Source organism: Camellia sinensis, chromosome 7 (genome assembly GCF_055761805.1).
Source record: "Camellia sinensis isolate YWXY chromosome 7, ASM5576180v1, whole genome shotgun sequence".
Lineage (NCBI taxonomy): Eukaryota > Viridiplantae > Streptophyta > Magnoliopsida > Ericales > Theaceae > Camellia > Camellia sinensis.
In genome coordinates, this window is record NC_138967.1 from 167803382 (window position 1) to 167875470 (window position 72089).

The 72089-nt window shown below is 36.7% G+C and overlaps 1 protein-coding gene and 1 long non-coding RNA gene across 2 annotated transcripts; one reads left to right on the plus strand and one right to left on the minus strand.

Annotated features, from left to right (window-relative positions):
• Positions 1-18415: 18415 nt before the first annotated feature.
• LOC114312363 (ras-related protein RABB1c) lies at positions 18416-25994 on the minus strand. The gene is made up of 6 exons (XM_028258599.2): positions 25526-25994; positions 21953-22092; positions 21673-21755; positions 20044-20248; positions 19427-19495; positions 18416-18901 (listed from the first exon to the last, which is right to left on the minus strand). The coding sequence occupies exons 1-6, from the start codon at positions 25569-25571 to the stop codon at positions 18809-18811; spliced, it is 636 nt and encodes a 211-aa protein (XP_028114400.1). The 5' UTR covers positions 25572-25994; the 3' UTR covers positions 18416-18808.
• A 6649-nt stretch (positions 25995-32643) lies between these two features.
• On the plus strand, positions 32644-49817 carry LOC114312364 (uncharacterized). Its single transcript, XR_003646807.2, has 2 exons — positions 32644-32769; positions 49547-49817. It is a non-coding gene; the product is annotated as an uncharacterized LOC114312364 (long non-coding RNA).
• Positions 49818-72089: the final 22272 nt, after the last annotated feature.

Below are 72089 nucleotides of genomic sequence, written 5' to 3' on the forward strand. Positions count from 1 at the left end.
CAGGGCAACCGGAGTGTCGATAAGGAAGCGGTAGCGCCCCATGTGTAGCGGGCTGGTTTAGTGTCATGACCCAAACCCGCCCCTATGGGTTTAGCACCGTAACTAGCTAGTAATCCGAGATTACCGAAGGCCTGCTTAACAGTAATATAGTAAAACGGAGTACAGGGGCCTGGCGGAAGCCAATACAGTAAATAAACAATGTCCAATGAGCTGTGACAATCTGTATGCAAAAGACTTTTTCATACATATATGTAGTCAGTAACAAAACAATATGTACATATATACAATCATTCAGTTCAGGGACCTAATCCCTATTAAACAATACGGTAACAATCTAGACAAGTAGATACAGAGACAGACGGGGAAATTAAAACACCCCTAAGCCATAACTTGACGGGCTCGGAACCTCGTAGTGAGGCACAGTGGTTGGCTTGACAAAACTGGAGCTTACCCCGACGCTTCTAACCACGGTCTGGTGCCTGTACACCTACATATATATGCGAGCAGTGAGCTAAAACCCAGTGAATAACGTAATGAGTAAAGAGGTTAAGAATGAATGTCCTTACAGTAAAAAAAACAATTCGTTAATTCAGTATATCAGTCATTCAGTCATATGTGGTACATCCATTAGCATAACAGTACAGTGAATAGTAGGTCTTAAAAGACCGAACAGTAAATGATGGCCATCAATCAGTAACAGTAGTGGTTCCAACAAGAGAACTAACAGAGATCTCTGTAACAGTAACAGTAAACAGTAGTTGCTAAGGATGCCACAATACAGTTCAGAATATAGGACATACATTCATTCAATTAACAGTATCAGTTCAGAAAGCAGTACAGTTCAATTGTTCAGAAGATAATCATTTTGAACATATCTTTACACAGTTGTTACTCACAGAGTTCTGGGCTACAGTAAAGTTAGAGCGTGTCCCTAGTCGCCAACCCTACCCAGTTTACAGATTGAACACACACTAAGCTACACAGTTGGGAAAGATAAAAACTTAATCCCTAATTTACTTCGGTGTGTTCTACATCTATATCCTCATTAAGATGCCTTAAACTAGGACTAAGAATGCCTAGGATGAAATGAGGATGCAAAGATGCACTTTAAAAGTATTTTCAGAATTTTCCGAAAACATGGGTCCCGCTCGAGCGTCGATTAATCCGCTCGAGCGGACATGCAGACTAAGGTTTCCGCTCGAGCGTACTGCAAAACAGTCAAAAGTGCTGGATAGGTGAAATCCACGCTCAATTGGGCGCTCGACATCCGCTCGAGCGTAAGACACAAGGTCCCGCTCGAGCGTAAATTACCCCGCTCGAGCTGGCTTAAAAACAGAACAAAATGCTGGGAGCACGATTTCCACGCTCGAGCGCCAGTCACCCCGTTCGAGCGTGAGTTCAAAATCTGGAATTCCCAGATTCGAACCTCAAGCTCAAAATCAAGTTTCAAACACCAAATTCAATCCTCTTGGGCTCATTTTCTGGAAAACACTTCAAAACTCATAGTTTAATATGATTCCAAAGCTCAATTGTAAAATCAAAGCCCAAGGGTGTTTCAAACAACTCAACTTCAAACCAATTGTTTATGAACATGCTACAACCAAGACATGCATGAAATCCAAATCAATTCAAAGCTTCAATTTGATGCTCTAGTGAGCCAATTGTTCCAAAAACAAGATGAAATCATGGACTTAAGCTTAATTATGAACATGCATGTGACAATTTGCCATGAAAACAACTTAAAATTCATCAATACAACCATGCATGCATGAACTAAGTTATATTTCAACATGTGAAGCTATTTCATGACTTAATCCACTAAATTTGACATGAATCATGTAAGAACAAGTTCAACTCACAAACAAGAGGGTAATTACACTACCTTAGGTCTTGTATTCAAGGTCTAGGAGCTCAATTTGGCAATTCTCTAACAATTCGTTCAAGTTCTCTAGCCAAACCCTCAAGATCAAGTCAATTCTCTCACTCTCTCCCTATGAGGTCGGTTGTAGACAACAAATGGCTGATGAAGTGTGTTTGTGTCAAAGTGTGCAAGCCTCTAAATGTGTGAGTTAGTGGCCACTAGGTGGCATTTTGGCAATTAAGTCCACCTAATGCAATTTTGCTTAATCTAACCTAGTTTAATCATGCCTAATCAGTTTTCAGATAAATATGCCATAAAATCACATTAATTATGATGATCACAAAACACTAATCAATTTCCGATTCAGCCGCCGATAAGGCCTTCAATTAACAGTTTAAACATAAAAACTGAATAGATAATTAAACAGTCAAACAGATAAACATGCAATTAAACAGATACAGTCAATCGATTCAGTTTCAGATTTCAGTTAGTCAGTTCAGTGTTTCAATCAGTTCAATTACTTTTCATAATAAGTCTCAATTTAGCAGTAATCGGTAGTTTATCGGTAAACAGCGGTGAGGGTTGTTACAGTCTCCCCTCCTTAAAAAGAGTTTAGTCCTCTAAACTCGAGTTACCTTCGTTTTGGAAGAAAACAGGATTCAGTGGAAACAGTTCAGGATATCTTGTAGCCATGTCATCTTCCCTCTCCCAAGTGGCATACACACCACCATGGTTTTGCCAGTCAACTTTCACTAACGGGATCTCTTTATTTCTCAACTTCTTGATCCGTCTGTTTACAATCTGAATAGGCCGTTCCTCGTAAGTGTAGTCATCACTCAGCACTACACGAGTAGGCTCTATCACATGGAAAGGATCTCGGAGGTAATCCCTCAACATAGAAATATGGAAGATGTTGTGCATATGCTCCATTTCAGGAGGAAGCGCAACTTGATACGCCACCGGATTGATTTTCTCAATAATCTCATACGGTCCGACATATCTCGGCGCTAACTTGCCTTTGACTCCAAAACGAGTCTGGCCTTTCATCAGTGTCACTTTCACAAACACGTGATCACCCACTTCATATTCTCTATCCCGTTTTCTGACGTCAGCATAACTTTTCTGCCTGCTCTGCGCAGTTTTCAGTCTCTGTTGTATCAGTTTCACTTTTTCAGTCGTTTCGTATACAATCTCGGGCCCAAGCAAAGGCCCATCTCCAACTTCTGCCCAACAAATCGGAGATCTACATTTTCTGCCATACAATGCCTCGAAAGGCGCCACACCAATACTTGAATGATAACGGTTGTTGTAGGCGAATTCAGCTAATGGCAAATGGCTTTCCCAGTTTTCCTGAAAATCAAGGACACACATTCTCAGTAAATCCTCCAGAGTCTGGATGGTCCTTTCTGACTGGCCATCGATCTGAGGATGATAAGCACTACTCAGTCTCAATTCAGTACCCAATGCAGTCTGTAAGCTTTACCAAAATCTTGATGTAAACTTCGAATCCCTGTCAGAAACAATGGACACAGGCACTCCATGCAGTCTAACAATTTCATCAATATAGAGTATAGCCAATTTGTCCGCATTATAAATTGTCTTAACAGGTAAGAAGTGAGCAGATTTAGTCAGTCTATCAACGATAACCCAAATTGAGTCCATACCTTTACTGGAGCGAGGCAATCCCACAATAAAATCCATGGTGATATGTTCCTATTTCCACTCCGGTATAGGTAAGGGCTGCAATAAGCCTGCGGGTCGTTGATGTTCGTCTTTAACTTGTTGGCAATGAAGACATTTTGCCACAAAATCAGCAATTTCTTTCTTCATTCCCAGCCACCAGAAATTTAGTTTCAAATCTTGGTACATTTTTGTATTCCCTGGATGGATAGCCAGTTTTGAATTGTGGCCTTCTTGCAGAATTCTTCTTTTCAGTTCAGTATCATTCGGTACATACAGTCTTTCTTGAAATTTCAGTACATTATTTCAAATTTGAAACCCGGTCTTGGTTTAGTTTCCCTTTCTTCGATGATCTTCTTCAAGAAGTCATCCAGTTGCTGTCTCTCTTTAATCTCTTCAATCAGTGTTGGTTGAGCAGAAATAGCAGCTAAGGTTCCACCTTATTCTCGCAAAACGATTTCAATTTCAGATTTTTCAAGGTTACAAAGCAATTCCTTCTGCCCGGTAAGCAAACAGGCTAAATTTCCAATCGATTTCCGACTCAGTGCATCGGCAACGGTGTTGGCTTTTCCCGGATGGTACAAAATCTGTAGGTCATAGTCTTTAATCAGTTCTAGCCATCTCCGCTGTCTCATGTTCAGTTCTTTCTGTGTGAAGAAATATTTCAAACTCTTGTGGTCGGTATATACTTCACATGTCGCCCCATACAGATAGTGACGCTAGATTTTCAGTGCAAATACTACTGCAGCAAGTTCCAGATCATGGGTCGGATAGTTCTTTTCGTGCGGTCTCAGTTGTCGGGAAATATAAGCAATAACTCTCCCATTCTGCATTAAAACACATCCCAAACCCTTATGAGAAGCATCACTAAATACAGTAAAACCATCCGTACCTGAAGGTAGGGTAAGAATCTGTGCAGTTACAAGTCGAGTTTTCAACTCTTGGAATGCTGATTCCCTTTGGTCAGTCCAGTTAAATGATATCCCCTTCTGAGTTAACTGAGTCAACGGTAAGGCAATTTTGGAAAAATCTTTGACAAATCTTCTGTAATACCCGACTAGTCCCAAAAAGCTTCGGACTTCTGTCACGTTTGTTGGTCTAGGCCAGTTTACTACGGCTTCAATTTTTTGTGGATCAATAGAAATTCCATCTTTGCTAACAACATGCCCCAAAAACATAACATGATCAAGCCAAAATTCGTATTTAGACAGTTTAGCACAAAGTTTCTGTTCTCTTAGGGTCTGTAGGGCAAGTCTCAGATGATGTTCATGTTCTTCTATACTTTTGGAGTAAATCAGTATGTCATCAATGAATACAACAATAAAGTCATCAAGGTATGGTTTAAAGATTCTGTTCATGAGATCCATAAAAGTAGCAGGTGCATTGGTAACTTTGAAAGGCATAACTAAAAATTCGTAATGTCCATATCTCGTTCGAAAAGCAGTTTTGTCAATGTCTTCTGGTTTAACTTTCAACTGATGGTATCCTGATGTGAGGTCGATTTTAGAGAACACTTGAGCACCTTATAACTGATCAAATAAGTCATCAATACGTGGCAATGGGTATTTATTTTTCACAGTTACCTTGTTCAGTTCACGGTAGTCAATACACAATCTCAGTGAGTCATCTTTCTTCTTCACAAATAAACAGGAGCGCCCCACGGCGAAGTGCTAGGCCTGATGAACTTCTTATCTGGCATTTCTTGCAGTTGCACTTTCAATTCCTTCAGTTCAGTTGGGGCCATTCGGTAAGGAGCTTTAGATACTGGCTGTGTTCCCGAAATCACATCAACGGTAAATTCAATCTCCCTGTCAGTCAAATCCCCTGGCAGATTATCTGGAAAAACATCTGGGAATTCTCTGACTATAGGAATACTGTTCACGTTAGCATTATCATCAGTAGATACAGTCAATACAGAACACAGATATCCCTTACACCCATTTCTAATCAATTTAACAGCTTTCACAGATGAAATTAAGTACGGAGGAGGTACTACCTCAACCCCATTAAACACAAATTCGGGTAAACCCGGTGGACGGAAAACTACTTGTTTCGTTACACAGTCTATGGTGGCATGGTATTTCGTTAACCAGTCCATTCCCAATATTACATCAAAATGATCAATGTTCAGGGGCAGTAAGTCAATAAACAAATGTGCATCTCCAACAATAATTTCACAAGCAGGGTACATCTATGCACAGGTCATAGATCCCCTAATGGGTGATGATACAACTAACAGATAATTCATGGGTTCTAATGGTCTATTCAGTTCTCGCGAAAAAGCATGCGACACATATGAATGCGTAGACCCCGAATCAATCAGTACATAAGCATTTTGAGTACAAATAGAGAGAATACCTGACACAACGGTCTCGGTATTCTGCACGTCTCCCGGTACTAGGGCGAACACTCGGCCCTGCCTCATAGGCTCTTCCCGGTAGCTTTGGGGTTCGATTTTGGTGCAACAGTTGATGCTGCTACACTTGGTGCAGCTTTACTATTGGCTTGTGGAGCAGAGGGGCAGTCTTTAACCATGTGGCCCACCTTGCCACACCTGTAACAGGCTCCGGATATTTTGTAACAGACCCCTTTGTGCTTCTTGCCACACTCAGAATAGGGTGGTATGAAACCACTCCCTTGGCTGGGGCTAGTTGTTGACCCCGTATTCTGTTTCTTGTTCAATGGGTTATGCTTTCCTTTCTTGAATTTAAAACCCTGCCTTTTACCACACCATTCAGACGCTGGTGTTTCAGTTTTTAGTGCCTCGATGTTCGATTCATCCATCAAGGCTCGGTCAAGAACATTTACATAATTCGGTAATTTTAGGACATTTATTCTGTCGAGTATTGCAACATTAAGGCCGCCTTCAAACTTTCTGGCCCTCTTGTAATCAGTGTCCACCATGTGTGGTGCATAACGGGCAAGTTTAGTAAATTTTGTCTCATATTCAGCAACGGACATTGTGCCCTATCTCAGCTGTTCAAATTCAGTTAATTTTCTGTCCTTAACACACTGAGGGAAGTACTTTTCAAAGAAGGCTCCTTTGAATTGAGCCCAAGTCATAACAGTATTGTCATTACGGATAAGCATCCACCACCTTCTAGCTTCTTCTTGCAGAGTAAAGGTGGCTAATAGCACTTTATATGCTTCGGAGCACGGAAAAACCTCAAACAATTTTTCTGTCTCGAGAACCCATGCTTTAGCTTTTAACGGTTCAAGGCCTCCCTGGAAGGATGGCAGTTTCATTTTGCTGAACTTATGGGTGAGAGCAATTATGTCAACATCATTAACATTCACATTCTGTTCCGGCTGTACCAGAGGAGGAGGTGGGGGCTGTTGATTCTGTTGTTGATCTAGTCTTTCAGTTATTAGTTCCATCATTCTTTCCAGTCTTGCCATTCTTGCCTCAGAGGATGAGGATTCAGATTCATTTGCATTTGCAGTTCTTGTATTATCCATTTCACAATAGGCAGTTGTAGCAATTATCAACATAAGCAGTCATTTGTTTAAACAGATTAACACATTAGCATACATTCAGTCATGTCATAGTCACACACTTATCATGCTCATGTAATGCCCTAATCGCTTTTCTAGGATATCCTATAGCTCATTTGGACACGTGTGTGCGGTATAACTTGTGGTAAGTATCGCTCTGATACCACTATGTCACGACCCAAACTCGCTCCTATGTGTTTAGCACCGTAACCGGCCAGTAATCTGAGATTACCGAAGGCCTGCTTAACAGTAATACAGTAAAACAGAGTACAGGGGCCTGGCGGAAGCCAATACAGTAAATAAATAATGTCCAATGAGCTGTGACAGTCTGTATGCAAAAGACTTTTTCATACATATATGCAGTCAGTGACAAAACAGTATGTACATATATACAATCATTCAGTTCAGGGACCTAATTCCTATTAAACAGTATGGTAACAGTCTATACAAGCAGATACAGAGACAGATGGGGAAATTAAAACACCCCTAAGCCATAACTTGACGGGCTTGGAACCTCGCAGTGAGGCACAGTCGTTGGCTTGACAAAACTGGAGCTTACCCCGACGCTTCTAACCACGGTCTGGTGCCTGTACACCTATATATATATATATATATATGAGCAGTGAGCTAAAGCCCAGTGAATAACGTAATGCGTAAAGAGGTTAAGAATGAATGTCCTTACAGTAATGAAAACAGTTCGTTAATTCAGTATATCAGTCATTCAGTCATATGTGATACATCCATTAGCATAACAGTACAGTGAATAGTAAGTCTTAAAAGACCGAACAGTAAATGATGGCCATCAATTAGTAACAGTAGTGGTTCCAACAAGGGAACCGACAGAGATCTCTGTAACAGTAACAGTAAACAGTAGTTGCTAAGGATGCCACAATACAGTTCAGAATATAGGACATACATTCATTCAATTAATAGTATCAGTTCAGAAAGCAGTACAGTTCAATTGTTCAGAAGATAATCATTTTGAACATATCTTTACACAGTTGTTACTTACAGAGTTCTGGGCTACAATAAAGTTAGAGCGTGTCCCCAGTCGCCAACCCTACACAGTTTACAGATTGAACACACACTAAGCTACACAGTTGGGAAAGATAAAAACTTAATCCCTAATTTACTTCGGTGTGTTCTACATCTATATCCTCATTAAGATGCCTTAAACTAGGACTAAGAATGCCTAGGATGAAATGAGGATGCAAAGATGCACTTTAAAAGTATTTTCAGAATTTTTAGAAAACAGGAGTTCCGCTCGAGCATAGGTTAATCCGCTCGAGCGGACATGCAGACTAAGGTTTCCGCTCGAGCGCATACTCAACCGCTCGAGCGTACTGCAAAATAGTCAAAAGTGCTGGGTAGGTGAAATCCACGCTCGATTGGGCGCTCGACATCCGCTCGAGCGTAAGACACAAGGTCCCGCTCGAGCGTAAATTACCCCGCTCGAGTTGGCTTAAAAACAGAACAAAATGCTGGGAGCACGATTTCCACGCTCGAGCGTCAGTCACCCCGCTCGAGCGTGAGTTCAAAATCTGGAATTCCCAGATTCGAACCTCAAGCTCAAAATCAAGTTTCAAACACCAAATTCGATCCTCTTGGGCACATTTTCTGGAAAACACTTCAAAACTCATAGTTTAACATGATTCCAAAGCTGAATTGTAAAATCAAAGCCCAAGGGTGTTTCAAACAACTCAACTTCAAACCAATTTTTTATAAACATGCTACAACCAAGACATGCATGAAATCCAAATCATTTCAAAGCTTCAATTTGATGCTCTAGTGAGCCAATTGTTCCGAAAACAAGATGAAATCATGGACTTAAGCTTAATTATGAACATGCATGTGACAATTTGCCATGAAAACAACTTAAAATTCATCAATACAACCATGCATGCATGAACTAAGTTATATTTCAACATGTGAAGCTATTTCATGACTTAATCCACTAAATTTGACATGAATCATGTAAGAACAAGTTCAACTCACAAACAAGAGGGTAATTACACTACCTTAGGTCTTATATTCAAGGTCTAGGAGCTCAATTTGACAATTCTCTAACAATTCGTTCAAGTTCTCTAGCCAAACCCTCAAGATCAAGTCAATTCTCTCACTCTCTCCCTATGAGGTCGGTTGTAGACAACAAATGGCTGATGAAGTGTGTTTGTGTCAAAGTATGCAAGCCTCTAAATGTGTGAGTTAGTGGCCACTAGGTGGCATTTCGGCAATTAAGTCCATCTAATGCAATTTAGCTTAATCTAATCTAGTTTAATCATGCCTAATCAGTTTTCAGATAAATATGCCATAAAATCACATTAATTATGATGATCACAAAACATTAATCAATTTCTGGTTTAGCCGCCGATAAGGCCTTTAATTAACAGTTTAAACATAAAAACTGAATAGATAATTAAACAGTCAAACAGATAAACATGCAATTAAACAGATACAGTCAATCGATTCAGTTTCAGATTTTAGTTAAACAGTCAAACATATAAACATGCAATTAAAAGGAGGGTAATTGTAAGTGGAAGCGCGGTCGTACAAAATGAGCTTGACTTTAGCTCGGTCAGGAAGAGTGCCAGACCACCTAGGTCGCGAAGGCAAACCAAGGAGCTCAGTCACTCAAGCGGACCAAATGTCAGCCCGGTCGAGCGACCAAGTCCTCTGCTTACCTCGATTTCTACTAAGGTTTTGGCAAACTTGTAATTTGCTCGGTCTTAACATTTTTTGGGATCAAAAGAAGACCTGGAGCCCGGTCTGCCCCAGATCTTCAGGTGTTCATCAATGAAGCTGAAGAACAGCAAGGAGAACAAGGGGCAGGGGAGAGTTTTGGGGAGCTATACCCTAAAATCTATGGTTTTAGTGCCCTAAAACAAGAAATATCAAATGAAACAGCCACAAAAAGATTCGAAGAGCTTACCAGTAGAGGCGAATGCAGATCCTTCAGACACGAACGCAGAAGGAGGGCAAGAGTAGGAGCTGCTGAGGGCACTGGAGCTCTGGATTGACAAGAATGAAGGAGAGTCAGTAAGAACGAAAAGTGAAGGGGAAGACACGTATAAATAGAAGTGAGAGACCGCCAAAAATTTTGAATGTGAAGGGACGCGATGGTTGGCTGCTCGAGGCCAACAAACGAGCGACGCGTGTCCCAATTAATGGTGACGTCAGAGTTGAAGAGACAGGAAGGTGGGATGAGACGTCGGCCGAGAAAATCGAGGAACTGAGCACTGGAATTAGTGCGGTTGACGTCTTGCAAACAACAAACCGAGGAAAGGTCTACCCCGGTCGGATCATGTAATCCCGGTCACGCTTTTGCCGACGGAATTAAGGGGCAATTGAAAGAGAGATTTTATGAGCTGGAAATGGGTCATGGTAAGGGTCGAGCAAGTTGAAGGCCGAGTGCGTTTGGGCCAGGATAGCTTTGGGCTTGCACGAAGATGGGGCTACTCGGCTAAAGCCCAAGACCAAGCTACTTGAACTTGCACAGGTGGGAACCGTGCTACTTGCATTGCTCGACAGGAAGGCTCGTGCCTTTAGCTCGGCAGGAAGGCCTTTGCTTTACCCGTGTGACCTATTTCGAGCTCGGTTATGTCGGAATGCAACTGAGCTCGGTCGGTATGGAGCTTGGCTAGTGAGCATTCGGGCATGCGGCGCAGTACGGCCGTGTGAGGCCAAGGTGATTCCGCCGGTCTCCCAGGCTCCGCCAAGATATCCTGACAGTTTGGTTAGATGGTGATTGCTGGATTTGTGCTGACAGATGGGATAGCAGCACCACGTGTCGAGAGACTAATGAGAGTAGATTTGGGGCGCAGAAGGTATATAAGTGTGTCTGCGCCCCCCATGTTGAGGCAGATGATCATTTGGTGAGATACACTTAGACATCCAACTCTTTCCTCTCTCTCTCTATTCCTGAGTGTGTGCTAACTTGACCGTCGGAGGGGTTTTCCGACCACACACCGCCGGGTAGCTCACCGCCGTTGTGTTCGCAGGTCGATCGGACAGACAGGAAGCTTGGAAGAAAGGAGTAAGGGTTTGCCGGAATATTTGCTCCCCGTACAAGTTATATCATAAATAAAAATTTCCATGTACGTTTCGGATACTAATCTACCTCTTTTATTTTATTTCACTGCATTATTTAAATTAATTACTTGGAATTACTCTGTGGGACTTTAGGATTAGCTAGTTGCAATCTAGCCTTGGTCGTCGGGATGGGTCGTGACAGAGTAGACTCGAATTCCAAATCCCGAATCCCAGATCCTAGAAGACAAGATCTCGGCCTAGATGATTAGGTTCGAGAAAACAAAAGTTCAGCCTAAGTGAGCAGATCTCGGATTCCAGATCTCGGATCCCAAATCCTAGAAGATAAGATCTCGGCCTAGATGAGTAGGTCCGAGAAGACAAGAGCTCTGCCTAAGTGAGTAGATCTCGGATTCCAGATCCCAAATCCTAGGTCTTAGAAGACAAGATCTCGGCCTAGATGATTAGGTCCGAGAAGACAAGAGCTCAGCCTAAGCGAGCAGATCTCGGATTCTAGATCCCAAATCTCAGAAGACAAGATCTCGGCCTAGATGATTAGGTCCGAGAAGACAAGAGCTCAGCCTAAGTGAGCAGATTCTAGATCCCAGATCCTAGATCCCAAAAGACAAGATCTCGGCCTAGATGATTAGGTCTGAAAAGACAAGAGCTCAGTCTAAGTGAGCAGATCCCGGATTCCAGATCCCGGATCCCAGATCCTAGAAGACAAGATCTCGGCCTAGATGATTAGGTCCGAGAAGACAAGAGCTCAGCCTAAGTGAGCAGATCCCGAATTCCAGATCCCAGAAAATAAGATCTCGGCCTAGATGATTAGGTCTGAGAAGACAAGAGCTCAGCCTAAGTGAGCAGATCCTGGATTTCAAATCCCGGATCTTAGATCCTAGAAGACAAGATCTCAGCCTAGATAATTAGGTCCGAGAAGACAAGAGCTCAGCCTAAGCAAGCAGATCCTGGATTCCAGATCCCGGATCCTAGATCCTAGTAGACAAGATTTATTCATAGGTGATTAGGTCCGAAAAGACAAGAGCTCAGCCTAAGTGAGTAGATCCCAGATTCTAGATCTCGAATCCTAGATCCTAGAAGATAAGATCTCGGCCTAGATGAATAGGTCCGAGAAGACAAAAGCTCAACCTAAGTGAGCAGATCCTGAATTTCAGATCCCAAAAGACAAGATCTCGGCCTAGATGAGTAGGTCCAAGAAGACAAGAGCTCAGCCTAAGTGAGCATATCCTGGATTCCAAATCCCAAATCCCAAATCCTATAAGACAAGATCTCGACCTAGATGATTAGGTCCGAGAAGACAAGAGCTTAGCCTAAGTAAGCAGATCTCGGATTCCAGATCCCGAATCCCAAATCCTAGAAAACAAGATCTCGGCCTAGATGATTAGGTTCGAGAAGACAAGAGCTTAGCCTAAGTAAGCAGATCCCGGATTCCAGATCTCTGATCCCAGATCCCAAAAGAAAAGATCTCGGCCTAAATGAGTAGGTCCGAGAAAACAAGAGCTCATCCTAAATGAGAAGATCCCAGATCCCAGAAGACAAAAAAGAAGCACACAAGATCAGACTAAAGTCGGCAGAAGGCTATCTATATAGAAGGACTTTTACTGGACCTCTATTGCGATGTGTACATCCTTCCCAGGTTGAAGACTTTTTATACGATATCTGTGCAGGAGGAAGATCCCTTGTCCATAGAGCTATATCATAGGGATTCTGGTAACCGTACATGTAAAAGGATGCCGAAGCCTATGCAAAAAACGTGGAAATATTGTCGAAATCCATGATTATGCGATGAGACCGAAATGTCTTATTGTGATGTTCCCATGGTAAACATAACGAGTAACTTAGACTTATCATATGGTAGAGTTGAATTATACTTGCATATGATAAAGTTGAACTAAGTTAGCGATGTTTCTGAATGAAATATGATGAGTAACTTAGACTTATTATATGGCAGAGTTGAATTATACTTGCATATGATAGAGTTGAACTAAGTTGGCGATATTTCTGAATGAAACATGACGACTAACTTAGACTTATTATATGGCAGAGTCGAATTATACTTGCATATGATAGAGTTGAACTAAGTTGGCGATATTTCTAAATGAAACATGACGAATAACTTAGACTTATTATATGGCAGAGTCGAATTATACCTGCATATGACAGAGTTGAACTAAGTTGGCGATGTTTCTAAATGAAACATGACGAATAACTTAGACTTATTATATGACAGAGTCGAATTATACTTGCATATCATAGAGTTAAACTAAGTTGGCGATATTTCTAAATGAAACATGACAAATAACTTAGACTTATTATATGGCAGAGTCGAATTATACCTGCATATGATAGAGTTGAACTAAGTTGGTGATGTTTCTAAATGAAACATGACGAATAACTTAGACTAATTATATGGAAGAGTCGAATTATACCTGCATATGATAGAATTGAACTAAGTTGGCGATATTTTTGAATGAAACATGACAAATAACTTAGACTAATTATATGGCAAAGTCAAATTATACTTGCATATGATAGAGTTGAACTAAGTTGGCAATGTTTTTGAATGAAACATGACGAATAACTTAGACTTATTATATAGCAGAGTCGAATTATACTTGTATATGATAAAGTCGAACTAATTTGGTGGTGTTTTTGAATGAAACATGACGAATAACTTAGACTTATTATATGGCAGAGTCGAATTATACCTGCATATGATAGAGTTAAACTAAATTGGCGATGTTTCTGAATGAAACATGACGAATAACTTAAACTTATTATATGGTAAAGTCGAATTATACTTGCATATGATAGAGTTGAACTAAGTTAACGATGTTTCTGAATAAAACATGACGAATAACTTAAACTTATTATATGGCAAAGTCGAATTATAATTGCATATAATAGAGTTGAACTAAGTTGGCGATATTTTTGAATGAAACATGATGAATAACTTAAACTTATTATATGACAGAGTCGAATTATACTTGCATATAATAGAGTTGAACTAAGTTGACGATGCTTCTGAATGAAACATGACGATTAACTTAAACTCATTATATGGCAGAGTTGGATTATACTTGCATATAATGGAGTTAAACTAAGTTGAATTAACCTGGACTTGCCATATCAGCAGAGTCAAACTCAGAATGGAACTAAGTGCATTAATAGAGAAACCATGGTTGAAACACCTCGGGAAGCCTTTGTTTGAATCTGACATCAGCAAAAGACCATAGTCACATGCTTAATGTGAACTTAAGTAGAACTTAGGTTCCCATTAGGTTCACATTAGGGGGCAGGGAACTGGAGTGATGAACAAACTTAAAAGTTTGACACTTGTTGAAATTTTCAGAAATGGGTTTAACACTTGTTGAAATTTCGGAGAGATTTACAAGTTGGAGTTAGCCGATGCAATGATGAATAAAGTATCCGAGGTACATGTTACTCGAGGTGACCAACCAGGTTGTTAAAACTTGGAAATGGTGAAGTCTTAATAGAAGATAGCGTATGGAGGTACAAAAACAATAACACTTGTAAAAATATTTTAATTTTTAAAGTGTTAGCCGAGGTATGAAAATGGTTAGCCGAGGCAAACAGTCAAGGTTTATCTGAGGTATTGTATCCCAAAGTTATTATATAGTTAAGGTACACTTTGAAGAAATGCAAAAATATTCTAAGTTTAGAAGCATGAAAAGCATGAAAGAAAGCGGCAAACATGCATAGAAGAAAAAAAGGCATACATTCAATATTTGGAAGAAAATATAAGACTTGCATTTAGAAAAGAAACTTGTTCAGATACAAAAAGATTACAGTTGTCCAAAAGTAAGAAGGAAAAGTACAAAAATGATGAAAAACCAAAGTTCATGCATTTTCCACAGTTTGCCCTGCCTTGGCAATTGGCGTTATGTCAGCCTTGACAGACAGCTGGGCCGATTTTTTAGCTTGGACCTTGGCGTCAATCTCACGCAGTGTGTCATCTAGGCTCTTGTTGGCAGTTTCAACCTCGGCCTCAGAAGTGGTCTTTTGAACCTCATTCTCCTCATCTTGAGTCAAGTCAAGGACTTGCTCATTCAGAGTTGGGGACTTGGCCTTAGCAGTAGCTTCAGATTCTTTCTCGGCAACCTCAGCCTCAGCCTCTTCCTTGTCTCTGGCCTCCTCGTCGTTGGCCTCTTCTACTTCCTCGGCTTCATCCTTAGATTGATTGGGAGAGGGAATGAAAGGGACATTGAGCTAACCCATATCACGGAGGGGTAAGTCCTCAAGGACAAACATCTTTTTTAGGGCTGTCATGTAGTCAAGATAGTAGCCTTTGTTGCAGGCCATGTTGACTTGTTTTTTCGGCCTTAGCAATGGCCTCGGCTTTGGCAACAGTAACTTGGTCCACTTGCTTCATGTGCTTTTCTTTCGAGATATTGAGTTGCTAGAGGCATGAGCATGTTGGATTGACTATAAGGAGATGGAGTGGATTGCACAGTTATGACATCTGGGATGTCAACAAGAAGGTCTTCTATAGCAAGAGTTCGGCGAGACATGTCGTCATTGGTTACGACGATGGTTACACACAGATAAGGCGATTGGAAAATTATCAAGGTCTAAGGCTGGGAGCTTAGGACTTCGGTGTTTCCTGTTCCTGGTTCTAGTTGCAAGATTGTTGCTATGTCGGTGTTTTCACTGCCATTGAGATGGTGGGTTGATGTGTGGAGCAGCTGATGAATTGCTTGGCTATTAGTCTAGTTCAGCTGGTAGAGTTTGAACCTTGGGCACAAAAGGAGTCTTCATAATAATGAATGCTTCAAGAATAGCGATGATGGTTTGCAGAGGCCAAGAGAAAGAGAGTCTAGGGACACAGATAGAGACGAAATATGAAGATGAAATGGTTTTACTGGAATTAGAAAAATATGGCAAAAAGTTATGATTTCGAGTCCTAACGTGCCCGTGCCAACGTCAGACGGCGGGGGGCAGAACTGATGCGACATGATGGGGACATGATTGGTACGCTCCAATCTCATGATGATCTTGATTGAGAAGTGCGATCTCAGTTGAGATATTGATCTCGATAGAGATGATGATCTCGGTTGAGATGGTGATCTTGGTTAACATGATGATTTTAGTTAAGATGTTGATCTTGGTTGAGATGTTGAATTTAAATGAGGGCAGAACTTGTTTATTCTTGGTTTCTGATGAGTTGATACTAGGATCTTGATGTTCTTGAACTAGCAAGTCATGATCTCTGCTAGCAGTGTGATCTTTGTCGAGATGTTGGACCTAGATGAAATGGAACATGATGGTTCATGGTTCTTGATTCTTGACGAGTGGACATTTGAGTCCTTGTTTCTTAGTGCCAATGAGTCACGATCTCGGTCGGGGAAGTACATGTATAGGTTCCATCACCTCAGTTTGCTGAGGTAATAGAACTTAGGGGACAGTTGTGGGGATATATTTTTAGGTAGTCCACGTGGCCAAGGTTGTTAGCCGAGGTGCCACGTGGGTGGACCATGGTGCCGAGATATGGTGCGATAATATCGAAATTCAAGATATTTGGATAGAGGACTAGAGTCCTAGATGACATCAAGCTACCTATTTGGGTAGAGATAGGACTCTTGAGGGAGTTCATCTTAATCTGAATAGTGTAAGTTGTGATAAATGCTATCTTTATAAATGATAGAGTCCCATGAAGTAAAACTTTTAGGGGAAGTTGGAAACTGATCATTATAAAAGTAAGGCACCCTCGTGAGTATGAGGTATGCTTTATTTGAGATGCTTTTATGTTTTCATTGTTGAAGTTTAAGTACTTGTATTGATATTTGTGAGAGATAAGATTACTAACTTGATCGTCGGAATATCCCCGGGTGGACGAACCACCTCGATATTCTCATATTCTTGTTGGCAGGTGTTCGAGCTTAATCTATTCTGTTAGTGCTCTCTAACTGAGTTCCCCGTTTGATTGTGTGGTCAGAAATCAACACCCACAATATTATTATTATTATTTTTATTTATACAACTAACAAATTACTAATAAAATATAGACAAAGTGATGTTTGAATTACAACTTTAATACTCTATTTGATTCACTAAAATGAGATAGAATTGTCATTCCATAAACTCTTCGCGGCGGGGGGGGGGGGGGGAGGGACTTTGGGAAGTCCCTTTTTTGGCTTTTTTCTTTTAGCTTATTTTCGTTTTTGATGAACTTTTTTTAAACCTTTTTAAAAAAAAACTTTAGGTTTCTAGATTCAGCTCGACAAAACAAACCGAAAAATTATAAATTTTTTTTTAAAAATCTAGAAAAGACAAAAATAAGCAATCTTTTTTGGCTTATTTTTGTCTTTAGTGATTTTTTTTAAAAAAAATATACTTTTTAGATTCGTCTCAACAAGATGAATCAGAATGGAAAAAAAAAAAAAATTGGCATAATTTTGAAAAAAAAAAACCACCAGACGAAAAAAAATTTGAAAAAAGATGTGATTTTTTTTTTTTTTTGGCCAAAATGGGCCGAAATGATCATTTCCTTGTAATTGTAAATGATGATTCTATATCTAATATATATATATATATATATACTTTTTATTATTTTTTAATTAACCAAATATAAAGATAAATATTTTGATAAAATAATCATTTCATTCTAATCAACCAAACACTAACTATAGAAATATAATATAATTATATAATATTTATATATTTTCTCTCCTCAACGGAGGTTAGTGTAAAGGATCATTTTGCTAAAGTAATGGTGATGCTTGTGAGAGAGAAATACAAGAGCTTGTATACTAATTTAACTAAAGTTGACGTTACTTGAGCCATAACTTGCTAATGTTAAATTCGTGTATTTAAAAATAATATTTACAATCAAATCTCTGTGCGTCTCAAGTAATACACAAAATCGATGTGAATGGTATTTTTATTTTTTATAATTAAGTGTTAAAATCAATTTGTGTATATCGCTACCAATTTTAAAATTTTGAAATTAATAACTAGACAACCTCTGATTAATCTTGTCCTTGAACTCAAAATTTTAAATTTTATCTTCAAGATTTTACTTCTCAACCAATTACTTGGGTGTTGTGAATGCTATTACTCGAGCTTGAACTCAATAGGATTTTAAAACTCATTTGAACACATTTAAAACTTGGTTGTGTGAATGCTATTACTCGAGCTTGAGCTCAATTGGATTAAAACTCATTTGAACACATTTAAAACATCCAAAGGAAAGGCAATTGTTTTGAACAATGTACCAAACTTCATCATATTCCATGGTCTGTTAAACAGATGAACCTGTAAATTTAATTTGGACCATAGCTGAAAACCTAATTTCATCAAACAGTTCACAAATTTTTGAACTCAGAAGTCGGAATTTAAAACCAAACCGCCAAGAGAGCATCTCTTCACAACCAAATTACAAACGATAACGATAACGATAATAGGGGTCTGAAAGCAATCAAAGTATCTCTGATCACTTTCGTTACAATTCTAATTTCTGACAATGAAATTTCAATCCTAGCTGTCAAATTTACACAATCAGGAAGAAGAATACAAGGGAAGACACACATATAGTATATTTACTTGCATTGTCGTTAATAAATAATTTTTTTCCCCACAATATTTGATAGCTCTAGACCATCAAATAAACTGGTGATATGTTCCAAAGTGCAAAAGAACATCGGAACCTTCAAAGCACGAGCAAACAAGCAAAGGTATGTGAATGATTCTGAGGAGTTTCATTTTTCAACTGCAACAGCCACCTGCTGGAGAAGCAGAGGCATCTCTACCTCCTGATGGCCCGGGAATGCCACCATATCCAACTTTTATCCCATAAGACTGCAAAGCAGAACCAAATAACCCGAATTTTTAGTACTGGCAGTTCTACTAGTCATCCAATCATGTTCTTTAATTTTGTTAATGGCATGAAAAAAGCTTTTGATGTTAAGCAGATGCTTTTATCTTTTTTGATAAGCAGATGCTACATAACAGGTTACAACTAATAATGACTTCAGTATGTGAAAATCTCAACCCGAGGTCAATTGACCTAAGCCCATCACTACTTTAGTCAATTGGAATGTGTGCCCAAGTCTCCTTCTGATTAAGTGAGTTTCGTTCGAGTAATCCCAGAGAAAAATGAGGTCTTAATAGAAAGTTTAATTCTTTAAACCATTTTTGTCCCAAAAATATTGTGCTATTCCTATTTTGTAATGAAATGAAAATAATAGCTTGCTCAACCCAAACTATCCTAATAAAAAGTTGAAAAATAATTTCAAACACACTCAAAGAAAAGCAATATGTTCTTCCACCATAAACAAACAAACCAGAGAGAAGGAGAGAGAGAGAGAGAGAAAGAAAGGATACCTCGTTTGATATGTCAAACACTCCATCCTGAATCTTCTTATAAATTGTAGCGGCCGTGCTTATAAATGCCTGTACAAAACTTCTTTATCAGAAAGACAAGAAGAAATATGTCCAAAAACCAAGAAACACCGACACTCTTAAGGTGGTGTGTCATGTTAGACATTGACACAACACTTGCAAGACATTTCCCAAGACCTGTCGGACACACAGACAAACATGTCCTATTTTAAAAAAATTCTACATTCAGACATGCTTCAGATTCGGGGGAACACATGTCTATTGCTTAGACAAACATAAAATACATTACAAGTTTGAATAAAGTAATTTACAATCCAATACAAAAGAAAAATAACATAAATTTATACATATTTTCATTCTTAAGTTTAAAAATTATTATTTTTTAATTAAATATTCATATATATGACATATAATATTGCATGAGTCCCCCACATATCGTGTCCTATATTTTTTGTGGATTTATGTGTTGATGTGTCCGTATTGTGTCCGTGTCTGTGCTTCTTACCAATGGCCAAAAATGAAAAAAAAAAAAAAATGGTGCTCATGCTAGAAACTTTCTTAAACACTAGGCAGTATAACTCAGTTGGGAGATTCATCACCTCCTCAACATTTTGAGCTGTTTTTGCTGAAGCCTCCATGAAGATCAAGCCGTGTTCCTTGGCAAACTGCTCGCCTTCCTCTGTGCTTACAGCCCTTCTATGAGCAAGATCACTCTTGTTTCCAATGAGCATGATAGTCATGTTTGCATTTGCATGCTGCCTTGCATCCTCCAACCAGCTCGCAAGGTGATTAAAAGTTTCCCTCCTGAATGGCAAAACAATTAAAGTCATTCTTTATCACTGCAAAGTAGAAGAGCCATATTACAACTACACAAAGACTAGTTAGGGCTCCACAATTCCGTCACTCAAATTCATCATAATCCGCCTCAAGTATAAAAGTAAAAGGTAATTGCATTTATCTATTAAATTACACCGAGATATAATATGCTAATTCTACTTTTATTCTAACAAGCAATATCATGGTACAATAGAAGACATTGCAACAGATAACAGACAACTAGAATGGCTTTGGTATTTCTCTAATTATATTCATTTCCTCTGTAGTTTGTATAATCGATCAAAATAATAAAATGCCTGTGATTTGTTTAAACTTATATTGTTCTGAGAGATTTTCATTAACTCATCATCCTATTTTGGCTGTATTGGCATTTAAGCAAAGAAATATGCACTACAAAAAACCAAATGTAACAGTGGTATACAAATAACCTCCTTTTCCCAGATCTGGTAAGCAAAAACAATTCCATTCAGATCCATTTGTGAAAGATGAACAGGCTAAACAATCTGCCTAAGCTGACGAGAGACCACCACTATTGGGAGAAAGATATCTTCCAATCCACTCTTGTGAGAGATCCATACCAATCTCAAGGTCTGAATCAAAAAAATTAGAGTACCATCCAAAAATGGATGTTATCTAAAGTCTAAACTTGTTTAACAACAATTTTGAATCATAAGAGCGATTTCACATAATATTTTGTTAACATGTTGCCTTCTCAGTTAATAGGCTTGTTATCCGAGTCCCACAAAATGCACTTTCCAATATTTAAAGCTCTCCCTCTCTCTCTCTCTCTCTCCACCCCACCCCCCACCCCCCGGGCCCAACACACACACACAAGATATCCAGACATTTAGCCTAACTAAATCCGCAAACATGTCCCAGGCACCCAACAGCACAAGTCAGGTGTTCTCCAACAATGGTAAAAAATTCAAACTAGGGACTACTGCTTCCTGAGGCAGGGACACTTGCAACTGTTTTACTGTTGCATTAATGATGCACACATCATCAGATAGCATTATGCACTCCTTTTCTCATGAATTTCAGAGACTTGAAAACAAATCTAACCTTCAGGATAAAGAAAATCCCAATTTGTCGACATTTCAGGAAAAAAGTTTGTATGAGGCAGTTATGATTAGTTTGCATAATTGTAACAAGAAAGCCCTTCAATCCAAAGAAGAATATCGAAAAACATAGATACCAGATTATCATTTTCCTTCTCTCAAAATGTATAATCACAAGCAACAACTGAAGATGCAGATGCATATATTTATGTAATGCATGCAAAATTGGGCCTAAGTTTAGGTGCATTACATGAAAAAAATTGACAAATTTTCAAGCATAATAATAGATAGCCTTGCTCATGTAGTTTAAGAAGATTCAAAAAAACATCATACCTAGTGATGTCATAAACAAGCAGTGCACCAGCTGCCCCTCTGTAGTATGACCTTGTAATAGATCTGAATGATTCTTGACCAGCCTGACAGCAAGGAATGATGAGCAATTACAAATGCAATCATTTGCATAAACATATATCTAAGATAAGAAGCAAACTTTGGGTTCCTTACAATTCAGAAATTCATGTCATTCTTCACCAAGCAACTAAGAAGAAACCAGGATACTCTACATTGGACAATTTAATAGTAGAAAAATAAAGGACAAAGAATAGCAACAAACCGTGTCCCAAATCTGCAGCTTTATTGGTTTATTGTCAATTGCGACCATTCGAGCCCCAAATTCAACACCAATGGTTAGGTCATGCACAGGCTGAAACCTTTTGTCAGTAAATTGCAGAAGAAGACATGATTTTCCAACTCCTGAGTAAGAAGAGATCAAACTTGCATGAGTTGCACTGTTCCATGCACGATCAGTGACTATAACAAATAACTCTGTCCTATATTCCACACTGAAAAAAGAATCATAACTTCTAACAATGTAATATGATATGAGAAGATACTAATTTAACAAACTTATACATTTACTTGGGTCCAAGGTGGCATCCAGATTACAATCCTGAGTATTATATCTGGGGTTTAAATACTTAACCTCCCCTCCCATCTCTCATTGGGGTGGTGGGCAGGGAACTAAGCAAACATGGACATGGACATGTGACACGACATAGACACGCCAACACATAATTTTTTTAAAAATGTAAAATACAATATGTGGGGACACATGCAAAATGTTTATGATTTTATATATTTAAATATGTTATGTAGAAGGAGAAACAATTATTATATGTCATATATATGAATATTTCATTTAATGGCAATAATTTTTAAAGTATAAAGGAGGAGAATACACATAAATTTACATTGTTTTTGTTCTATCATTGGATTTTAAGATATTTATTCGAACTTTACTGTGTTTCATATGTGTCCAAGTGATAAACATGTGTTTCCCAAGTATCTAAAGTATATCCAAGTCTATAATTTTTTATTTATTTTAAATAGTAGGGCATGTTTGGACACATGTTCAACAAGTATTGGGAAGTGTCCGACAAGTGTAGTGTTGTGTTGTGTTGGTGTTAGACACAACACACTACCTTCTTGGAAATGTCCATATTTCTTAGGTAGGGAAGAAAAAGAACTTCAGATCGTGATAATTTGACGTGACACTTCACTTCATGGAGTAAAAGAAGTTTCACTTCTCCCTATCAACTTCCAATTCTATTTGTGTGATAGACATGTCCATCTCTCATGCAATCTTGGTGGAGCCATGAATTTACTTGGCTAGTCCCTGAAGGTGAGCCATTGTGATCTTCTGAATCTACTTGAAACTAATTACTCCAGAGGATAAGCCTACTTTGACTTGTTATTTTTCTATATATTCTTTTAAAGCCATTTTAATACCTTGTTACAATGAATCCCAAAAAGTCACATAATTTCTATGACTAACGGCAGCCAATTCTACTTATGAAACACCTTGTGCTCCAAGTTTGCCTAACAATCTACAAATTTGTATCTGAATGAAGGGTCATGCTATGCTACATATGACATTTGTGGAGTTAATTACCACAAATGTCATAACTAAATCATTTTCAGTCATGACTAGAAAAAAAATTGAGTCATAACCAAACTTATGAGTATTTTTTTTTCCCCTTAATCTTTGAAAAAATCAAACTATTTATTCAAGTAACCCACTTTTCAAACCATTTATCATACTAACCTACTTTTTAAAAAACACAAGCTCAAAATGCGGTTTCACCCAAAAGATAATTTCTCCTTAATGAATGCTCATTCCATTTCTATCATTTTTTTTTTTTCTGTCTTTATTTATTTATTTATTTTTTGGTAAATTACACTCACCTCCCTTGAGATTTCTGACAAATACAGGGATCTCCCTTGTACTTTCAATAATTACAATAACCTCCCCTACTTTACCTGACATTGTACAGATTCCCCCAATCCGTCAATTATACATAAACGATGTTACTTTTGTATACAAATGACCATATTACCCCTTTATTTGAGCGCGAAAAGACGAAAATACCCTCTGATTATAGTATTCAACTTTGTTTTTAATTTTTATTTTTATTTTTTGTTCTCTCTCATCTCATCTCATCTCATCGCATCTCATCTCATCCCCCAATCCCAACTTCACTCTGGTTTCGAATTGCAACAGCAATGTAATCTGAATTCTCTAAATCACTCTCATTGTTCCTAGGCACTACCTGAAGCTCCACCGAACCAGAATCGGAAAACCCACCAACCACAGTTGACCGAGCCTCGTACACCAATGTCGGAAGCTCCTCGTCCCAGTTCGAAGCCAGTTTGACCAAGATCTTCAAAAGCCCTCCAAGAGCCAAAACCGCAACCAAATCATACAAAGCAAGTGCAATTAGCAAAACCCAAGTGGTCTATTTAGGAAAATTGGTAAACCAAGCCGCCACAAGAGAGAACACCCACAATAGTGAAATTGAGAAGCAAAAAAAAACAAGTGATGGAATCGATTGGGATTGAGAAATATTGGATGATGGAGAGGAAGATTGAGCAGCCCATTGCGGCGAGGACGAAGAAGGCGGAGAAGCGAGTGTAGTTCTTGAGGAAATTGGTGAAATTGGTGAAATTGTAGTAGTAGAGGAGGACGAGGAGGAAAGTGACAATGGAGATGATGATGACGAAGACGAGGGCATTGAGGAGAGCGCCTTCGAGTTTCTAGGTGGCGCAGTCGAAGGGGGTTTCGAGGTAGACTAGATTGGCGGCGGGGCGGATAGGGGCGGCGGAGGCGGAGGAGGAGGAGAGGGAGTAGACTAGGAGGACGACTAAGAGCATGCAAATCGAGACTGGGGCCATGACTCTAATGATTTCGAGTCCGATGGATTCGAGAATGCTTTCGTCCATTGGAGGGTTTTTGGTTGGGGAATTTAGTTGAATGGGTGATGTGAGGGTTTTGGGGGTGAGGGTTAAGGATTGGGGGTGGGGAGGAAGGAGAGAGAGGGCAATTTAAGAGTCATTTTTGAAGATTTAAGAGAGAGAGAGAGAGATGGTAATGGAGTTAGCAGTCACAAAATGAAGTCAAAGGAAACTACCCACCATTTTCTCAGAAAATACACTGTTCTGGACATAGATGGGTTGAGGACACTTGAGGGTATTATGGACATTTTAGTGTTTGGCTTTGATGACATCAGCTTTTTCTATGAAACAAATAATCGGAAGTCAACACAAAGGGGAATCTGGAGAATATTAGGTAAAGTAAGGGAGATTATTGTAATTATTGAAACCAATGGGAGGTCCCTGTATTTGTCAGAAACCTCAGGGGAGGTGAGCGTAATTTACCCTTTTTTTTTTTAAGTATTGTTTTTATGTGATTTGTCAGATAATTTCCAACCTACCTTCTTCCTATTCTCAGCAATCAAACAAAATTTCCGTGCATATGTAAAAATTGATAGAGACAAAACACCGAATTTAACTTTGTTCAATACAACAGAAATTGGCATAAAACAAGATCAATTAATACAAAATGTCAAAATCCACACAATTAACATAAAATCAATTGCTTGGCTATTGAAAGACATGATAGCACAAAAAACAAAATTCACTGCTACTCAAAATTGGCACAAAACCACAGCGATTCCTTCTAAGTTCCAGATCCACAAACTCAAAAAAAATAAAAATAAATAAATAATATTAGTTCATAAGCAGTCTATACAAGAAGCACACAAATCCAGGAAAAACGATCCAGAATTTGAAAATTCGAATAGTATAATAGAGAGAGAGAGAGAGAGAGAGAGAATTAAAAAAGGAGTACCAGTATCTCCGATGATGATGTACTTGAAGAGGTAAGCGTAAGACATGGTTGGTCAGATCTTCGATTGATTTTGCTCAAGAATTGGCCGAATTAGATGTATTGACGAATGAATTGAGTTTAGATCGCACCGAACAACAATGAATTGAGTTTCAATGAAAGAACAAATTCAGAATATGCGTGTGTGTGTGTATGCGAATTATATATGTATATGATGGTTGAAGATGAAGAGGAAGAGGATTGAGGAAGCTTTGTAATTCAAAAACGCCAAGCAAGTCGTCTTTGTTCCTCTAGTTTCCTTCCTTTCTTCGAACTTCTTAGAGAGATTTAGAGAGAGAGAGAGAGAGAGAGTTATACGTAGGATTTTAAATAACAAATGAATATCATGAAGAAGCTCTGTGTGCTGAGTTGTCGATGCTCCAACTATAGGAGAATTCTTCTCCAAAACCATCGTGTTGAAATTTTCTGAATTGAGTTGTTTATTTTTCAGATTTTTTTTTTTATTATTTTAAGTATTTTTTTTATATTTATTTTCATTTTTTGTATTTGTAAATTTGTAAATATTTTTTTCACAAATATTATATTTTTAATTATATTTATATTAAATGCATCTACAAAAATAAAAAATTTGTTTTAAATATTTAAAAAATCTACTAAAAAAATATGAAAAATGAAAAATTTAATTTTTAGAAAATTGAATTTAGGAAATTAGAACCAAATAAGGTGAATTTTAGGGAAAATTCTAATATACAGTGTACCATATGCATCTCTAGTTATATCATTTTCTTCTTTAATTATGATTTTTTTTTATTTTAATTATGACTCGTGAGTTTTTAATTATACCTCATGATGTTGTGTTTAGTTATAATATTTTTTTAAGATAAGACTCAAAAAATATAGAGTTATGTATTTTTTTTTTTTTAGAGTTGTAACTTGTAAGGTAATACATATGGGAGACACCCTCCATAAGTTGGCTTTTAAGTCACAATGAAACAAATATGAGTGTTAGTAAATTTTTTTATAAAAATTTTAATTTAATAATTATAATTATTTAATTATATATTTTTAAATAAATAGAAAAATATGATTTTAAAAATTAAATGTTAATTTTTGTAAGACAAAATAATAAAATCATACAATCATAATTATTTATAAATGATCTAAGCTAAAAAGGAACAGGTTACAAATGTATAATGTATGGAGTATCAACTAGGCCTAGTTTGGGAAGACTAAATAAGTGTACTTTTTGACTTTTTATGAAATATGGGTTGGGTTTGGGTTGGGTTTGAAGTGATGTGTTAGAGAGGTGATGTGACTTAAATAAGATGATGTGACTTAAATAGGATAGTGACTTTTTAACTTTTTGTCTTTTTTTAATCATGTCAAACTTGGCCTAAAAGCGTATTTGTAAGGTAACATTAATGTTCCCGATCTTAAAAAAAAAAAAAAAAAAACGAAAAGAAAAGGTAATATTATCTGTTATTAAATAATTATATGGCTTGGGTTCTAAATGGGCTTGGGTCTTTCCCGATGAACTGTTTTATTTGGGGTTTTGAGTATCTCCAACGATACATTAAAATTTTTATTAAATTTGAATAAAAATCTGAGTAAAAGTTTCATTTGATATTAATGTTTTGTTTGGTTAGGGAATTTGGGAAGGAATTTGGAAACGAAAATGGAAAAGGTAAGTGAAATGTGAATAAATCATGTCTATATTTCACATAGTTTCACACACCTTTTCTCTTTCCCTTTCCAAATCCCTCCCCAAATCCCCCAACCAAACACAGCATAAGTGTTCCAACGGAGGGATTTGTGATTTCATCAAACCACTGTTCGACCGGTCAGTGCAATGTTTTTATAAATTTTTGCTTTAAGGTGGTCATCTGGGAGGACATCCAGTGGTGAAAATCTAACGGCAATGAACAGTGATTTGATGAAAAACACATTGATCCTCAGTTTGATGAAAAAAAGTGAAATTCTGGATTTGATGAACCGTTATAGAAGCAAAAAGTCATTTTTTCTTATCAAATTTAAATTTAATGATGGATTTAATGAACCATTAAAAATGGTTTTAATGGGTCTCCCACATTATTCATTTTAATAAGTGCACCATTGACATTTGTTTAAAATACAAATTATTTTTTATAGTTTAAAAAATTATAAATACTTCATTGTCAGAATTTTTTATTTAACAAAATTAATTAAAAAAAATAAAATTCCTAACTGCTCTTTTATACAATGATAAAATTACTTGAATTATTAATTGAAATAAATTTCTGAAATCATTAAAAACTGTTAATTGACTTGATAATTTATTAATAAAATGGTTCATTTATTATGAGTTATAAATTTCAAGGGACAAAAATCATATTTTAAGCAAATATCAAAAGAACTATATATAATTTACCCAATTATTTATATATCAATTAAGAAAATGCCTTTAAAATGGATAAGATTCTAATCATATAAATATCTAAACACATAGACCCCACTATTCTACACTATTCAAAAATTACACTCGGTTTGGGTATGGGTTTTTAAAAATAGACTTTTTAGTTTTTTTTTTTTTTCTTTTTTCTTTAGTGAATTTTTTTTTTCATATTTCAGTTAAATTTTTTTAGATACATTTAAAAAGTAAAAAATAAATAAATAAATTGTGAAGAAATCTATAAAAAAAATCATTTTTTTTTTTGTATTTAGTGATTTTTTAAAAGAAAATTTTCATAAATATTTTACATTTTAAATGTATTTAGATTAAGTAAATTTAAGAAGTAAAAAAAATTACATAATTTTTTTTTTAAAAATTCACTAAAGATAAAAAATAGGAAAAATAAAAATTTTAAAAACTAAAAAATTGTTTTTTAAAAGTATTAATTAAACAAAATAATTTACTATTTACATACTCAAAAAGTGTACGAAGAAAACACAAATTTATAATTAGGTTCTAAACTGTATGTTATATGGTACAATAAAAGTTGAGACCCCCTTTGGGGGCCACCCCCTTCACTCCCTTTGCATTTGATTGGCTAACTTTTTTTTCTTTTGTCTTTTTTCCTGTGGGGTTGGGACTTTTAAGAGGGTATGAATCATTGCCCTATATGGTAAACTAGTCAATGTGGGTATTGCAAATGCTCTAAAAATGGGTCTAAATCTATTTTGGAAGGTATTGAGAATTTAGTCAATGCCTAAAATTAGAAAATCTAATAAGAATGACATGGACTGTGTATATATGTATAGTTGAATTGGTTTTGACTACCGTGAGAGTAGCCCATTTTTTTGCTAGTATGGAATTTTAACTAGTATTCTGATTAAAATTAAGTAAAATTATGAGTACGTGCGAATGAATGTTAAAAATTTATTAATTTAATGATATTAAGTTTTGGGTAACGTTATGATATATTTCTCTCAAAAAGTGTGTATCATATATATACTTTTGTTACATATTTTTGTGATATATGTTACGCAGTTTTTGATAAATAATACGTATTTTTGTAATAAAATTATGATAACTTGTGATTTAAAAATAAAATTATGCATTTTGCGGTAATACTAAGGCCTCGTTTGGGAACAGGCTAATTTAGTAACTTTTTGGCTATTTGGCTAAAAAAGTAGGTAAAAAAAACTTGTATGTTTGGGATGACTTTTTGGCTAATTACGAAAAGATGTGCAAAAAATAGAGAGAAAAAAGAATCTTTGACTTTTTGGTATGGGTTGTTGGCTTTTTGGCTAATTTAGTAACTTTTTGACTAATTGGCTAAAATAGCATCTTGCCAAACGAGGCCTAAGTATTTTTGTTGTAATGTTCCACATTTTTTGGTTAGAAAATGTTTGGATAAAAAAATGTGTAATATTATTACAAAATACGTAATTTCATTTATGAATTACAAATTATACTAGAAAAAATATGTTACATTTAACACAAAAATACACACACTCGTGGAGGGAGTGACTAACATAGAGTTCCCATTAAATTTTGTATGTAAGATAAAAGATATTTGTTTGTGTATTAGTGTTTAGCGTTAGTGGATTGAGATTAAATTAAATTGTGAAAAAAATTCTCATTATATAAAAAAGGACTTTATTACTTTTGTGTCAATTATAGGTAAAATAGTCATTCTACATAAGGGTGTGAGAAAAAAAAATGAAACCAAGCCGACCTAGTCACCGCTAATAATATTTTTCGATACGTCTTTATCATTAAAAAGATTAATTTTTTAATCTAAAGTCATATCCTCTCACAAAGATGAATTTCTCACCAATAATCTTACAAAAAACATAAAAAATAAAAAATAATATATTTAAGAAATTGTTACAAAATATTTTTTTATGATTGAAAAAGTAATGTGACATTTAATTTTTTTATCTAATGACAAACAATTTAATATATTTTTTATTTTTTTAACTTTTTAATAAAAAGCTAGGCCTTTAAAAGGACAACAATATTACATAATATTTTGAGAATATTTAATATTTTTTAAAAAAATATCAAACTATTATCATCATCATTAATTACAAACAATGACAATCTCAATTACGCACTAAAGACAATCTTGACTTGTCATTATTATATAAAAATAAATAAATTAAGGTTTATTAATACATCACCAACCACTCTCCATCAATGACTAGACTACCAAATTACCAATAAAAGGAATTGGACCATCGTTATGCGAAAAAATAAGATAAAAATTAAAAACATTGGTGGATTAGATTTGCTTTGGCTGTACGTCACTAGAAAAGTATATAATTTATTTATTATGAATAAAAAAAATTCTATAAATTTTGAGTTGAAATTATCTTATATATTTTCAACTAATAGTCCACTTAGGTTCCGTTTGGGAAGAAAAAAGTCAGGCTTTTTTGGTTAAAATAGTCACAAAAAATAAAATAGGCTATTTTAGCCACAAAAAACAAAACATCAAATCCAACCCATAATCATTACAATCCTCTCTCACAAAAAAAGTCAAAAAAACCAAAAAGTCCTTCCCAAATCAGGTTAAAATAGCCCAGATTAAAATAACTAAAAAGTCAAAAAACTAAAAAATTAATTTACTTCCCAAACGGAGGGTAACTATGAAAGTTGACCCCAACTTTTTCTCTAGAGGAGAAACTTTCAAATAAAACATTACAAAATCTAACATGAGGGCCAAGCCCAGACAATTTTATTATGAGTATGATTATTCAGGTTTAAAAGTTAAATTTATTTTGTAAATTTAATAATGTGTCAAAAATATAATTATTTGATAATTAAATATTTTATAATTATCAATTAATCATATTTTTAACAAATTATTAAATCTAGAAAATGAATCTTAAAAGTAGACTTATTTTCTTATTATTCGGCCATTATTAACCAGTGGGGCACTGGATAAATGGATCCCACTAACATGAAATTTAATAAAGGGAAAATGTTTGAGGGCCCGAAATCACTGGCTCGAATGCTCCGAATGCCCAAAACGACGTCGTTTTGGGCATTCCGTTTTTTTTTTCTTTTTTTCTTTTTTTCTTTTTTTTCGCCATTTTCGACCTCTGCAATGCAGAGGAAGAAGGAGAGAAAGAGAGGGAGAGGGAGAGAAAGAGAGAGAGAGAGGTCGCGTCGCCTGCGCCTCCCGCCGCCGATCTCGTCGCCTCCGCCGATCGTGTCGGCCACCGCCGATCGCGTCGGCCACTGCCGATCGCGTCTGCCTCGCCTCAGCCCCTCCTCCTCCATTTTTTAGGCCCCCTCCAGTCCTTCCTCCCCCTCCCCTCCCCTCCCCTCCCCTCCCCTCCCCTCCCCCTCCTTCCCTTCTTCTTCTTCTTCCTTCTTCTCAAATTCGAGCCAAATTTGACTCGAAACCCTTTCGGGCCCTGTAACAGAGCTCTTAATAAAGATATCACCAATTCTGACATGTCTGCAAGGAATAATTATAAATGACATTGGAAGTAAAGGAAAATGATTGGTGACCCTAAAAAATTTGCCCCTAATGCCCCTAATTTCCAATTTTGGAAAACTGTTTTTCTTTTTTCTTTCTTTTTTCCTTTTTTTTTTTTTTTTTTTTATACCTTAAATGAAATTTCGGGGCATTCGAGCCCCGAAATTTAGGGCACTCAATCACTTCCGGGAAGTAAAATGCTTGTCTATTGAAATTGAGGGAGTTCGATTCTGCTTGAATGACGTGACGTTACTTTTATCAATTGTAGTTGTTAACTGGCATCTGCTTTAATAATTGGCTAGACAATTTGTGACGATCTATTACTTGTAATATTTTATATTTAATTAATTAAAGAAATTTTAATTTTAATTAGTTTTTAGTTTGATTTAGTTTAGAAATTTATGAAAATTATTCAATCTAATTCGTATATGATTTGATTAAGAATTTATTTTGGAATTAGAATTTGAGAGCCTAAATGGCTTGAGGAGGTGAAATTGATGAGCTGAATCAATTTAATTTCAAGTATTGGGCCATATGAAAGTTTAATAAATATTCGATTCAGTTTAGTAACATTGAGATTTGATTAATTGGGTTCGAATTGGAATTAATTAAGTTATGAGAATTGAGAATTTTGATTATCACGAATTAAATTTATTTATGAGGTGTTCAATTGAATACGTAATTTATTGATGAAGATTTTGAAGTTAAATATGAAATTGAAAGCCTTAATGATTTAAGAAACCAAAATTGATGATGGACATAAGTTTAATTTAATATGTGGAGTTTTTTGGGAGTTTGATTAAATTCTGATTCATAATGGTAAATTTAAATATAATTAATTGGGTTATAATTGAAGTCAAAATTAGATTGATTAAATTATGTGAGATTTGTGATTAATTATGATTAATTTAATTATGTATTAATTAAGATTTATTAAAATTAAGTGTTGCTTAATTAAATTAATTCTAAACATAAATTGAATTATGAAACAATCTAGGATTGAGGGTGTATTTGGGTGTGAGTGTGTAGAGAAAATCTATGCAAGTGTGTATATGTGAGTGTTGTGTTGGAGGCTTGATTAAGTGTGCACGTGTGCAATGTGATGGCAATAAGAGAGGCATGTGTGTGTGTGTGTATATGTTGATGAGTCAAGAAGTAAGGCTCATTTTCTGTTGCTTTCTGCTAGAAGAGTTGAGAGAGAGAGAGAAAGAGAGAGAGAGAGAGAGAGAGAACCCCATTGTAGGGAGAGAGTGAAGCTCAAAACTTACATGGAAAATGAAGAAGACTTGAAGGAGTTAAGGGAAATCATCTCTAATTTTGAGATTTAAGCTTGAGGTGAGTATTCTAAATCTTAACTTTGTAGAAAAATTCTCCACACATCTTGAATTAAGTGAGTTATAGAATCAATTCCATAGTTCTTGAAAGAAAATGGGTTTGAATGAGAAAATTTAGTTAGGTTCATGGTTGTGGAAATAAACTTTGAAATCAATTATTTTTGGTTAGATTTTATATATCTTGCATGAATTTGAGTTATATTTCTATATGAATGGACAAATCCTACAAGTCTTAATACTCTAATTGTACATGCGTCATAGATTTCTTATAATTAATTTCATGTTTTGGTGAAATAAGAACTAAGTCTTGGAAAATTATAAGTTTATGAACAAATGAGTTTAATCTTAAATTAAAGGAATTTTGATGTAAATGATTTAAAAATTGATCATATTCTTTGTGATTAATTAAGAGTTTGTGTGTTTTTAAACAAGCCGTGTACGAACCTCAGTTTTGAGATTATATTTTGAAAGTTTAATTCATATTTTAGAATTTATGAATTTGAAATTGGGTTCACATGAAGAAAATTAATTTGGATAAATCAAGAAATTAATTATGATTTAGAATTTGACAATCAAGAATTGACTTGATACTAGCAAATATTTTTATAAGAGCTTGTAGCTTAATTTTATGATTTGCAAGAAAGGAAGAAAATTATTAAAATCATTAAATTTGTGGAGATTTGAGCTAAGAGTTAGAAATGACCTTATATACATGTTTTTGGGAGTATTTTTGTACATTAGAACATGTCATGCATGAAATTTGGAACTTTAAATGTGTGCTTGAACTTCAAACAAAATTCTAGAAATTTTCAGAATTCGACCTGTCCGCTCGAGCGAAGAAAGTATCGCTCGAGTGTAAAAATCAAGCTCCCAGAAGTTCTTCAGAGTTTTACAGGCCGCTTGGGCGACAAAAGTTGCGCTCGAGCAGAGTACCCTATTTTAGAAAATTTTAAAAAGCTAGTTCATATTTCGATTTCCATTCTCTTTCACTTCTAAGCACTCTTAGGTATGTACTAAGCATTATAAATGAACTATAGAGTTGGAAAGAGCCTAAGAGAATTAAACGAATTAAAGAATGTAATGAATTGTATTGTGACCTGTTTTCCATGCTTATCACGAATTGTGTATGTAGACGTCCCCGAACGTCTCGAGAGGGAATCTCGTTTTGTTCATTTGGGCTCACTACAGTTCAGGACTCAATGTCACGGTCCTGTATCTAATCTCGCAGAGTGCAATGCAAGACCAATGAATCATCAAATATTCCAAATCCGGCAAATCATTTTTGAAAAAATCGATTTTTAGAAAGAAGTGTCAAACATGGACTGCTTTGCCAGATACAGAGTCGCCACCTAAATATTTATTTTGGGGAAATTTAGGAAACCCTGACTCGTTGCCTAAGGCCACGTGTCCGTCATCACCAAAGTTGCCTCGGCTCGGGAACTTGGGTACGATTGGGAAAGGTCAGCTATGAGCACCCCCGCTCGCCCGATCAAAGATCGGCCTCTACTAACCATGATATCGATTTTTGAAAACATTATGTGCTGTTATTCCGGTTTATTAGCCTAGAATTACTACGTGATGCGCACAGCAAAACAAGTATAGACTGAATTGCCTAAGTTGGAACAAAGTATTGTATATCCGTTTGTTTCGAAAAATGGATTGAAGTTTGCTACTCGCAAGTAGGCTGAAACACGGGTTTCAACGAATTATTCCAACTCAAGCAACCCAACCTTTACCCACAGGCATTCAGGCAATTATATCACATAAGCATATAGCCTCATGGTAAGCATGCTATCATGGCAATCACTCACACGCATGCAAGGATGCTAAAGCATAAACACTTATCGAGTACTCCGAGCCAAAACAAAAACTAGTTAGTAATCAATGCATGATCTTAGTTCATGTTAAGATGGCTAATGCAACACATGCAAAATGCAACTAAGATAAGCTCGGCTATTCTAAGATGGCATGTGAGATGCTACAACTAACACGTATTCAACTTGAAATTGAAATACAATGCAGTGAGTATGATGAGCCGAGCCCGGTGCATGCAAGACATATAAATGATACAAACATGCATAGCATAAGGATGCTAATTGAAATATGCCCTAAATCTAACCATCGTAAGCAGTTAAATAAAAAGGAGAAAGAAATGGGGGTTGGAAGACATACATCACACACATGCACACTTATTACAACATTGCCCTCTCTCGGAGGGTCCGAAAGAATAATACAAATTAACTAACTAACAAGCTAATTAATTATTACACAACACTTAACTAATTAAATGAATTAATTAAGCTAAGAAAGCAATAAAGAGGCCTCGGGAAGATGGATGAATGCATGTATGCTCGGCTTTGCTCGGAAATCCGTTGCCATGCTCATGTTGCCTCTGTTTGCACTGCTCTGCACATCTGAAGACTGCACAAGTCCCAAGGATGCTTCAGAATCACTCCATGATCACTGTGGGATGTCACCGGCCAAGAGGAATGGTCACCGGCCATGGAAAAGTGGTAATCGACCAGTTGTGAGGCTCTCGGCCAACAATGGATAGCCGGCCGGCACTGAAGATGGCCGACCGGCCATCTCTTCCTGCAGAATTTTGTTTGACAGCAGTAGAGGGCAAACAGAGCATGGTAATGCATTTTCAAGGCAATGTATGCACAACCACCCTTCCTATCATGTTTAAGACTCAAGGGAGTATGGTACTCGACTCTCGGGCCACCAATCACGCATTTTCATGCATGATGGCCAAAGAGTCAAGTGTGCAATTCAATATGGAATGAAATGCACAAAACACATAAAGGGCCCCAACCTCTATCATGATTGATCAAGAGGCAAGGGATGCATGCTCAATGCTATGCAACCTAAGCATGCAAACAAACTAATGCAAAATGAGTATGCTAGCAAGCAATATGCAATAGGCATACAACCTAAATATGCAAACATGCAACCTAGCATACACAATGCTATGGACTATATGGCACACACAATGCTATATGAACTATGGCATTCTCAATGCAACTAACCACCTAGCATACACAATGCAAGGAGAGACATGGCATACACAATGCTAACAACATAACATGCACAACACATTGTAACATGGCATACAAGCACAACTCTCAATAACACTTAAAGCATGGAAAACATGGGAGTATGGCACAAGTATAAGCTCTGAAATATCATACCCAATGATGCCAAAACTTGCAAATACCTCAATATAAGCATGCAATAGGCTTCAAAACTCAAGACTAGGCATGGCTATTACACTACAAGCATACATGGCAAGTACCATTCGACCATGGGACATAAAAATAGAGCTAAGGCAATCCAAAACATGTACAAAATCAGTTTAAGGCATGGCCAAAATATGTTAGAATGGAGGGCCAAAATAACATGCAATGTAAGCTAGTAAGCATGGTTTACACTACAAGCATATGGAGCATATGAGGGACAACCAAACTAGACAAAAATAGATTCATGGCATGTCAAAATATGACCAAATACCCACTGAAATGTGTCTAATACATGCAAGAATGAGGTGCTCCTTTGAAAGGCCATCAAAAGAGTTGTTCTACACATGCAAGAAGGACATCTAATATGGCAAAACCAGCTCTGGACAGAGCTTATGCAGGTCCTAAAACTCACCAAAAAGGGCCTAAACTAAGCTTGGGATGCATGCAAATATGGGCTCCTATGTAAGGCCAAAAATACAAGTAAACAAGACAATAAGGAGAGGGGATGACCCTCTCCTTCTTAGGACCTCAAAACATCATCCCCACCACTGAGAAGGCCCATACAAGGTGGTCCCGAAGCTCACAAAAAAGGCACAAAAATGAGGCCAAACAAGGCCTAAGAGGGGGTAGACAACCGCAAGCACAAAAGTAGTCTTAAACAAACTTCAAAAGGAGCTCAAAATAAGATTTTTTTCAATTTATGACAAAGCTCGAAAATGCTTGCAAGTATGGCTAAAAGATGAAGCAAAATAAAGACCAAAAGAGGGTAAAGTGTGTTACCCTTGTAGCTTCAGCAAAACAGCAGCTTTGAAACCAAAAAACCAGACCTTTAACCTCTGAAAATGGCCTCCAAGATCCTTAGGTTGATGATGGAGGTGTTAGGCTAAGAGTTGGTGTGCAAAGGGGCCAAGAGCTTCACTCTTTCTAAGCCTAAGTGTAGAGACAAAGAGAGATATATGTGTATGCCTTAGCAAAAATTTTTTGGAACCTTTTCTAATGAGGGTGAGGCTCTCTCTTATAGAGGAACAAAGGTCCAAGCTTCTCTTAGAAGCTTAGAGCAAAGGGGCCAAGCTTCTCTTAGAAGCTAAAGCAAAAAGGGTCAAGCTTCTTGAGGAAGCTAGAGCAAAGGGGTCAAGCTTCCTCAAGAAGCTAAGAAATGTTCAAGTTTCTCTTAGAAGCTTGGAGCAAAAGGGTCAAGCTTCTTGGAGAAGCTAGGAAAAGGTTCAAGCTTCTTCAAGAAGCTAAAACAAAGGTTCAAAAGGTTCAAGTTTCTTTAAGAAGCTAAAACAAAGGTGCAAAAGGTTCAAGCTTCCTCAAAAAGCTAAAACAAAGGTGAAAATCCTCCATACACCTGCATAAAGCAGATGAATAGGGTCCGGCCAGCAAAAATGGCCGATTGACCAAAATAATGGCTGGCCGACTAAAAACATTGCCGACCGACCAACACTTTTGGCCGGTAGCAATAAAATAGGGCCGGTGGCAACATGCCAAGGCCGGTGGGGTGTAGGGATAGCCAACAAGCCATTTCCCACCCTCAGGTGCAAAGACCACAAGTCCTTGGTCCTATCAAGCACAAAACAAATAAGTCGAGAGATCTTAAGGCAAGGCGCGCGACAGAGACCTCCGAGAACTCAAGACGAACACGAACATGGATGATCATCGAGTGTTCAAACGATGACGTCTAAGTCTTGAGGATGGTCAAAAATGGGGTGTCTACAGTTGCCCTTCTTTGACAGAACTCGAAAGTCATAACAATGACGGGAGTGAATGTCAAAGCCCAGAGACAACCCATTTTTGATAAGGCCGAAGACTTAGACAAAGCATACAAGCTACAGATGAAGATATGCGCCCGAAGGCAGGGGCAAAATGCAAGAACAATGCACAAAGCTGAGCATAACTTATGATCATGCAAAGGATGCTGTAATGAAGCAAATCATGCAACAGTTTTAAGCTAGCAGAAACCAAACTACATTACAATGCAGAAATGACGTAAGAGAATTATGCAATTCTCGCTACGTCTCACACGGAGAATACAATACCTGTCCCGCTCGTCTGGTCACGCCAGCCTCAAATGAACCGTGTATACAATATCGTGCCTGTAAAAGAAAGAAACTTAACAGGTACAATATCGTTAGCAATATGCATAACAATGCAATCTAAAACTGCGTGACAACGCGAGTGAAGTGTGCATGACAATGCAACCTAAGGGTGACGCATAACAATGCAGTATGGATACAAGACAATGCAATCTAGGTGTGACGCATAACAATGCGGGTATAAGATGCAAAATGATATGCGATATTACAAAACAATGTAATAATATATAATGTATTGAAACAATGCAAATGATATGCAATGCATTTGAGATGATCAAACCACAAGCAGTACAAAGCCACACAAATATCATGAAAAGGATGGAGATACAACATAAAACTCTGTCTACTATAGAAAAGGTGCCGACACCCTCAAACCACAATCCCATCAGTGGAATAGGCGCGTACACATGCAGGACTATGTGTGTGTAGACGGAACACAAAATACAAGTAATCGGGTGGCACGATATAAGTGAGGAATGACCTGCTGAGGAAAGATCGTGATCCTAAATGCTGGACGCAACACACTGCACTATAATGCAATGAATGTAATGGATAAGGCGCGCGGCCAAACTGTATGTTGCCTAGGAAAGGCATGGACACAAACAAACCATGTTTAACACGGAAATGGTGCCGTCACCCTCAACACTAGGTGCGTACACATAATATCATAACCATGCTTCAACGTGAAAAGTATGGACACATACCAGACCAAGCTCAACATGGAAAGACGCAAGCCATAGATGGATAATGCAGTAAATGCATGCAAACTAGAATGCAATATATATTCTATATGCAATGCAATGTACTAGCTAAATGCGATGAATGGAATAGATAAGGCGCGCGGCCAAACCGTATCTTGCCTAGGAAAGGCATGGACACAAACAAACCACGTTTAACATGGAAATGGTGCCGTCACCCTCAACACTAGGTGCGTACACATAATATCATAACCATGCTTCAACGTGAAAAGTATGGGCACATACCAGACCAAGTTCAACATGGAAAGGCGCAAGTGATAGATGGAGGTGATGCAGTAAATGGATACAATATGTGCTATGTACAATGCAATATACATGCTAGCTAAAAATGTAATGGATGCAGTGGATAAGGCGCGCGGCCAAACCAAATCTTGCTTAGGAAAGGCATGGACACAAACAAACCACGTTTAATACGAAAACGGTGCCATCACCCTCAACACTAGGTGCGTACACATAATATCATAACCATGTTTCAACGCGAAAAGTATAGGCACATACCAGACCAAGTTTAACATGGAAATGCGTAAGTCATAGATGGATAATGCAGTAAATGCATGCAAACTACAATGCAATAGATACAATGAATGTATGTAATGTATGCTATGTACAATGCAATATACATACTGGATGATGCAGTAGAGAAATGCATGACAATGCAAATGAGATATGCATGACAATGCAAGATAGAGAAATGCATAGCAATGCAAATAGAAGCAAAACATGCGTGTCGACGCAAGTGAAGAGTGCATGACAATGTAGGTGGAAGCGAAACATGCGTGTCGACGCAGGTGAAGAATGCATGACCATACAGGTGGAAACGAAACATGCGTGTCGATGCAAGTGAAGAGTGCACGACAATGCAAGTGGAGGCTAAACATGCGTGTCGACGCAAGTGAAGAGTGCATGACAATGCAGGTTAAAGTGCGTAACAACGCAATGCACTAACAAGTGCAGGTAGACTGCGCAGGACAGCGCGAATGTAATACAATGCGATGCAAGTGCAGGTGGGATCCGCAAGATAGCGCAAATGAAACAATGTAATGCACAAAACAGTGCGATGCACAAAACAGCGCAAATGAAACTGCAATGCACTAACAAGTGCAGATGAGGTGCGCAAGATAGCGCGATGCACAAAATAACGTGATAATATGCAAACACGATGCAAGTAAGGTGCACAAAACAGTGCGATTTAAGGTACGCAAAATAGCGTGTTTGAAATGCAATGCACAAAACAGTGCGATTGAGGTGCGCAAAATAGCGCGAATGATGCAATGCACTGTAAGGTGCACAAAACAGTGCGATGCGCAAGAGAACGCGATGCGCTAGACAGCGCGATGCGTTAGACAACGCGAGTGCACAAGACAGTGTGATACGCTAGACAGCGCGATGCGTTAGACAACGCGAGTGCACAAGACAATGCAAATGCACAAGATAGCGCAATGCGCTAGACAGCGTGAGTGCACAAGACAGTGCGAATGCACAAGATAGTGCGATGTGCTAGACAGTGCGATGCGTTAAACAACGCGAGTGCACAAGACAGTGCGATTGCACAAGATAGTGCAATGCGCTAGACAGGGCGATACGTTAGACAATGCGAGTGCACAAGACAGTGCAATTGCACAAGATAGTGTGATGCACTAGACAGCGCGATGCGTTAGACAACGCGAGTGCACAAGACAGTGCAAATGCTATGAAATGTGAAAATGCACAAGACAGTGCGAGAGAGATACAATGCACCAGAAAGTGTAAGGAAGGTGCACAAAAGAAGTGTGATAAAATGCATCTTCTGTGCAAATAAGGGGGCATTTTCTATGCAACATGGAAAGCATATTCTATGCAATATTGAAAGCAAAGCATATTCTATGCGGAATCAAAAGCAAGCATATTCTATGCATGAATCATAACGATGCGTGGCACGCATGCAACAGAAGTGTATATAAAAGTGCACATTCTATGCAATAGAGGGGCATCAAACATGTACTCCGGTGCCTCCGATTTATCTCTCAAAGGGCTTTGCAACACACTCAGCTCGAAAAGGGTACACCCTGTTTATATTGGCAAGAGATAACATCTGCATGTTAAAACCACATGTGCTGCTTGGACTACCATTTTGACTTGAAGCAGGCTTAAGCTTAGGGTCAAGATACACTCATACTCCAGAGAAAGGCGAGGTCTGACAATATGCACCTGGAATGTAGTCTCGGAATTTGCTGAAGTTGAAACATGCTAAGATGCTCCAAATTTTCCCTCTTTTCTCTTGCTTTGCAGCCCGGAACCTATATAGCTTCAGATGGGTCCTTGCTCTACTGTTCTCTCATGACCTAGGTTGAACCCTTGCGGTTTATGAAAGAAAGAATCTTGTTTTGCACAAATGTAGAGAATGGCACAGCACTCTGAGCACAAAACGATTTTATTTTTGAAATTGAAAGATGGGTTCTTGACTGGGGTATTAAGCCTATGACTAAACACAATGCACTACGACTCAACAACGGAAAACAAAAGGTAAACAACCCAAACACATCAAGTAACACTCGAAACGACTCCAAACAAGAATCGAGACAAAACAAAAAGACACGACACTCAGACATGCACAGGGAGCCTGTTTCTCTGGGTATTGTTTCCCGCCCTTTCTCATTTGTGATTCTCACATCACTCGGCCCTCAGGCTCTGTTTTTCTGAAAAAGTCTTTTTTCTCATTTTTTCTCTCAGCGCACATCCCTCTATTCTTCAATCTCTCATTTTGTATCCCTCCCCTGGGTGGCTGATGGATAGGCAAGAATTTGCGGGCTCTTTCCCCTAGCATTCTGCTAGATTCTTTTTCTTCTGCTCACAACAGTGAACTTCTCCCACAGGGGGGTTGCGCTACAACTAGGTATGTAGCCAATCTGCAGCTGACATCGGTTGACGATGCTCTACTGGGGAGTTTGGACGTGATTAGATCTGTCCAGATGAGGAAATAGAATATCCTGCTCCATTCCAGTTCGTTCTTCACACTTAGCTTGATACCTCGCTGCTTAGAGGATGAGAGAACTTTCGGCATTTTGCTGTTAGTTTCTGTTGTGCCCTTTTCTGGCGAATATGGTGCCCTTTCCGGCAAGTAGAGTGTCTTTTCTGGTAAGTGCGTTGATAAAAGGGAAAAGACAGAACACCTGACTCAACTGTGCCCTAGTTCATCATTTTGACCATTTCTTGTTTTTAGCTTTCTACTAAAACAATTTTGATCAATATAAGAGTTTGATTAACAAGCTTGTTCAACTTTCTGACTTAAAATCATGCAAGTTAGGTTGTGAGCACTGAAAATTTTCCTTTTTTGGGTCCAAGAAATGGTCCAGTTTTAAAAAAAAGGAATACTTTTCGAGAGAATTAGTCAATCTCAGTAAAAATTCTTAAAAAAATATTTTTGCAAATGGCCACTGCTCAACGAGCACGAAACTTACTCTTAATATGCACAACCTCAGATCGGAAGGAAAACTGCCCCTTGTCTGAAGGACACTGCATGGCAACGAAAAGTTGCCCCTTGTTTGAATGGCACCACAGCGCATTGAATGTCAATGAAAAGTTGCTTCTTGTTTGAATGGCACCACAGTGCATTGTAGTCAGTCCTCAGAGTGACGAACACAACCAAACTCTTGGATACAGATAAGGCTAAGATGATCAAAACCATTACATGGACACAGTCGATTTGGAAATGTTTGTGGCTGGACTTCAGGATGAAGTTGCCTACATATCCCAAACATGGGAATCAAGCCTTACGTAGTTCCGAGTTTAAGGTACACTCAGGTATTAACCTCTCCTTTTACGCTCTAACTTTTGCCAAAGCCGCTCTTCCGGGTTTTCAACCTTGCGAGCTTCTCAAGGGTAAAAGTGTAGCTTTGTCCATGTCAAATGGTGAAGTCATCTGAATCCAGGAGAATGGCTGCTGTTCCCTGGCGATGCAAGAGTCCATCCAATGGGGAGCTGAATTCGCCCCTTAGTATTGCGGATAGGAACTCAGTTGTTCTTCAGAAATACCTTCTTCTTTCCTCCATTCTGGGATTTCGCACTCTTGCCAGTCTTCATTTGTTTGCAGGAATGACTCATCTTTCGCTCTTCGAGCACATCTGACATTTTTGCCCCTAGTTCCAGGGACACTTTTGATCTAGCTTTTCAAGCTTCCTTTTGATCATATCTGATATTCTCGTCCCTGATTCATGGGCTGCTTCTGATCTGGCCACACGGGCCTTACATTGTGGTTGGCCGTTGAACATTCTAAATCTAAGTTCAAGGTTTGAAAGTGAGGGATCGAGTCTCGAGACTGAGAGTGATCCTAAGCTGCACGATCTCAAGAACGATTCCACACAGGTCTTCACAAGACTGCGCAAAACATTTTTTGAAAATTTTTAAGAAAGCGACAAATTGCTCGCGCTGAAGATAATGTAGAACCAATTTGGATCAAACCAGGGTCCTTCTCAGTACTCACTAATAAGCATGATTTCAATCATTAAGGGCTTAGCATGCCTCTCTTTCTCTCAGTTGATCAAATTTTACAAAACCCGAGGAATTCCGTCCTCTTTGTTTTCACCACAGTGTTCAAAACGTTTTGAAAAACTTAGGTCAATGCAATGATTTAAAGGTGTAAAAGAGCAGGTGAGATGGACTGCCGTTTCACTCAAATTTGCTGGCACAACAGGCGCAAGGCAGAAGCAAACACAAGAGTGTGAAAATTCACTGCTATTCCATTCATAACTTCTGGCGTAATTGGCTCCAAGACAAAAACAGACTCAATAGAAAGCAAAAAGACAAACACAAAACAAAATAGTGATGCCCGAGGGAACACCCCCAGAATCACCCGACTCTAACAAAACAAGATTGACTTGATAGAACAAGACAGACTCAACAGGGATTGACTCAATACAACAAGGCAGACTCGACAGGACTGACTCGATACAATAAGACAAACTCAACAAGACAGACTCGATACAACAAGATAGACTCTACAGGACTGACTCGATACAACAAGACAGACTCGACAGGACTGACTTGATACAACAAGACTGACTCGATACAACAAGACAGACTCAACAGGTTTGACTCGATACAGCAAGACAGACTCAATACCCAAGTCAGAAAGTACAAAAATCAACATTCACAAATGCTCAAAACGGTGCGTGCCATATGCCGCCTGCAGGTAGTTCATCCCCTGATCACATAACAACACAGGTCGAAAGTACCCGAGGGATATCAGACCCTTCTGGAGCTATGGTTCCAAGACTGCTTAGTAAGAGAGAAAACAGACAACACCTCAGCCTGATTTCACCAAAACAGATATGAGCAAAGCTAAATGACCGTGCTCTCTACTGAATTCTGCCCAAAATTCTGCCTGTAAACTGATACCCTCAGGTAAAACTGATTCTACCAAATACTGATGCCCGCAAGCCTGATACTCAGCCTTGCGAATTGATACATGCATTCCCTGTAGAGACACACTCTAAAAGCACATAGCAAGCAAGTAAGAGCCAAAACACCCCTATGTTGGGGTAGGGTTTCCCTGTCCTATTTTGTCAGGAGCTAGGGTTTCACTACGCACGCAGCGGTTTCAAACAACCTATAATCAGGTAAGCGACATGTCCTAGTTTGGAATAGTCACTATGGGTTCCGAATATGCACTAGGTTGAATGGTTAAAAAGTGTGCCCCGATAAAAATCGGGGTTTGTGTTCCCATCGTGGCAGAGCCCGTAACCGGTCAGCCTTATGGCACACTTCTCAAAGTGAGCCTCCGGCAAATCGTTCAGGAATAGCAGATGGCAAACACGGTGTCCTAGGTGCACCAATGCACATGCAATGCAAAGAAACACATGAGTGTAGTCAAAACAAGATATCATGAGTTTGAGTCAAGTTCTCTAAATCCCCAGCAGAGTCGGCAGAAACTGTAGACGTCCCTGAACGTCCCGGGAGAGAATCTCATTTTGTTCATTTGGGCTCACTACAGTTCAGGACTCAATGTCACGGTCCTGTATCTAATCTTACAGAGTGCAATGCAAGACCGATGAATCATCAAAGATTCTAAATCTGACAAATCGTTTTTGAAAAAATCGATTTTTTAGAAAGAAGTGCCAAACATAGACTGCTTTGCCAGATACAGAGTCGCCACCTAAATATTTATTTTGGGGGAATTTAGGAAACCCTGACTCGTTGCCTAAGGCCACGTGTCTGTCATCACCAAAGTTGCCTCGGCTCGAGAACTTGGGTACGATTAGGGAAGGTCAGCTATGAGCACCCCCGCTCGCCTGATCAAAGATCAGCCTCTACTAACCATGATATCAATTTTTTAAAACATTATGTGTTCTTATTTCGGTTTATTAGCCTAGAATTACTATGTGATGTGCACAGCAAAACAAGTATAGACTGGATTGCCTAAGTTGGAACAAAGCTTCGTCTATCCGTTTGTTTTGAAAAATAGATTGAAGTTTGCTACTCGTAAGTAGGCTGAAACACGGGTTTCGACGAATTATTCCAACTCAAGTAACCCAACCTTCACCCACAGGCATTCAGGCAATTATATCACATAAGCATATAGCCTCATGGTAAGCATGCTATCATGGCAATCACTCACACGCATGCAAGGATGCTAAAGCATAAACACTTACCGAGTACTCCGAGCCAAAACAAAAACTAGTTAGTAATCAATGCATGATCCTAGTTCATGTTACGATGGCTAATGCAACACATGCAAAATGCAACTGAGATAGGCTCGGCTATTCTAAGATGGCATGTGAGATGCTACAACTAACACGTATTCAACTTGAAATTGAAATACAATGCAGTTAGTATGATGTGCCGAGCCCGGTGCATGCAAGACATATAAATGATACAAACATGCATAGCATAAGGATGCTAATTGAAATATGCCCTAAATCGAACCATCGTAAGCGGTTAAATAAAAGGAAGAAAGAAATGGGGGTTGGAAGACATGCATCACACACACGCACACTTATTACAACATTGCCCTCTCTTGGAGGGTCCGAAAGAATAATACAAATTAACTAACTAACAAGCTAATTAATTATTACAGAACACTTAACTAATTAAATGAATTAATTAAGCTAAGAAAGCAGTAAAGAGGCCTCGGGAAGAAAGATGAATGCATGTATGCTCGGCTTTGCTCGAAAATCCGTCGCCATGCTCATGTTGCCTCTGTTTGCACTGCTCTGCATATCTGAAGACTGCACAAGTCCCAAGGATGCTTCAGAATCACTCCATGATCACTGTGGGATGTCACCGGCCATGGAAAAGTGGTAATCGACCAGTTGTGAGGCTCTCGGCCAACAATGGATAGCCGGCCGGCACTGAAGATGGCCGACCGGCCATCTCATCCTGCAGAATTCTGTTTGATAGCAGCAGAGGGCAAACAGAGCATGGCAATGCATTTTCAAGGCGATGTATGCACAACTACCATTCCTATCATGTTTAAGGCTCAAGGGAGTATGGTACTCGACTCCCGGGCCACCAATCACGCATTTTCATGCATGATGGCCAAAGAGTCAAGTGTGCAATTCAATATGGAATGAAATGCACAAAACACATAAAGGGCCCCAACCTCTATCATGATTGATCAAGAGGCAAGGGATGCATGCTCAATGCTATGCAACCTAAACATGCAAACAAACTAATGCAAAATGAGTATGCTAGCAAGCAATATGCAATAGGCATACAACCTAAATATGTAAGCATGCAACCTAGCACACACAATGCTATAGACTACATGGCACACACAATGCTATATGAACTATGGCATGCTCAATGCAACTAACCACCTAGCATACACAATGCAAGGAGTGACATGGCATACACAATGCTAACAACATACCATGCACAACACATTGTAACATGGCATACAGGCACAACTCTCAATAACACCTAAAGCATGGGAAATATGGAAGTATGGCACAAGTATAAGCTCTAAAATATCGTACCCAATGATGCCAAAACATGCAAACACCTCAATATAAGAATGCAATAGGCTTCAAAACTCAAGACTAGGCATGGCTATCACACTACAAGCATACATGGCAAGTACCATTCAACCATGGGACATAAAAACAGAGCTAAGGCAGTCCAAAACATCCACAAAATCAGTTTAAGGCATAGCCAAAATATTCTAGAATTGAGGGCCAAAATAACATGCAATGTAAGCTAGTAAGCATGGTTTACACTACAAGCATATGGAGCATATGAGGGACCACCAAACTAGCCAAAAACAGATTCATGGCATGCCAAAATATGACTAAATACCCACTGAAATGTGTCTAATACATGCAAGAATGAGGTGCTCCTTTGAAAGGCCATCAAAGGAGTTGTTCTACACATGCAAGAAGGACATCTAATATGGCAAAACCAGCTCTGGACAGAGCTTATACAGGTCCTAAAACTCACCAAAAAGGGCCTGAACCAAGCTTGGATGCATGCAAATATGGGCTCCTTTGTAAGGCCAAAAATGCAAGTAAACAAGACAATAAGGAGATGGGATGGCCCTCTCCTTCTTAGGACCTCAAAACATCATCCCCACCACTGAAAAGGCCAATACAAGGTGGTCCCGAAGCTCACAAAAAATGCATAAAAATAAGGCCAAACAAGGCCTAAGAGGGGGTAGACAACCCCAAGCACAAAAGTGGTCTTAAACAAACTTCAAAAGGAGCTCAAAATAAGACTTTTTTCAGTTTATGATAAAGCTCGAAAATGCTTGCAAGTATGGCTAAAAGATGAAGCAAAATAAAGACCAAAAGAGGGTAAAGTGTGTTACCCTTGTAGCTTCAGCAAAACCAGTAGCTTTGAGACCAAAAAACCAGACCTTCAACCTCTAAAAACGGCCTCCAAGATCTTTAGGTTGATGATGGAGGTGTTAGGCTAAGAGTTGGTGTGCAAAGGGGCCAAGAGCTTCACTATTTCTAAACCTAAGTGTAGAGACAAAGAGAGATATATGTGTATGGCTTAGCAAAATTTTTTTGGAACCTTTTCTAATGAGGGAGAGGCTCTCTCTTATAAAGGAACAAAGGTCCAAGCTTCTTTTAGAAGCTTGGAGCAAAGGGGCCAAGCTTCTCTTAGAAGCTAAAGCAAAAAGGGTCAAGCTTCTTGAGGAAGTTAGAGCAAAGGGGTCAAGCTTCCTCAAGAAGCTAAGAAAGGTTCAAGCTTCTCTTAGAAGCTTGGAGCAAAAGGGTCAAGCTTCTTGGAGAAGCTAGGCAAAGGTTAAAGTTTCTTTAAGAAGCTAAAACAAAGATTCAAAAGGTTCAAGCTTCCTTAAGAAGCTAAAACAAGGGATTCAAAAGGTTCAAACTTCCTCAAGAAGCTAAAGCAAGGGGTTCAAAAGGTTCAAGCTTCCTTAAGAAGCTAAAACAAGCGGTTCAAAAGATTCAAGCTTCCTCAAGAAGCTAAAACAAAGGTGCAAAAGGTTCAAGCTTCCTTAAGAAGCTAAAACAAAGGTGCAAATCCTCCATACACCTGCATAAAGCAGATGAATAGGGTCCGGCTAGCAAAAATGGCCGATTGACCAAAACAATGGCCGGCCGACTAAAAACATTGCCGACCGGCCAACACTTTTGGCCGGTAGCAATAAAACAGGGCTGGTGGCAACATGCCAAGGCCGGTGGGGTATGGGGATAGCCAACAAGCCATTTCCTGCCCTCAGATGCAAAGACCACAAGTCCTTGGTCCAACCAAGCACAAAACAAATAAGTCGAGAGATCTTGAGGCATGGCGTGCGACCGAGACCTTCGAGAACTCAAGACGAACACGAACATGGATGATCATCGAGTGTTCAAACGATGACATCCAAGTCTTGAGGATGGTCAAAAATGGGGTGTCTACAGTGTAGGGTCAAGTGCAAGGACGAATCCAGCATCGGAACATGTGAGTAATATCTTAGTAAAGATATGTTCAAGTACATTATTTTCTAAATGTTGCTTCTATATGAGCTTCATGGATTTATTGATTTGACTTTTGAATGAGTATCCTATATGTCTAATTTTTGTATAAGGTTCTGTGAAGAATATGATTTGGGCCCAAGACCGTTTGATATGTTTGAATTTGGCCTAAGGCCATTTGATACGTCTGATAAGAGTATGAATTGGGCTTGAAGCCGTTTGCCGTTTGATACGTTTGAATATTTTAATGGGCCAAAGGCCGTTTGAATATTGTGATGTGACAGAGGCTGTTTGAATATTTTAGTGGGCCAAAAGCTATTTGAATATTTTAATGGGCTAAAGGCCGTTTGAATATTTTGATGGGCCAAAGGCCGTTTGAATATGAATGTAATGGGCCAAAGACCATTTGAATGAAAAGTGATTATGATCATGAATATGAAATGTACATAGATACGAATATGGAAATAATAGGCTCGATGCCGTTTGATACGCTGAAGTGTTTGAATTGGGCTCGAGGACGTTTAATGAGTCTGACAAAGTTATGCAGTGGGCCCGAGGCCGTCTAATATGTTTGTGCAATGGGTCCGAGGCCGTTTGATGTGTTTGATAAGAATCTAAATGGGCCAAAGGCCGTTTAACAGGTACAAGAAAAACATATAATGGGCCTAAGGCCGTTTGTATATGAAATTTACGGGTTCAATGTACTTAATATGAATCTCATTCGTATAACCTCTTTACTATGGTATTATTCACTGGACTTTCGCTCACTCTTTGAATATATGTATGTAGGTGAGCAACATGATGCCCAACCCCAACTGTAACGAACCCAAGAAAGAATGTTAAGTTTGTGGAGTTAACCATGACACGCCTCACGAACGAGGCCTTAGTTTTAGAACTTTCATTTTGACCCTTTTGTCATCTTTTGATGGTCATGTTTGACCTTATCTGTATATAAGCTATGGTTTTGTATAAATATGTTGTTGCATAGACCTAGACATAGAATGTCTTTGATATGGGTATGTTTGGTGTGAGTTGTTAATATAAGAAATGTTTTTGTTCATTCCATTTATGCACAAACTTATTGGACAAATATTATCTTTTTGCTTCCGCTTTTGGCCCCATATGATTATTTAAAATTTATTTTCTGTCTGAGGCCATAGGTAATCTAATGATTACTGGCTGGTTATGATCCTACCCTTTAGGGGCGGGTTCGGATCATGACACAACCTCCAAGATGACCTGTCAAACGATCAATATGCACAAATTCAGGCAATTCGAACGAAATCAAATTCGATAGATGTAGCATTACTTTGGAAATACTAAACTATCTACCTGAGCAAGTCAACAACATAAAAATGACAATACTAGCCTCGCTTGCCCTTTCGCCTACCCAAGAAAAAAAAAAAAATCTTTGTTGGTACTAAGGGCGAAAGAAAAACCACTTACACCGAACAGACAAACAACACCAATCGATTTTCAGTCTATTTTTTGCATTGCCAAACAATCGGTCTGTGTTGATATTATTTTTCTCTGGAATTCGGTTCAATGTTTAGTTTTGGAGATTTCACGTTGAACCGAATCGAACCGAACCGAACTGAATTTATTGGTTATGTCGAATTTACCAAACATTCAAATAATATACAAGCATTACATCTTACTATTGTTGAATTTGATATTTGATAAATTAGTTTTGATGCAATTGTGTTGTTGTTTGTTGCCTTATATTTTAATTAAATTGATCTATAAAAAAAAATTAAAATAACGGCAAATTTTTTTTTTTTGGGAAACAAATGCCCAACCTGGTAAATTGCACTCAACCAACCCGAAACCGAATTTACCGGTCTGGTTCAATTTACCTGTTCTCGTCAGTCTGTTCGGTGCCGTAAATGTAGAAAATCAATTTTACTGAGTTTTTTAAATATGATTTGAGAATATATTTTGAGTTTATAAGTTTTGGAATTATGATTTGAGTGTAGAAAATTTATTTAGTTATGAGTTTTGAAAAGAGTTTTAAATTGTGTTTAAAATGAACGATGTGACATATGATATTTAACATAAAAACTTACAACTCATAACCAAACACACAATTTAAAATCCTATTCAAAACTCATAAAAAAAATTTAAAAAAATTCTTAAAATATTTTTTATTTAAAATATAAAAATAACAGGTGCGAAAAAAAAAAAGTACACTGTTCTGGTCAATCGGACGGACGTCTGGGGGACAACCCGATTAGTCAAATTTTCCCGCTTGGAAAGGAGTTTTCAAAAGTGGGTGCAAAATTAATTTTTGAAAACTACAACCAAACACCACATGCAAACCAAGAGGTGAAATTACAATTCTAAAACTCTTCTAAACAGAGCCTATGTTTTTATTATGCATAGTATTAGAGCAACTCCGCCGGGGTTGTTAACAACTCCGCCGGTCCCAAGCCCGGGTTAAGGAGGAGGGTTGTGTGTTAGGTAGCCGACAGCCAACACGTAAAAAAGCCGCTCAGATCCCTTATGAAAATGAATCCTACTTTGAATCGTTTAAATGCTAGGTCGTTCCCCTCAAGTGACGCGTTGCGCCTGCCTCTGGGTGTTTTGAAAAGTGAGCAAGGGGCGCCGCATCGACGCCTGGGTGCGGTGAAAAATGGGCAAAGGTTTCCGCACTTTTCTGGACGAGCGCGGTTAAAGAAGCTAGTCCAAGACTATAGGTTTAGGGTAGCCACTTGGAACATAAGAACCTTAACTGGTAAGACGATGGAATTGGTATATGTTATGATTAGGAGGAGAGTTAGTATAGCTTGCATACAAGAAACTAAGTGGACGGGAGAGAAAGCTAGGAAAATTGAGGATACCGGTTTTAAAGTATATTATAGTGGTAAGGATAAACGTAGGAATGGGGTAGGAATCATAATTGCCAAGGGTTTTGTGGAAAGTGTAGTGGCGGTCACTAGAAAATGAGATAGGATTATGCTAGTTAAACTAGTTATTGGAGGGAATATAGTGAACATTATTAGCGCATACGCCCCTTAAGTAGGGTTAGATGATCAGACTGAGAGGGATTTTTGGGAGCAAATGGATGAGATCTTACAAGAGATAACCGTAGGAGAGAACCTGGTTATAGGTGAAGATTTTAACGGCCATGTGGGCATAAATAAACTAGGTTATGAAAGGGTGCATGGTGGATACGATTTTGGTGACAGAAATGAGGCTGGAGAGAGTATCTTAGATTTTGCGTTGGCTTCTGACCTGGTGGTGGCCAATACTATGTATAAGAAAAGGGAAGAGCATTTGATAACCTTTAAGAGTGGATTAATTATGAGTCAAATAGATTACTTCTTAGTGAGAAAAGTGGACCGCCTAAAATACAATGATTGTAAGGTGATTCTTGGAGAGAGTCTGGTCTCTCAACATAGGATTTTGGTACTAGATTTATGTTTTAAAGGGCAATACCAAGCTAAGAAGGATGGTGGGCGTCGTAAGACGAGATGGTGGGATCTAAAAGGGGATAAACTAGAAATATTTAAAAATCGAATGGATAAGGAAGGTACTTGGGACTTAGAAGGTGATGCTAACACTATGTGGAACTCGATGGCCAATTATATGAGGAGAATCTCAAGGGAAGTGCTTGGAGAGTCGAAAGGAACGGGACCCAGCTCTAGGGAAACTTGGTGGTGGAGGGAAGAGGTTCAAGCTGTAGTTAAGGCAAAAAAAGAGTGCTTTAAAAAGTGGCAGAATGATAGAACTGAGGAAAACCTTAAGAGCTATAGATTGGCTTATAAGGAGGTCAAGAAAGTAGTGAGACAGACCAAGTTGAAAGTATATGATGACCTATACACTAGACTAGATAGTAAGGAGGAAGAGAAGAGGGTATACAAACTTGCTAAGTTACGGGAGAGGAAAACAAGAGATTTTAATCAAGTAAAATGCATCAAGAGTGAGGATTCTAAGGTATTGGTGAATGATGATGAGATTAAGGAAAGATGGAAGAATTATTTTGAGAAACTATTAAATGAGGAACATGGAGGTACGGCAATAAGGGAAGAAATAGACAGTAATACGATAAACCAAGACTATAGGTTCTATCGCAGGATTAGGAACTTTGAAGTGAAAATTGCACTTAAGAAGATGAAATTAAATAAGGCTTTAGGACCCGATGATATCCCTATTGAAGCTTGGAAGTGTTTGGGTAAAAAGGGAGTTGGTTGGTTGATTAGGTTGTTTAGCAAAATTTTGTTGACTAGGAACATGCCAGATGAGTGGAGGAAGAGTATTTTAGTGCCAATCTATAAGAATAAAGGTGATGTCCAGAATTGTAACAACTATAGAGGAATCAAGCTAATATGTCATATAATGAAAGTGTAGGAGAGGGTGATGAAACGCTGATTGCGAGATATAACAGAGGTGTCAGAGAATCATTTTGGGTTTATGCCTGGTAGGTCAACAATGGAAGCGATCTATCTTTTGAGGAGAGTAATAGAAAAGTATAAAGAAAAGAAAAGAGACATTCATATGGTGTTTATCGACCTTGAGAAAGCATATGACAGAGTGCCCTGGGATATAATATGGTGGGTGTTAGAGAAGAAATGGGTGACAAAAGGTTACATTGACGTAATTAGGGACATGTATGATGGGGTGGTGACCACTATTAGATCACCAGCTAGAGAGACAAATGAATTTCCTATCACTGTAGGGTTACACCAAGGATCTACCTTAAGTCCTTATCTTTTTGCTTTAGTTATGGACGAGTTGACGATAAATATTCAGGATGACGTGCCATGGTGCATGCTTTTTGCAGATGATATTGTACTAGTGAATGAGACTAGAGAATGAGTTAACACAAAGTTAGAGATTTGGAGAAAAGCTCTTGAATCTAAAGGATTCCGGATAAGCAAAACTAAGACAGAATACATGGAGTGTAAATTTAGTAACAGTAACAATGAAAGCAGGGGAGAAGTGAAGATTGAGAACCAAGAATTGCCTAAGAGTGAACACTTTCGTTATCTAGGGTCATTTATCACAATAGCGGGAGAGATTGATGCAGATGTGGCCCATCGGATTAAGGCGGGATGGTGTAAGTGGAGAAGTGCGTCTGGGGTATTGTGCGATAAACGAATACCCACTAGACTAAAAGGTAAGTTTTATAGAACGGCTATTAGACCAGCTATGTTGTATGGGACGGAGTGTTGGGCAACCAAGAAACAACATGTAGATAAGATGAGTGTGGCTGAGATGAGGATGCTAAGGTGGATGTGTGGTAAGACTAGACAAGACCGGATTAGGAATGAGTGTATTCGGGAATGGGTAGGAGTAGCACCGATAGAAGATAAGTTGAGAGAGAATCGTTTGAGATGGTTTGGTCATATTCAACGGAGACCAACAGAGGCAGTAGTGAAGAGATGCGATGCTGTAACGGTAGATGGAAGTGTTAGGGGACGGAGTAGGCCTAAATTAACGTTGACTAGCGTTTTAAATGGAGATATGAATCTACTTAATTTGACTAATGAAATAGCCTTTGATAGGGCTGCGTGGAAAAGAAGGGTTCATGTAGCCGACCCCCATTTGATGGGACTTAAGGCTTGGTTTGGTTTGGTTTTGTATTAGAGCAACTCTAATAATGCCTTTGTCTTATGGTTTCGTTTGAGAAGACATTATTTTAATCAATTTTTTTGATTATTTTAAACTAATTAAAAAAGTTATTTTTGTGATGATAGTTAGTTTTTTTTTTTGGATAGTTTATTTGATGATTTTGGAAGGAAAAGTGAAATAATTATGATTTGGATGTGATATTTTATCTTATTGACTATTTTAGTCCAAACCACACTTTCCAAACAGGATCTATGTGACACAATAGCATCTTAATTTTGACATAAAAAATGAAATTCACCCAATATACCAAATACTAAATTGGCATTTGACATGAACTCAACATGTCAAATTCAACATGTTTCATGTTAATATCAAATATTAAGTTCACACAATAAAATAATTTTATTTTAAAAAATAAAAAATTAACAGATTTGACATACCAAATAGAGAGTTTCTATATCAAATTAATATATGTTAATTTACCACCCAAACCTTAAAAAAAAAAAAAAAAAAAAATTTGACACTAAAATTTTGAAAATTTGGGTATGCTCTAACACTCCATAGTCAAATAGTGTTCACTAACTTCAGCCATTGAAATAAAGAATCTCAATGGCGAAAATCTTTGAATAAAGTAGCTAAGCCAAAGGAGCTTAATCATAAAAGAATTTATTATTATTATTATTCCATACTCGTAAAATTTGAGTTTGATCACCAAAGCAAAGCAAAGGCAGAGTACGAAGTATCACATAATTCTCATAGGTCTTATGTTTGACTCTTACAAATAAAATAAAATAAAAACTTAGATATAGGAGTGTTTTGAAAATATGGTTAGAAGTTGTTTTTAGCTTCTTTTTTTTTTAACTTTTTTACGAGAGAGGGAAGTGGGTTAAAAGTTAAGAAATGACTTTTAACCTAGTTCTCAAAATAGGCCATAATTGATACGTGTGATTTGTAGAGTATTTGACAAAAAAAAATTGCGCATCCTATGTAATTTTCAAGGTGTTATGTGGGTCACATTATCTTTTAACTATAATTTAGGAGACTTACATGTAGGTCGTAATAACTAAACTTATTGTTCAATAGGTCCCATGATAATTAACGACATTTTTTATGAAATACTATTAAAAAACGTCATTAATTATTAATTTTTAGAGACAATTTAAAAAATTTATTTTAAAAAATGTCATTAATTATAAGTTTGAGTGACAATTTAAAAAAAGTCACAAAAAATTACTAATTTTCAACTTTCAACGACAATTTAAAAAATTCGTCACAGAAAAATATCGCTAATTATAAATTTTAGCAACAATTTATAAAATCATGACCAAAAAAAGTCATTAATTGTCAATTTTTAGCAACATGCAAAAAAATGTCACAAAAATTTATTTTTAGCAATGATTTTACTAAGACTTATTTTCAATAGAACTTTATAGGAATTTAAGTCCAACTATTAGAATTAAGGATGGCCATTTTAATCCGATCCGCGGGGGGCCGCTCATACTCGCCTGAATGGGGCGGATTTTACCCACCTCGACATTTATGTGGGGCGTAGTGGATTATGTTTTGGTCACCTGCAACGGGGTGGGACCAGGGCGAGTATCGCCTCTCCCGATCAAAACCCGACCCAATATAATTAATATTTTATATATATAAATATAAATATAAATATAATATATAATTAAATATAAGAAAAGAATACTAAAAATCTGTGATTCTGTTTATATATAAATAAATAATAATACTAAAAGTTTCACTGTTTATATATATATGGAAATAAGAAACATTATTTAGTGTGCTAAGAATTCAAATGGTTGTCAATTTTTTTGGCTATTTGAAATGTGGTCGTGTATTTGCGAGGCAGGGATGGAAGGAGGGATGGGGTTGAAAAATTCCACCAGTAGCGAGGGTGGGGCAAGGGAGGGGGTGGAGTTTGTTCACAAGGGCGAGGGCGGAGAATGGCAAACCCATCCCAAACCCACCCTGTGGTCATCCCTAATTAGGACTTATTGGTAGTTTACCTTATAGTTTATCTATACTATTATTAAAAGTGAACAATCCCACTTGGTGTCCATGAACTTAGTAGTTAAAAGAAGGGTAAAAGACTTAAACCTAAGACCATTCACTTAATTTACCTAAAAACACTTTTATTAATTAAACAACATAAAAAATATGTTACGAATTTAAAATTAAAATTTATATTTTAACCACATCAATCAAGTGGGTTCACACCTAGTTAAATATATTACAAAGATACACAAGGGAGAATGGGCATAATGGTGAAGGCCCATTCCATGGATAGTTCTTAACTGGGCCTGTTTTGTTGAACTCGGCCCAGATTTGCTTGCCCGTGTTGTGTCCAACCCAGCTTGGCCTTTTAATTTCTGTTTGTTCCTTCTTTTATTTCTTTCCTTTTTGGAGCAAACTCGGTTTTGTTTTTGAGTTTTTAAAAATAGTTTTAAAATTTCTAATCCATATTTTTTAGGTTCTAGTATATATTTTAATTATTATTTTTACTTTTTAGATCCACTTAATTTAGATATACTTAAAAATATAATTTTTTGTAAAAAAAAACCATTAAATATAAAAAATACAAAAAATTAGGACATTTTTTGTGTGTATTTATTGAATTATTTTAGATTTCTTCACAAATATTTTACTTTTTAGATTAGCTGCATTTAAACAATAATTTTTTTTGACTAAAATACAAAAAAAGTTAACTAAAATAACAAAATATGAGAAAAAAAATAATTTAAAACTCAAAAACTATTTGTGAAAACTCAAAACTGAACATATATGATCTTCACTAATATTTCAATTGGAGCCAAAATTATTCTCCCAAAAAACAGTTGCAGCAAACAAGGTTGTAGTAACATTTTGAGGTTGTGATTCACTTTTATTTTTTTGGTTTTTTTGAATATATTACATTGACCGCTTTTAAGGAATGTATTAAGCAACAGACATAACATTAAAACTATATTTGAGAATTTAAAAGATAAAAAATAAATAAATAAAGCCTTATTTATTCAAGATGTCTTAGACTTGGGTCATGATGTTTTACTTTGTCCAAAATATTAGATTAGGACTCGTTGGCAATTATATATTTTAGTTAAAAAGTCAAAAAATCATTATAAGTTATTATATTACTCTCTCTACTTTTCTGTATATTTTTTCATAAAAAGTTAAAAAATTACTAAAATAATTTATTTCCAAATAAGGCTTAGTAGAAAAAAAAAATGATGTCACAAATTACTCATGCAAGAATAATAATTACAAATTACAATAATTAAAAAATAATTTTAAAAATAAATAAATAAAACCGCTCCGTTGTCATTCCTTCACTTTGCACATGCAAAGAAAAATGATGAGATTTGAAAGGAAAAACAGGGTCTCTCTTCTCCCCTTTGATTCTCCATCCTTGCCTTTCGGTTGCTGCCTTTAACCAAACACCACACGCTCGGGTAGGTCTTTGGTCCTTCTTTTGGAATACATATTCTGTTTGGTTGAACTTTGGAATCGTAGTTTCACCTTTTAGTTTGAGTGTAATGTTCAGTTAGTATTTTTAAAAAATAATTTTACATGTACTTTTTAAAATACATCTATCCGGTCTTTCCTTCGGACGTTTCCCGGTTGACCAAAATAGTGTTCGTTTTTTTTTTTTTTGCACTTGTTTTTATATTTTAAATAAAAAAATATTTCCGAAATTTTTTTAAAATATTTTATGAGTTTTGAATAGAATTTTAGATTATGTGTTTAATTATGAGTTGTAAGTTTTTTTAATCAAATATCATTCATTTCAAACTCAATTCAAAACTCATAACCAAACAAATTTTTCACACTCAAATCATAATTCAAAAACTCGCAAACTCAAAATACAAATTTATTCTCAAATCATAATTATAAAACTCTACCAAACGTTACCTATAATTATATATATACTTTGTTATGTATTTTTTTAGATATATTATATATTTTATAACAAATTTATACATAAAAAATTGTAATATTATTAAAAAAAAATTTGTGGTTATGATAACTTGCGATTAAGAAATATTTTGATGAAAATCTATAATTTCATTTTTAATTATAAATTATCGTAATTATAGTAAATAATTATGTAGTATTTGCCACAAATATGTAATCTGTATTAAAAAAATTGTTTAACAAAATGTATACGGTACAGAAGGGACTCTTTTTGGATTATTGTTGCACACCATTCACCTCCTAATATTTATCATGTTATTTCTATTAAAAAAAAATGATAGATAAATCAAATTAGAGTAATAAATATTAAATAGTTTTTGGATAAATTATATCATAAGTGCTTGTAATTTGATCGAAGTGTCACTTTCCTCTTTGTAATTTTAATTTAAATAATTTAAATTTTATTTAATTTTGTTGCAACGTGTTCTCTACGTCACGAGTCACGGAGTATTAACATGTGGAGCCGAAAGAAAAATCACCTGCAAAGTTAGAAATGACAAAGAGAAATTCAAAAGAATATAATAAACAAATTAGGTTGGTGGCCCATTTAATTTTTCATATTATTTTTTTATTTCAAAATTATAATAGTAAAACGGTTGTTAGGGATAAGCTAAATAAGTCACTTTTTTTGTTGAATTTTTTTGTCTTTAGTGATTTTTTTACTTTTTTTGTTCATCTTGTGTAGAATAATCAAAAGAAGTAATGCTATACAAACCAAAAATTCACATATATAATGATGTGGTTTATCGTGAACCTTTCACTTTCAAATAACACACAATTGAAAATAAATTTATTTTAAATAATGGTATTATCATATTATTCTTATTAAATTTTTTGTATGAAGTTTATGTAGGAATATAATATTCCAATCTAATCCGTTTGGCAAGAGCTAAACGGGACTTTTTTTACTATTTTAGGCACAAAAGACAAAATAGGTTATTTTAACGACAAAATAGGTTATTTTAGCCACAAAAAATAAAATATCACATCCAACCCATAATCATTACATTCTTCTCTCACAAAAAAAGTCAAAAAAGTCAAAAAAATCAAAAAGCCCTTCCCAAACCAAACTTTTTAGCCTATGCTAAAATAACCAAAAAGGCAATCCACTTCCCAAATGAAGGCTAAAATGTAAATTTTTTTTGAAAAATTTCTAAAATGTAAATTTTTTTTGAAAAATTTCAATTTTTTTTTTGAAAAAGCTAAAATAAACTAAAAAAAATTCACTACTTTCTTTTACTTATTTTTCTCTTTTCTGAATTTTTTATGATTTTTTTAAAAAAAAAAAAAATTCAGTTTGTCTTGTCGAATTCAATGTAGAAGTTTAAACCTTTTTGGAAAAAAATTTAATAAAACGAAAAGAAGCTTAAAAAATGGACACTAAATGAGAAAATCTCGAACACACAACAAAATAAAAATTATAAAATTTAAATTGTTCAAATTATGAAAACTAAAAATAAAAGTTTATTTAACCACAAATTTTCATTCTCCCCAATAGAAATACCTGTGTTTGGAGCAGTTGCGGAAACATGACTCCAATGCATTTTTCAATATTTTGTTTGGTTTAAATTTTTCAAAAATTGATTCCAATGTCACATTTCAAAACTCATTTCAAATCATGTTTGGAGAGCAGAGAGTTTTTTGAATTTTAAAATTTGAAAAGAACGAATTGGGTCTACCCGGTCATCCTCCCGAATGTCTCCCCGAACGTCTGGCTGGTTGACCGAAATAGTATTTTTTTTTTTTTGGGCAATTGGCACCTGTTATTTGAAAAAAAAAAAAAAGGAATTTGTTTTTTATTTTTTTAACAAAAAATAATATATATTTTTTATAATTTACATAAAATAATATTTTGGAAATTTTTCAAAAAAATTTAAATAAAAAATTATTTTTATCAATAATTATTTTTTAAAATTGAATTTTAAAAAGAGTTTGGTTATGAGTTTTGAATATAATTTTGAATTGTGTGTTTGATTGTTATAAATTTTTAAATTAAACAATTTTTTAAATTTAAAATTTTATTTCAAAATTCAAAACTCAATTCAAATCTCTTTTTAAAACTCTTTTCAAAATTCATAATCAAACAATTTTTTCTGCTTTTCAAAACATAATTTAAAAACTCATAAATTTAAAATATAACTCCACACTCAAATCATAATTTTAAAACTGTATCCAGTGCTATACAAATTTTGTGCACAAATTCGTAATTTTATCTCAAATTTTTATTGATGCAAGTTTATACTTTATTTTAATATTGACAGTTTTGATTTTTCATGCTCCTAATCTTCCTATGCCCTATTTGGGAAGTTAAATATTAGCCTTTTTCTAGATTAAAATTTATAAAAAAATAAAACAGATTAAAATAGTTAGTAAAATATAATATCGCATCAAACTTATAATCATTTTATTTTTTCTCTCTCAAACATCACATTTAATTATAAAAAAATCCAATCATCTTTCTAAATATAAAAATTTTAGCATATTAAAATAACTAAAAATTAAAATAGTCTACTAAAATAACAATCTTTCAAACACCTACTATTAGGTGTTTTGAAAAGTTGGTTAAAAACTAATTTTTTTTTTACTTTTTTTAGGTTATTTTATCTTTTTGTAAATGAAAAATATGAGAGATAATATGATCTAAAATAAATTAAAATCTGAAAGTCAACTTTTAACTAGTTGCCAAAACAATCCTATATCAATTAATGTTCTTCAAATTTTTTTTATAGAAAATGTTTGAGATCCTCACAGAGGAGGATTCTGACGACTTTTATTAATGTATTGATCATTAATGTGTTTGAATTTTTTTTTTTATCTCTAATAATAATATAAATGATTCAAATTATTTTAAAAATTGTATAGATTATTTTGTAGTGTTTCCATCATTATTAGTATTATTTTTATTAAAATCGAGTTGACTGATTTTCCTATCTCTATTTTCCAACCCCCAACAATAATGATAAGAGCAGGAGGTGGTGGACCACAAAACTACACGTGCACTCAGTAAACTCTGATTTTCCAATCAAGTATCTCTTCCTCATTTATTATTCCCCACCACCTCCACCAGCGCTCCAGCCGGAACACTCACAGGCCTAGGAACACACATATTTTTTTTAGCTTTCATTTTTTATGGATAAATTATATTGATAACCCCTCATGTTTATGTTTATTACAGTTTTCTCATTCACTTTTTAAAAAATATTTTTCTCTCTCTGAGGTTTAAAGTTTCATTACAGATTGTCCCATGAAGTTTAAAGTTGCATAATAGTTCTCCCTTATCGTAATGATCATCATACATAAAATTAAATGGGTAAATTACACTGACACTCCTTGAGGTTTATGTTATTACAGCTTTTCCCCTCACATTTGGAAAATTACACTGACCCCTTTATTAATTTAGTTTTATGTATGATGATCATTACAGTGAGAAGGGAACTGCTATGAAACTTTAAACCTCAGAGAGCAATCTGTAATGAAACTTTAAAATTGAGGGAGTGAGAATGCAATTTTTCAAAGGTGAGGGGGCAACTGTAATAAATATAAACCTCAGAGGGTGTCAATGTAATTTATCCAAATTAAATTAACAGGGGGTCAGTGTAATTTTCCAAATGTGAAGGGAGAACCGTAATAAATATAAATCTCAAGAGGTGTCAGTGTAATTTACCCCTTTTTTTTCATGCCAGTAATTTTACATAGGTTAGTTTGAGAAGTGGATTGATTTTTTAACCTTTTAATTATTTTAACTTAGGTTAAAAAGTTTTTTTTGGAATGAATTTTTTTTGGTTTTTTTTAATTTTTATTAAAAAAACAAGTAATAATTATAGATTAAATATAATGTTTTATTTTATTAAATTTAAAATTTTATTTTATTTATTTTAATTATTTTAACCATAAAAACTCCAAACCTAACTTTCTCAACGTGCTCATAATTAAATTTTTTATTCAAAAATAGTAGGATAAATTATAGGAATGTTGCAGGTTGGGTCTGAGATTGCTTTGCGGTAACCCGTCTCTGTTCCGTATTATATCGGGAGGAGGACAAATTGAAAGTAGCTGGAGAGGAGAGGAGAGAAGATGAGATAATTTTATAAGTTAATAAAATAATAATATTAATAAAAATTATAAATAATAGAATATATTACAGATTATAATTTGTACTTATTATACATATAAGATATAAAATAAAAAAATGAGTAAAAATTAATATTAAATATAATATTTTAATATTATTATATATAAATATATTTAATAAATATAATCGAAGTCAAGTAAATTGGGATGGGAAAGCAAAACTCGTTCCTATCCAACCTTTTTATCGAGACGGAAAAATTTAGGCTGAGGATGCGGAGCCAGGGCAAAACAGGAAAAAATGACCATCCTTAATAAATTAGAATCGCCTCTCCTGAGGTTCAAGAAAAAATATAGTCAATTTTATAATTTTGATATAATTATATTGATGTTCCTTTTAATAATGTTAAATTAACTAAAATTAAAGTACATAATAGGTAGATACTGAAATAAATAAATATAAATATAAATTTTAATAGAAAAGATATTATATTATTTTTTCATTCATACAACTGACAAAATACTGATGAAAAAGAGTCTGATGGTTGTGTGAATTAAGATATTATAGGAGACTAGTGTAATAATGTTTAAAGTAAAGGATTTACTATATTTTTTACAAACCTCAAGAGAGGTGAGTACAATTTATTCAAAATAATTATCATGTAATTTAAATTTATTCTACACATATATCTTCCAAATGGGTGGAAGTTCTTTCAAGTTTTCAACTTGAGAGGCCCCTAGGGCTCACCACGGATCATAATTTGATGATCTGAATCACATATTTTGTAAGATTTTCAATGTATATCATTCAAGAAAAAAATTAAGTTAAGCTGATAATTATATCATTTTCATTTTATTACATTTATTTTCAAAAAATAGACGACAAGTATATTTTTAAAAATAAATCATCTATTTTTTTAGACAAATATGATAAAATGAAACTTGTACGATTATTAGACCATCCTAATTTTTATTATTATTTATGAATGATATATACTGAGAATTTTACAAAATAAGCAGTTTAGATTATCAAAGCAAGACTCATGATATATTCAACAGACCTTTCAAATTTTCTCAAATTTATATTTGAATTTGAGAAAAAGCCAACCTTTTCGTCATTCAATTCTTATCGCACACCCAAATTGTAGGAAAAAAATTAGAGCTATTTTTTAGGAATCCAAATTTATCTATTATATAATTGGATTAGGTGTATTGAAACTTGAGGTTTTTAATCTAAGGTCCCTAATATTAAGATTTTATAAGATAAAAGACATGCAACATTTTTATAGTGATCCCTCAATATTTTTAGAGAAATTTTCAACTCTTCACGGATAAATTTGTTTTTTTATAGAGAAATTTCAACTCTTCACAGAGAAATTGAGATGAAATTTATTTAATTATATTATTGAGAGACTTTCATTAATAAAAAAAATATATATTGAATTGGATTGTGAAACTAAATCTTGTACTTTTATTTTTTGCAATTATTTTGAATTTATATCATTTTTTTAATTGTCCCAATAAAAAATGTATAATCTTGTAAAGTTTTCTAATCACGTGTCTTATGGACACACTCCAACAAAATCATTTAATTTTATTATATCCGACATATTAAATTATGTATATATATACACACACAAAGAATATTTAATTAGTGTGATGGGGATGAGAGGACAAATAGAGCTGAATAAACAAATATGTAGTGTTGTTAGTATAATTGTGATTGTAAATGCACTTTTTTGAATATATTTTTGGGGTAATTTGTTTTGGTAAAATTACAAAAAAATAAATAAATAAATAAATTGTAACAAAAAAATCTTAAATTTTTACTTTTGTTAATTTAAAAATTAATTTTTTGATTTGTTTTTAATATAAATTATTCTTCTACTTTCGTTAAATAAAACCAACGAAAAAATTATGCTTTTAGCAATTAATTTTGACGTAAGTATATATAAAATGTCTAAAATATCATTTTTTGTTAAATTTAATGGCTAAAATATATTTTTTTGGCCGGTGTTACTTAATGAAAATAAATATATGATTTAGATTGACAACAAATTATAAAATTAAGATTTATTTCATTAGAGCAACTCCAACAGTGAGTATTGGAGTTGCTATTGCAATAAAATAGTATAGAGTTCATTTTTTTCATATCTAACGGTGAGCTATCAGAGCTGTTAAATTATAACTTTGTTATATATTTCGTTAAATTTGACACTAGTTTTACTTATAGTTAAAACTATTAGCGCAATAATTTAGGAGGTCTGTGATCAACCGGATGGATGATCGAGTGATTGATCACTTGATAGAAATTGCAAGGTGCAGAATTTTGAAACTCGTTAATCGTCTGGTTTGTTGTCTGATGAAGTTAAAAATAACAATCTTATCGTTGGAGAAACATTCTATTCTATAATTTTTTTTGTACTGTTGATTATTGAATTATAATTTTAATTATCTTTTTTACTAATACATCGTTAGAATTGTTCTTATAATAATAAAATTCTGTAATTTTTATTTAATATTTTTTTAAATATATAGTGTTGCTAGTATATATATGCACAACAATGCAATATACTATTAAATTTCTACCACTAATACCACTACTAATGATGTGACAAGTAAAAAAAAAAACAAAAACAAAAATTAAGACACAAAACACATATAAGACCCACTATCACATTAATTAGTGGTGTGCATCATTTTTCATATATGCATGCGTCTGAGCCAAGTGTCACTATCATTATTTTTTTTATCAATTGCGTACCAGCTTTTGTTTTTTTTGTGTCTGATCACAAACTACAAAGCAAATAAATGGGCATACGGGGATAGTTCTGAATTGAATTGACTTGAACACCAAACTTCAAGTAGAGGAGACGCGTGGAAAAATTATTGGGTGCCCTGGAGCGTGACGGGTATATACAGGATGGTCATGGGCAACCCTACCCCGCTCCCGTCTTGTTCTGGGTGGAATTTTTCATCTCTATTTCCGCTTTCGTGGATGAAAAATGCTCCGAACCCCCGATTGAGGTGACTTCAGGATCCTTAATGGGTTGTGATTGATCAGAATTTTTTTTTTCTTCTTTAATCATTAATTTTCATGTGTGTGTTGGATAGCGAGGGTGGGAGAGTGGGAGTCTCTATCATGTTTGAGTTTAAGGTTAAGTTTGGCATCTTCTAAAAAATTTAAAAAGTCAAAAAGTCGCTATCCTATTTAAGTCACATCATCTCATTTAAGTCAGATTACCTCTTTAACACATCACTTCAAACTCAACCCAAATTCAACCCATATTTCATAAAAAGTCAAAAAGTGCACTTATTTAGTCTTCTCAAACTTGGCCTAAATAGTTAAAAAAATTATGAATCATTGAAATTTTTAGTACATTAAATAATTTTTATTGTTTCTATTTATATAAACAGTAAGACTTTTAAGATTATTATTTATTTATTTTAAACAGAATTATATTTCTTATATCTAATTATATTTTATATATATACATATATATTATTAATTATATAGAGTTGAGTTTAGATTAGAGGAGGCGATACCCTGCCCCCACTTCACCCTCATTGCAGGTGATCAAAATATAAACCACTCCTGCCACACGTAAGTGTCGAGTCGAGTATAATCCACCTCATTCAGATGGGTATGAACAGATTTCTACGGATCAAATTACAATAACTATACCTAAATACATACTCTTCACTAAGGGTATTCGCAGTTCGGTTGCGGTTAAGAAACTTCCAATTCGTTATTCGTCCGCCAGATTAGCAAATTAGAAAAAATTATTCTGCATTCGTTCGCCAGATTGATGGATGCGGATTGAGTAGATTAGTAGATGGATAAGAATCGGTTTGGCGGTTTAACCTTTTACAAATTTTGAACATAATACAACAACTTATCAACATTTTTTTTTTTTGCTAACAATCCAATTCAACATAACCAAAAGATTATTAAAGTAAATTGTCAAATACCAATAATAAATATATATAAGAAAACTAGGCATTATTAAAATTATTTTATTACTTTTTTTTATTCAAAAATTATTTAATTTGATTTTTTAAAAAATGACAAAATTAGACATTATATTTTTCACACAAAAATATCAAATATCAATACTTGCCATTTAATAAAAGAATTTTCAAATTGAAAACATAACAGAATATCTAAACACTTTTTTAATTGAAAATACAAACAAAATATCTAAATAAATTAAAAATACAAAGTCTTGCAAATTAATAGGGATGCTCGCAGTTTGGAGGATTGATTGCTTCTAAATGAACCTTAAATCCGTCATCCGTCCAAAATTAGGTGAATTAAAAAAAAAATCAATCTGTAATCGTCAGCTCGTAATCACGCATTCATCCAAAATACAACTAATCAGTTTGATTTAACCGATTTAGGCGAATTGAAATATCCAATATTCTCCCTTCACTAATTATTATAAATTATACTTCTCAAATTTTTTAATTAGTTAATATAAAATTACAGATTTTGTCTTTTTCACCCATCCCAACACTCTTGAAAAACTTACGCGACTTCGAGGAGTAACCAATAATTAATCACTTTCTGAGGCATGGGTTTCAACCTTCAAGCTTTACAGTATTTAGACAATGTGAGACAGAGAAGAAAAACTGCACATAAGAGATTTTTAAAAAAAATTAACGATAAATATATGTAAAAAATTTATATTTATATTTTTAAATATTTATAATTTTTTTTAGTAATTTAAAAATATTTTTCTGCATACCCACTGTGGGGATATATTTTCTGAGTACCAACACGTGGCATGGTGACACCGACGTATCAGCCGAGGTGCCACGTATTGTGGTAGTTATGCCGAGGTGATCTCGGAGTTGCCGAGGTTACCTCCGAAAATATCGGAATCCGAGATAAGCGGATAAGGGACAAGAGTCCTAGGACAAAGAGGAGACTTAGTCAAGATAAGGATAAAACTCTTAGGGAGTTTATCTTTATCCCTTGAGGAATCCAAAGTAAGCACTGAATTGGAGTTCATAAAAGTCATGCTTCTAGTGGGACTTGAATTGAGTAAACTATAAAAGAGAGGCACCCCCGTGGGTCTAAGGTACGCAATTTATGTTTTGAGCATTAAGTTTAGCACCTGATTATCTTTGAGAGAAATACTGACTTGATCGTCGAAGTGCCCCCGGGTGGAAGAACCACCACCGGAGCCTTTTCTTTCTGTTACAGGTTAGCTGAAACCATCTATTCTGCCAGTGCTCTCAAGTTGATTACTAAGCGGGCAGTGTGGTCAGATTTTTACCCACACAATTTGGCGCTGTCTGTGGGAATCTTAGAAGAATAGATGGACAGTGACGGACAGAGGGAAAACGATGGGGGCGACACTCCTGCTGGGAGTGGCAGACCGATTGATCTTGACTTTGAAGGAGACAACCACAACACAGAAACTCATGGCCAGGGCCACGGAGAGAAAGACGTCAGCCAGGAGGGCAACACTTCAAAGAAAACAGATCAAGGCAAGTACTATAACGAAGATAACCTTCAGATGTAGAGGGATAGGTGCCTACGGAGGGATGAGGAAGTAAAAGACTTGGCAAACAAGTTGGCGGACCTACAGTCGGTCGTCAACTTCATGATGCAAAATAATGTCATGCAGCCACCATACCCGCTGCAAGATACGCCGATGCCAGCGATTAATACCCAGAAGGGAGGAAGAAAAGCAATCCCCGAAGCCCCTCAGCACACCAGGAGTGGAAGCCACTCTCACCGACCTTCCAGGGAAGTCAGACGAGAAGAACCAAGGCAAGAAGAATCCCGAAGGACACATCGCATGAAGGATTCAGGGCCCAAAGAACATCGGCATGTTCAAGGGCAAGCACTCTGCTTCGACATAACCCATGGAGAAAGATCGAAACGGGCCCACCACGAGGCCGAAAGTAGTGTGCCAAAAAGATTAAAGTCCAGAGATAGCCGAGCTCCAGGTAGGAGTAAGGAAGACTTGAGGGACTACTTCAAAAGAAGGCAGCAGAATGTTGAAGCAGAGGTCACTTCCAAAGTTAAGCCGAGAATACCATTCTCGGTGGAACTGGACAAATTTGAAGCACCAAAGAGATTCAGTATGCCGAGGTTCCAAATTTATGATGGTAAGTCAGACCCCAACTTTCATGTTGGACTATACCTGAACTCAATGGCATTATACAGTGGGAACGAGCCGTTGCTCTGCAAAGTATTTCCCTCATCCTTTGGGGAAATTGCATCCGATTGGTTCCATAAGCTACCAAAGGGAAGCGTGAAGACATGGGAAGGCCTGGCCGAGATGTTTGTGGCCAGGTTTGTGACGAACAAACTACAGCCCTTAAGGGTCGACGCCCTGATGGCTTTAAGAATCACCAAGGAAGAAGGCCTTAGGGCCTACGCGAAGAGATACTACGAGGTGTTCAATCGAATACCCGAATATAACCAAGAAGTGACGGTCGTATCTTTCAAGAACGGCCTGAAAGATGACTGTCCACTACGGAAGACTTTGACAAAAACATTGCCAAAAAGCATGGAAGAACTCATGGCGAGAATCGAGAAGTATGCTAGAGCCGAGGAAGATACGTCGAGAAACAAAGAAATGAAGCAGGAGATGGGAAACGGCTCGCCGAAGCGAGGCCGAGGTAACAACGGACCGACCAAACAAGAAACAGAATTAAAGGGTAAACAGGTAGTGACGACGGTGTTCCGAATCCCTATCCATAAGGTCTTGGATCAAATACGAAACCAACCCTATTTCAGAACTCCAGCAAGAGCACCAGGGGAATTCATGGGAAGAAACGTTGGTAAGCGTTGTGCTTACCACAATGAAGAAGGGCACCCAACTCAGGGTTGTAGAGCCCTAAAAGCACACTTAGAAGATTTGGTAAGGCAAGGCCATATAAGGGACCTTATTGATGAGGCCAGGACAAGAGAGGAATAGGAGAGATTGCCTCAAGCACCAACAGCACCGCCTCCCCCAGCATAGCAACCACAGGCAGGAAGACCACGGGTGGTTAATGTAATCCACTCAAAGGTGAACGAAAGCGACATATGGGGAGAAACCCAAAAAGTAAAACACCTGCAGCACGTGAACCAGGTCGGACACAAAAGACCTCGGCCTGAAGAATGCCAAGGACCGATGATAACTTTCACTGAAGCCGACCTAAAGTTGGTCCAACATCCGCATAATGATGCCTTGGTAGTATCCCTCCAGGTTGGGGAATGCCAAGTGAAACGCATCCTGATAGATCAAGGCAGCTCTTGTGACATCATGTACGTCCGATGTTACAAGAAGCTGGGCCTTCACCCTGACGACTTGGAACAATCCAGCAACCCTATGGTCGGCTTCAATGGAACGCCGACATGGCCACTGGGCGCAACAAGCGTGGAAGTACAAGCTGGTACTAAAAAGATCAAGACAGAATTTATGGCGATTGACACACCCTCACCATATAACATCATCTTGGGAAGACCATGGTTGCATGCAATGGGGGCAGTTCCCTCAACACTGCATCAACTACTACGGTTCCCAACAGAGCATGGGATTGAAGAAGTCAGAGGAGATCAACTATAAGCAAAAACTTGCTCCATGGCAGCAATGAAGACCACTTGCAGCATTCGAAAGCCAAAAGAGGCAGAGATTGAAGACGAGGACATGGAGGTCCTAGAAGATATCGGCAATGAGCCGACCGAAAAAAGTGAAGAGACACTAAAGAAAATCCTTGTCTAGGAGGGCGACGAAGAACGCTTCTTTCTTCTCGGCTTAGGCTTAGCCGAAGAAGAGGAAAGAGAACTGGAAGATTTTTTAAGAGCCAACATTGAGGTGTTCGCCTGGACACCTTACGAGATGCCTGGAATTGACCTCGAGGTCGCTTGCCACAGACTGAATGTTGACAGGTCGGCAAAACCTGTGATTTAGCGAGCTAGAAGACCGACGCTGATGCACGTCGAAGCAGTAGAAGAAGAAGTAGATAGACTTCTGGAGGCCAGGGCCATCCGAGAAGTTCACTACCCAACTTGGCTATCCAACACAGTAGTGGTGAAGAAGAAGAACGGCAAATGGAGGGTTTGTGTAGACTTTACCAGCCTCAACAAAGCCTGCCCCAAAGATAGCTTTCCTTGCCCAAGATTGACCAGCTAGTAGATGCAACTTCAGGGCATGAAAGGATGCATTTTTTGGATGCATACAGAGGGTACCACCAGATTACCATATACCCTCCAGACGAGGAGAAAACCGCGTTCATCACCCCTAAAGGACTATACTGTTACAAGGTAATGCCTTTTGGGTTGAAAAACGTAGGAGCAACTTACCAAAGGTTAGTAACAAAAATGTTCAAACACCTGATTGGTAAAATGGTAGAAGTCTACATCGATGACATGGTCGTGAAGACCAAGGAATCTAAAGGTCATCTAGCCGACCTAAAAGAGGTCTTTGATATACTCAAAACATATCGGCTCCGACTCAACGCGTCAAAGTGCGCGTTTGGAGTTGGATCAAGTAAGTTTTTAGGGTATCTGGTAACGAGAAAGGGCATTGAGGCCAGCCCAGACCAAATCAAGGCCATTCTAGAGCTGCAGAGCCCGACGTCGGCAAAACAGGTTCAGATGCTTACCGGAAGGGCCGCAGCCCTAAACAGATTCATCAGCAGAAGCTCAGATAAATGCAGACCCTTCTTCAACTTGGTGAAAAAAGCCACAGACTTTCTGTGGACAGAAGAATGCGAAGCCGCTTTAACCGACCTAAAGAAGTACTTGACCACGACTCCGGTTCTTTCCAATCCAGAACCAGGGGAAGAACTACATTTGTACTTGGCGGTTTCAGAACACGCCATCAGTGCAGTACTAATCCGAGAAGAAAAAGGGGAGCAAAAGGCTGTTTACTATGTAAACAAAACTCTGGCCAGTGCAGAAACAAGGTATCTACCACTGGAGAAATTAATGCTAGCCTTAGTAATGGCTTCAAAGAAGCTGAACCATTACTTTCAGGCACATAAAATTGTGGTCTTAACAGAGCATCCATTGAAGTCCTTATTACAGCAAGGAGACTTAACAGGAAGGATAGCAAGATGGGTCGTAACCCTAGGTTAGTATGATCTGGAGTTCAGGCCGAGAACAGCGATTAAAGGCCAAGTTTTGGCCGACTTCGTGGCAGAATTCACCCCCGAAACCACCGAACATTAGGCTCCATTGAGCCAGGATGAGCATTGTCCCAGCAAGCAAGGAGAATCTCAGCCAAAGACCAAAGAGCAAAGGAAGGAAAAACTCAGACCCTGCAGCATCTTCATCGGCGACTCATTCAGACTGTTTGTCGATGGAAGTTCAAACCGACAAGGCGCAGGGGCAGGAGTACTGCTGATATCTCCAGATGGAGAAATAATAGAACAGTCCATCCGTTTGGGGTTCAAGGCCTCAAACAATGAAGCGGAATACGAAGCATTAATTGCAGGGCTAAAACTGGCAGCAGCAGCAGCAGAAGCAGAAGCAGAAGCAGATGAGGTAATAGTTTTTTGTGATTCACAACTTATTGTTAACCAGTCCATAGGTGAATTTACAGCCAGGGACGAAAGGATGTCGGCATATGCAAAAGAGGTCATCAGATTGGCAACCCTATTTCAGAACTGCTGACTACTCCAAGTTAGCCGAGATGACAACACCCACGCCGACGGGTTGGCTAACCTGGCAAGTTCAATACAGACTGGAAAAACAAGGACA

Coding starts and splice junctions, on each gene's coding strand:
- LOC114312363 (XM_028258599.2), bottom strand. CDS start 25,571: ATGTCTTACGCTTACCTCTTCAAGTACATCATCATCGGAGATACTG. Junction 19,496..20,043: donor CAGCTCAAAATGTTGAGGAG/GTGATGAATCTC, acceptor AGTTTTGTACAG/GCATTTATAAGCACGGCCGC. Junction 18,902..19,426: donor TGTTTGACATATCAAACGAG/GTATCCTTTCTT, acceptor TCTGCTTTGCAG/TCTTATGGGATAAAAGTTGG.